Here is a 72,089-nt window from a genome sequence, read left to right as displayed (position 1 = left end):
GGTGACTCATTGGTGCCCCGACAGGCGGGTCAGAGGAATAACAAGGACCAAGGCCTAGAAGGCGGCTTATGAGAAGACCGTCTCAAGGTGCGTGTCCGGTGGGCCAGCTTAAGAGGAAAGCGTAAGGAATATTCCCTTAGAAAGGAAGCAAGACTAGGACTCCACTTGTAATAGAGTAATCCTAATCCCACTAGGACACCACATGTAACCTGCCCCTCCTACTTATATAAGGAGGGACAGGGCACCCCAAGAGGGTGAAGTTTTGACAAGTTGAAACGGACAAGCCAATAGCTCTCGAGAGAGAGGTAGCCAAAGAGCACCCTTGTAATCCTGAGCACTATGATCAATATCAATGAAGAAAGATGTAGGATTTTACCTTCACCGTGAGGGGCCGAACCTGGGTAAAATCTCGCATCTCTCGTCCCACTCAACCCCTCTCAAGCTATCACATAGATGCGTTGGCCTCACGACTAAGTCCTCACACTAAGGACATCTACCGTGACAAATCCACGATAGTTGACGCCCACCATGGGGCCACGCACGATGGTGTTAAGTTCTTGGAGGGATCTCACTCAGGGATCGAGAAGTACGCAATTTTGCCGGTAAAGAAGAACCGGTTTGAAAAAATCTACATCAGAAGTTAGGGTTGCATTGCGTGCCGTGGCACGTACTTACGATCCGGTGATCCGATGTCAAGTCAATTTTTGGAGCGTGTTCTTCAGGCTAGGGAGTTTTCCACTGCAGACCCGATCCGTACCGACGACTTGTGGTCAAATCAGAAGCAGCAGTGCCAATCCACGAAACCCTACTGATTCGTGCATACAACGATGGGTGCACGTAAGGAAAAGCTGCGATTGTTCCATACGTCAAGAAAACAGGAATTGGACTCGGCCTCGAAACCAGCCACGACCCGGAGGAAGACCTTGGGGTGGACACGGACTCGGCTAAGTGGCTGTGACTCACTGTCCAACTCCACTACCGTCGGCTTCTGCGATCGTAGACTGGCCTCGCCGGTTCGCTGGTCTCGTCCGTGAGCCGCCTCTGCCAGCCTCGCTATATCTCTCTGCTGAGAGCATCTCCACTAGCGCCCCCAAGATGCCCCCAGGCCAATTTTTGGGCGCCGGCGGGCAAACAACGCCCCACTCGGGCCCCCAGGACCTCACTTTTTGCTTGATTAGACGAAAAATACAGCCAGCGAGCCCAGCCCACACCCAGGCCATCGGGGGGCATCTGGGAGCACCGACGCTTTTGCTTAACCAATCTGATTGCCCCACGTCAGCCACCCACCCCCTCTCTCTCCTCTCATCTCCTCCTCCCTCTCCTCTCTTTTCTTTTTCCTTCTGCCCACGCCCTCTCTCTCTCCTCTCGTCTGCACGCCGAGCTGCACGGGGAGGAGCCGTGGCCAGAGCTCGCACTCGCCGCGCATGGCCGGGGCGGAGCTCGCCTGCGCCCGCCTCTGCGTGGCCAGGGCGGCCCACGCCCACGTCCTCCTGTGCGTGGCGGAGCTCGCCCGCGCCCGCCCGCCTGCGTGGCCGGGGCGGAGCTCGCCTGCGCCCGCGCCCGCCTGTGCGTGGAGGAGCTCGCCCGCGCCCGTCCGCCTGCGTTGTGGCCGGGGCGGCCCGCGCCCGCGCCCGCTTGTGCGTGGCGGAGCTCGCCCGCGCCCGCCCGCCTGCGTGGCCGGGGTGGAGCTCGCGCCCGCCTCTGCGTGGCCGGGGCGGCGTCGAACGCGACGGCGGTTCAGGGGTTGTCGTTGGGCAGGGCGGCGTCCACGACGAGCCAGGGGAACCGTCTGCGTGGCGTCGTCGTTGTGGCCGCCGGCAGTGAAGGAGCTCCGCGTCGCGTTCTCCGCGTCTCCGCGTCCCCTGGCTCCGCTCGCTGGTGGCCTCCTCCGTCCCGCGTGCCCTCTGGTCCTTCCAGTGCAGCAGCGTCCTGCTGCTGCCGCAGCGCATCCGCCGAGGCCGCGGCGGTCTCCGCCGACGCCTTCGCGGCAAGTACCTCCCGCAACATGGCCTCCAGCAACGCCGGAGAAGCTACGGAGCCGGTTGCCGCTGTTGCAACTGTCCTGGACGGGGAGGCGCAGTGAGAAGCGCGGGTCCAGAGGTGAATGGCGAGAACGAGGAGGAGCAGAAGCAGCTGGCGAGGGAGAAGGAGATGGGGTGAATGGACGAGAACGAGGTTGGGTGGAGAGAAGGAGGAGCAGGGCCATGCCGCCTCCACCTCCATGGCCGAGCAGAGGAGAGACACACGAGGGGGGGGGACAACGAGTGGAATTTTTTTGACACCCAGGCTAAAAGTATCGCTGGAAACCCCCCCAAGCGGTGAAAAAAATGCCTCCTGGGGGGCTCAACGGCTGGAGATGCTCTGAGACGCTGTCTCCGTTGCACTCGAGCCATCCAGGCCTTTCCGCCGCCGGCCTTTGCCTCTCCTCACTGGACCGCTTCAACCCGCCCTCTATCCGAGCCGCCCTCTCCGCCAAGACGTGAGCTGCCTCGCCGGTCTGCCTCTGCTGCAAGACACTTCTTTAAGTATAAGTTAGCATGTATTAGCACATATACGTGATGTACTCTTTACCTTCCTATCTCTATCTCCACATCTATCCTTTCCTTTTAACTAGGATTAGATCTTGGAGTACAAGTATAGGATTGCTTTTGTACCTCTATATATATGCGTCCTATAGGCTGCAATACATGCGAATCATATTCTCAAAATCCATCTAGTCTACATGGTATCAGTTTTCTAGTTCCTTGCCTTGCTTCCGCTGCACCCTAGCCGCCGAAACCTAGCTACGGTCACCACGTCCTCCACGCTGCTGCTGCTGCCATGGACTTCGGCGAGTTCGCATCCACCCCCAACTCCTCCCTCGCCTCCTCCGGGTCCAACCCCTTCGCCGCTAGCTCCGCCAACCCCGTTGCCCCTAGCGCCACCGCCAACCAGCTCATCAACATCCACAACCATGTCACTGTCATCCTCGACTTCGACGAGTCAAACTTTTGCATCTGGCATAATTTCTTCAATCTCACCTTCCGCAAGCTAGGTCTTCTTGATCATATCGATGGCTCCGTTGATGCCCTCATGGTTCTCGGCGATGTCGAGTGGACCCAAATAGACCAATGCATCGTCTCTTGGCTCTACACCACGGTCTCCAAAGATATCTTCGAGATCATTATCCAGCCCTCCAACACCACCGCCAACGCTTGGACCGTCATCGCCGACCTCTTCCGTGATAATCGTCTTCAACGGTCCATGTTCGCCAAGCGTGACTTCCTCAACCTCATCCAAGGTGACCTCTCCGTCACCGCCTTCGCGAGCCGCCTCAGGTGCATCTCCGACACTCTTCACGACGTGGGCACTCCGGTCACGGACCAGGACATGCTCACGACTTTCCTCAACGGGCTGAAAGGCGAGTTCGGCCATTGCATCGCCGCCCTCTCCATCAACCCTGCTGGACTGACTTTCGCCCGTGCTCGTGGCGCTCTTTTGCGGGAGGAGCAACATCTTGCGCGCCATGCCCAGCACGTCCAGGCGACCGCCCTCGTCGCCAACCGCTTCTCCCCCACGCCTGCCCCATCGGCGTCCTCGGCTCCTCGCTCCACCGTGCCTTCACTGCCTGCTGCACCCTCTTCCGGCAGCAAGGGTCGCGGCAAGGGACGCAAGAAGCCGCAGCAACAGCAGGGCCATGGCGCCCCCAGCGCTCCTGCTATTCGGGGTACTACTGTGCCGTTCTGGCCCATCGGCAACTACCCGTTATCATGTTTCAGGCGTGGCCCCCAACTGGCGTGCTCTCGGCGTTGGTCACCTTGGCCCGCGCCCCGGTGCCTCCACGCCCCAGGCCTATACTACCCATCTAGGGCATCCTGGCTATGGCACTCCATCGGCCTACGGTGCTCCACCCATCTACAACGGCTACGCTCCGTCGCCTCCGCCACACTAGCCCCCTGCGTGGGATCAAACGCAGCTGCATGCCGCCCTCAACAATCTCTCTTTGCAGCAGGGTGGCACCGGCGGTGGCGGTTCCAACTGGTTTTTTGACACAGGCGCAACTGCCCACATGGCCAGCGATCTCGATATCCTCTCTTCTTTCTCCCCTTCCTCCACCTTTTCTTCTGTTATCTTCGGAAACGGAGACTCTCTACCTATTACTCACATCGGCACTGCTTCTCTCCCTACTTCTTCTTTTCTGTCAGATGTGGGGTTCCGGCAAACCCTTAAGGTTCGAACTCTGGGGTGCGTGCGAAGTCTTTCCCTCCTACCGATCTACGCCCTAGCTCACTAAGATCTCGCGGACGAACTCGACGAACTCGCAACACAGAAAGACACGAGATTTATACTGGTTCGGGCCACCGTTGTAGTGTAATACCCTACTCCAGTGTGGTGGTGGTGGATTGCCTCTTGGGCTGATGAAGAACAGTACAAGGGGAAGAACAGCCTCCTGAGGTTGAGGTGTTCTTGTGCTTGGTGAACTTGTGTGGGTGAGGACTCGATGAACTGCTCGACCCCCCCTACTGTGGTGTTTAGCTCTACTTATATAGGCCCTGGTCCTCTCCCCAAATATTGAGCGGGAAGGGAGCCAACAACGGCGGGCAAATTTGAAGGGGGACAACTAGTACAAGCTATCCTGACAAAAGCGGTCTTCGCCTGCAAAAGGATCTGGTGGTGACGCCGTCTTGGGCTCCACGATGACCTCCGTCTTGCCGTCCTCCTGGTCTTGGTCTCGTTGCACCGATAAGGCAACCTTTGCCTGATGCCTCGGTACTCCTCGCCTGCGCTGGCCTCCTTAGCACCAAAGAGGAAACAAGGACGCTGCTCGCGCTGGCGCCCGCCTGATGTCGATCGTCATGGCTCACGTCACGAGAGCCTAGTGAGGTTTGCCCCGCCTTGATATCTCCGCTCCTCGTGAGCCTGCCTGGCTAGGCCACTCCTGAGGACGTCTTGCGTCGTCCGCCTCGCGAGGGTCTTGGATGCCTTGCTGATGAAGATGGGCCGTACGGCCTGCTGGCTTGGCCAAGCCGTGGGCCGCATGCAGGCAAGTCTGGGGACCCCCATTCCCAGAACGCCGACAGTAGCCCCCGGGCCCAAGGTGCGCTCGGGCTTGGCTTCGCGGCAAAGCCAAGGGTCAAGTACGGAGCGCCGCGGGCCCCCAAAGCCTGCGGCCTCGGTTGACACGTGGCGGTTGATTGGACGTGGGCGTCTCCGCTTCCCCACGCTGCCTCGGCAACTGCACGACTTGACAAGTCCCTGCGACATGCAAGGAAAACCATCATTACCTGCGATCGTGGGAGGCGCCGGTTGGCCTTCTTTTGCTATAAATGGGGAGGGGGCGGAGCCCCCGTCGCCCATCTCTTCCTTGGTTGCTTGCTTCTTCTTCCTTGCTCCACCGCTAGCAGTAATAGTGCCGCCGAAGAGGTTCTCCGCCGCGGAAAAGGGCAAAGCCCCTTGGGAGGGACCCGGCTCCCCGGCGCCCAAACAAGGATGCGGCCGTCCCCGCAAGCATGTCGCGACCCCCGCCGTGGCCCCCGGCTCTCGGTCGGCGCCTCAGTGCATGGCAGGGGCCGCTCCAGTCGCGGCAGTCCTGTCGACGAGAGGAGACGTGCCGTGGTTGCGCGACCTCCCCGGCCGCGGTTCCATGCGTCAGAGGTGCTACCGGAGTTCGTTGTCTGGTCGGAGGACCCGGCCGGCAGCTGGCTCCAGCTTCCCCGCTTCCTTGCCGACGAGCTGCCGGCCTCCGGCTCTGGCGGGCTCTGGCTGCAGGCAGACGGCTGCTGCAGCCGGGCTTCTTGGGTCGCGGTCGAGGTCTCCGTCGCGGGCAACATAGCTCTGGCCCACGGTTGGCAGACGTTTGCCCGCGCGCGCGGCCTGGGCAGGCGGTGCACCCTCCACTTCAAGTTCGACGGCGACGCGACCCTCTTCGTGAGGGTGTTCGGGGAAGACGGTCGCCGCACCGGATGCTGCCCCGAGGCGAATGCCGGCGAGGAGGTGCTCGGCCTTGGCGATGGTCGGGACGAGGAGGAGGACGAGCCTACTGGCCGTGCCTCGTCTGGCTATAGCGGCCCGTCCCTTGGCGACAGTTCCAGCAGCGGCGGCCTTGATCAGCCGCCATGCCGCCGCGCCCGCTTCGAAGGTGGTAGCAGATCATCTCGCCGCCGCGCATCGATGAAGCGCGAGGAGGTGTCCGACTAGACCCGGGACGTCGCCGAGGCCCCTCCCCCGTCGGCTGCCGCAGGGGCGATCGCCGCTTTTGTTATGTTCTCCTTTTCCTTCCTGCATCGAAGCGAAACCAGCATGGGCCCGGAGGGGCGTGTATCGAACCATAACTTATTAATCATTATGCTACGCTTGTTGTTTAGTGCTGTCTGGCCATTTTGCGCAAAGATAACTTAACCTGGTGCGTTCGGGGCGCCCCCCTCCTTGCGAGGCGTTTATTTCCTTGTGCCCATCTTGATCGAGTGGTCTGCGATTGCTCTGGAACTGCAAGAAATTCGTTAGGGAGTTGCTAGGAGATTTGTCGTTCACCCAAGCTCCGGCTTGACGCCTTGTATCGCGGTACCCGAGGGGCACAGACTAGGAGAGATGCGCCAGCTTTCGGGCTCGAACGAGGGTGGCTTGCGAGAAAGTAGAGAGAAGAAAAATTCTCGCGAGGGCACCTGCCTAGCCCCCTCGCGAGGTATGCGAGAGAGAGAACACGAGTGAACCAGAGTCAGAAAATGTGGTAAGAAGCGAGGGAATCGAATCAGCAAGGAACACCAGAAGCAAACTCGATTAAGGAAAAGCGAGCCAACCACGGAAAGCCAATGAAAAGCCGCGTCCGGCACCTAATCTAGTCTTCAAGTCTTCTCACCAGCGCGGAGCTAAGTGCTGCCACTAGGCGTGGGAGGGAGCCCCAGGGCCTGAGGCCGGCGCTCCTGAGACTCCGGGGCGTGTACAGCCCCACTCATTATTACGTGAGAGTGTCACGGGCGGTGATTCTTCACAGGCACCGGGCCTTCTTCACAGGCTCTGGGCCTTTCTTCACGGGCTCTGGGCCTTGCTTCATGGGTAGAACTTCTGGAGGTGCTGGATGTTCCAGGTGTTCTGGACGGGCATCCCACCTTGCTTTGTCTGATTTGTTGTTTTTTCCCTAAACATTGTTTGGGTTCATATCTTTGTACCATATTGACATATGGTTTAAAATGATTCAGGCCATGTAGCCTCAATCCTTATGGCTCGTATTTGAGTATATCTGAGGTTTTGATAACCCGATCTGGCTTTGGACGATAAGTCGCCAGTATATTTTGATTGTGCACTTAGAGTTATGCGCTCTAATTTTTTGGGTTGTTACCCTCACTGGATGTGGCAATGTAAGCCGGCAATTTGAGCCAATTTTTCAGGTATGTTTTAAAATTGTTGGATGAATGTGCGAGGTTTGATAAACCGCCCTGGCTTTGGACGTTAAGTCATCAGTATATTTTGGATTGCGCCATTGGAATCATGCGCTTATAAATCATTGGATTGTTACCCTCACTGGGTATGGCGATGTAAGCCAGCAGTATAAATCAATCCTACAGGTATGTTTTCCTGGTTATATGAATATGCGAGGTTTGATAACCCGCCCTGGCTTCTGACTTTAAGTCGCCAGTACATTTTTGGCTTAGATGGCCTTAATTTTAGTCTTTTCCATAATTTCATGAGACTATATTATGTTTGGGTTGTTACCCGCCCTGGTTTTTGATGTTAAGTCGCCAGGGCATATGTTGTTTAAACTTTGTGTAGGACATGCAGAGCTTTGCACATAAGTAAGAATACTGCTATTGCTCATATGAATCATTGCGTTTAAACCCATCATCTGGCCATCTGAAGATATTGCCGGGTTATGCAGCTCCGGGTTATATTGCTCAATATTGAGTTTATTGAGGCTATGAGCCGCCAAAGTGATCTTTTAAAAAACTGGACATGACTATGAGCCACCATGCATGGGGTTATCAATTCCTGATTTTTTGAAGGTTATAAGCTGTCGGGTTGCATCCCGGAGTACAATGGATGCGCATTAAGTCACCATCGGCCCAGAGCCGCCGGATATTTAACTCTAGATTTACTTGTCAAACAGATAAGTTATTCAAATCTTTAATAGCCAAGCTTGGCTGGATTTTCATTGTGGTATTGAATGAATGAGGTTTTCATACCAGATAAGTTATTCAAATCTTTAATAGCCAAACTTGGCTGGATTTTTATTATGGTATTGAATGATTGAGGTTTTCATACCAGATTATATTATTCAAATCTTTAATAGCCAGCATGACTGGATTCTTTTTATGATTAACAATAACCAATATTATGATTGAGGTTTTCAAAGCCGCTTCAGAGCAATGGCTATTATTTATTTATCCAAGAATACCGGCTCACAGTAGAGAGCATGGTTCATTATTAAATATGCAAAGGCTTTCCGCAACATCATCTGGACAATGGATATGGTTTTATTTAGTCCCGAGTCGCTGCAGGCATACGACCCGGCACTTGGGGGCTACATTATTCAAAACATGATTGTATCAAATATGGAAGTCCCATGTCGCTGCAAGCATGCACCATGACACTTGGGGGCTAATGCAAGATCATTTTTAACTTGCCTCATTGAAGACCCGACCCATCACATAGTGATGAGCCGGCCCTTGGGGGCTACTAATTGCTCCTGTCAAAGGTAACCTGAAACTTGGGAGCTACATCATATGCTGTTATTTTTTGAAGTACATGTAAAATCCCCGCTCAGTATTATCTTACTAAGCCGGCCCTTGGGGGCTACACGTTGCTGCTCAAGTCTACATGATCATATATACAAAGTCCCTGCTCATTATTGCATAATGACCCAGCGCTTGAAGTGCAAAATATTCAGTTTATGACTGGTGGCTTAGATGAACAACCTGGATTTCTTCAAAGTTGCAGCATTAACAATAAAGCAAGTCTTAAGCTGTTAATATGCTCCCTTCTTAAGACTTGGGGGCTACAGGTGATATGCATATAAGGGAGGTACACTTTCAAGCTTGGTGTTAGCAACAATTACGACCCGGTGCCATCAATATTTACAAACCGGCAATTTTGGCAATCATAAATCGACAAGCTCTACATCTTTAAGCTGGCTGAAAATCAGATGAGTATTTCAAGACCAACATTTTTGTCAAGCTAGAGCATTGGAAGCTAATACGTCTCCAACGTATCTATAATTTTTGATTGCTCCATGCTATATTATCTACTGTTTTGAACAATATGGGGCTTTATTATTCACTTTTATATTATTTTTGGGACTAACCTATTAACCGGAGGCCCAGCCCAGAATTGTTGTTTTTTTTCCTATTTCAGAGTTTCGCAGAAAAAGAATATCAAACGGAGTCCAAACGGAATGAAACCTTCGGGAACGTGATTTTTGGAACGAACAAGATCCAGGAGACTTGGACCCTACGTAAGAGAAGCTTCCAGGAGGCCACGAGGTAGGGGGGCGCGCCCACCCCCCCAAGGCGCGCCCTCCACCCTCGTGGGCCCCATGATGCTCCACCGACGTACTTCTTCCTCCTATATATACCTACGTACCCCCAAACGATCAGATACGGAGCCAAAAACCTAATTCCACCGCCGCAACCTTCTGTACCCACGAGATCCCATCTTGAGGCCTATTCTGGAGCTCTGCCGGAGGGGCATCCATCATGGAGGGCTTCTACATCAACACCATAGCCTCTCTGATGAAGTGTGAGTAGTTTACCTCAGACCTTCGGGTCCATAGTTAGTAGCTAGATGGCTTCTTCTCTCTTTTTGGATCTCAATACAATGTTCTCCCCTTCTCTCGTGGAGATCTATTCGATGTAATCTTCTTTTTGTGGTGTGTTTGTTGAGACCGATGAATTGTGGGTTTATGATCAAGATTATCTATGAACAATATTTGAATCTTCTCTGAATTCTTTTATGTATGATTGGTTATCTTTGCAAGTCTCTTCGAATTATCAGTTTGGTTAGGCCTACTAGATTGATCTTTCTTGCAATAGGAGAAGTGCTTAGCTTTGGGTTCAATCTTGCGGTGTCCTTTCCTAGTGACAGTAGGGGCAGCAAGGCACGTATTGTATTGTTGCCATCGAGGATAACAAGATGGTTTTTTTTATCATATTGCATGAGTTTATCCCTCTACATCATGTTATCTTGCTTAAGGCGTTACTCTGTTTTCATGAACTTAATACTCTAGATGCATGCTGGATAGCGGTCGATGAGTGGAGTAATAGTAGTAGATGCAGGCAGGAGTCAGTCTACTTGTCTTGGACGTGATGCCTATATACATGATCATACCTAGATATTCTCATAACTATCCTCAATTCTGTCAATTGCTCAACAGTAATTCGTTCACCCACCGTAAAATACTTATGCTCTTGAGAGAAGCCACTAGTGAAACCTATGGCCCCCGGGTCTATCTTCATCATATTAATCTTCCAACACTTAGTTATTTCTTTTGCTTTTACTTCGCATCTTTATCACAAAAATACCAAAAATATTATCCTATCATATCTATCAGATCTCACTCTCGTAAGTGACCATGAAGGGATTGACAACCCCTTATCGCGTTGGTTGCGAGGAGTTATTTGTTTTGTGTAGGTACGAGGGACTTGCGCGTAGCCTCCTACTGGATTGATACCTTGGTTCTCAAAAACTGAGGGAAATACTTACGCTACTTTGCTGCATCACCCTTTCCTCTTCAAGGAAAAACCAACGCAGTGCTCCAGAGGTAGCAAGAAGATTTCTGGCGCCGTTGCCGGGGAGGTCTATGCAAAAGTCAACATACCAAGTACCCATCACAATCCCTTATCTCCCGCATTACATTATTTGCCATTTGCCTCTCGTTTTCCTCTCCCCCACTTCACCCTCGCCGTTTTATTCGCCCTCTCTTTTTCATTCACCTCTTTTTCGCTTGCTTTTTGTTTGCTCGTGTGTTGGATTGCTTGTCACGATGGCTCAAGATAATACCAAATTATGTGACTTTACCAATACCAACGATAATGATTTCCTAAGCACTCCGATTTCTCCTCTTACCGATACTGAATCTTGTGAAATCAATGCTGCTTTGTTGAATCTTGTCATGAAAGATCAATTCGTCGGCCTTCCTAGTGAAGATGCCGCTACTCATCTAAATAGCTTCGTTGATTTGTGTGATATGCAAAAGAAGAAAGATGTTGATAATGATATTGTTAAATTGAAGCTATTTCCTTTTTCGCTTAGAGATCGTGCTAAAGCTTGGTTTTCGTCTTTGCCTAAAAATAGTATTGATTCTTGGAACAACTGCAAAGATGCTTTTATCTCTAAGTATTTTCCTCCCGCTAAGATCATCTCTCTTAGAAACGATATTATGAATTTTAAGCAACTTGATCATGAACATGTTGCACAAGCTTGGGAGAGGATGAAATTAATGCTACGTAATTGCCCTACTCATGGTTTGAATTTGTGGATGATTATACAAAAAATTTATGCCGGATTGAATTTTGCTTCTAGAAATCTTTTAGATTCGACCGCGGGAGGCACTTTTAAGGAAATCACTTTAGGAGAAGCTACTAAAATCCTAGACAATATTATGGTTAATTATTCTCAATGGCACACTGAAAGATCCACTAATAAATAGGTGCATGCGATAGAAGAAATTAATGTTTTGAGTGGAAAGATGGATGAACTTATGAAATTATTTGCTAGTAAGAGTGTTTCTTCTGATCCTAATGATATGCCTTTGTCCACTTTGATTGAGAATAATAATGAATCTATGGATGTGAATTTTGTTGGTAGGAATAATTTTGGTAACAACGCGTATAGAGGAAACTTTAATCCTAGGCCTTATCCTAGTAATTCCTCTAATAATTATGGTGATTCCTACAACAATTCTTATGGAAATTTTAATAAGATGCCCTCTGATTTTGAGACTAGTGTTAAAGAGTTTATGAATTCGCAAAAGAATTTCAATGCTTTGCTTGAAGTTGATGAATTGGCTAGGAACGTTGATAGAATTTCTCTTGATGTTGATTCTTTAAAGCTTAGATCTATTCCACCTAAGCATGATATCAATGAGTCTCTCAAAGCCATGAGAATTTCCATTGATGAGTGCAAAGAAAGAACCGCTAGGATACGTGCTAAGAAAGATTGCTTTATGAAAGTGTGTTCTTCAAATTTCTATGAAAATAAAGATGAAGATCTAAAAGTTATTGATGTGTCCCCTATTAAATCTTTGTTTTGCAATATGAATCTTGATAACGATGGGACTGAATATGATCCACCTTTACCTAGAAGGTGTTCCAAGAATTCAGAGTTTTTAGATCTTGATGCTAAAATTGATAAAAGTGAGATTGGAGAAATCAAAACCCTAGATGTTGCTAAACCCACTATTTTGGATTTCAAGGAATTTAATTATGAAAATTTCTCTTTGATTGATTGTATTTCCTTGTTGCAATCTGTGCTAAATTCTCCTCATGCTTATAGTCAAAATAAAGCGCTTACTAAACATATCGTTGATGCCTTGATGCAATCTTATGAAGAAAAGCTTGAGTTGGAAGTTTCTATCCCTAGAAAACTTTATGATGAGTGGGAACCAACTATTAAAATTAAGATTAAGGATCATGAGTTCTATGCTTTATGTGATTTGGGTGCTGGTGTTTCCACTATTCCCCAAACTTTGTGTGATTTGCTAGATTTCCGTGATTTTGATGATTACTCTCTAACTTGCACCTTGCGGATTCCACTATTAAGAAACCTATGGGAAGAATTAATGATGTTCTTATTTTTGCAAATAGGAATTATGTGCCCGTAGATTTTATCGTTCTTGATATAGATTGCAATCCTTCATGTCCTATTATTCTTGGTAGACCTTTCCTTACAATGATTGGTGCAATTATTGATATGAAGGAAGGGAATATTAGATTCCAATTTCCATTAAATAAAGGCATGGAACACTTCCCTAGGAAGAAAATAAAATTGCCATATGAATCTATCATGAGAGCCACTTATGGATTGCCTACCAAAGATGGCAATACCTAGATATATCCTTGCTTTTATGCCTAGCTAGGGGCGTTAAACGATAGCGCTTGTTGGGAGGCAACCCAATTTTATTTTTAGTTTTTTCGCTTTTGCTTCTGTTTAGGAATAAATCTTTGATCTAGCCTCTGGTTAGATGTGTTTTTATGTTTTAATTAGTGTTTGTGCCAAGTTAAACCTATAGGATCTTCTTGGATGATAGTTATTTGATCTTGCAGAAATTTCCAGAAACTTTCTGTTCACAAAAATAATTGTTAAAAATCACCAGAACGTGATAAAATAGTGATTCCAATTGCTGCTGATCAATAAACAAATTTCCTAGGTTTTCCTATTTTGGCTGATTTTTTGGAGTTCCAGAAGTTTGCGTTAGTTACAGATTACTACAGACTGTTCTGTTTTTGACAGATTCTGTTTTTCGTGTGTTGTTTGCTTATTTTGATGAATCTATGGCTAGTAAAATAGTTTAAACCGTAGAGAAGTTCGAATAAAGTAGGTCTAACACCAATATAAATAAAGAATGAGTTCATTACACTACCTTGAAGCGGTCTTTTGTTTTCTTTCGCTAACGGAGCTCACGAGATTTCTGTTGAGTTTTGTGTTGTGAAGTTTTCAAGTTTTGGGTGAAAGATTTTGATGGATTATGGAACAAGGAGTGGCAAGAGCCTAAGCTTGGGGATGCCCATGGCACCCCCAAGATAATCTAAGGACACCAAAAAGCCAAAGCTTGGGGATGCCCCGGAAGGCATCCCCTCTTTCGTCTACTTCCATCAGTAACTTTACTTGGAGCTATATTTTTATTCACCACATGATATGTGTTTTGCTTGGAGCGTCTTGTATGATTTGAGTCTTTGCTTTTTAGTTCACCACAATCATCCTTGCTGTACACACGTTTTGAGAGAGCCATACATGATTTGTAAATTATTAGAATACTCTATGTGCTTCACCTATATCTTTTGAGTTATATAGTTTTGCTCTAGTACTTCACTTATATGTTTTAGAGCACGGTGGTGGATTTGTTTTATAGAAACTATTGATCTCTCATGCCTCACTTAGATTAATTTGAGAGTCTTAAATAGCATGGTAATTTTCTTAAATAATCCTAATATGCTAGGTATTCAAGATTAGTAAAAACTTTCTTATGAGTGTGTTGAATACTAAGAGAAGTTTGATGCTTGATGATTGTTTTGAGATATGGAGGTAATAATATCAAAGTCGTGCTAGTTGAGTAGTTGTGAATTTGAGAAATGCTTGTGTTGAAGTTTGCAAGTCCCGTAGCATGCACGTATGGTAAACGTTATGTAACAAATTTGAAACATGAAGTGTTCTTTGATTGTCCTCCTTATGAGTGGTGGTCGGGGACGAGCGATGGTCTTTTCCTACCAATCTATCCCCCTAGGAGAATGCGCGTAATGCTTGGTTTTTGATGACTTGTAGATTTTTGCAATAAGTATGTGAGTTCTTTATGACTAATGTTGAGTCCATGGATTATACGCACTCTCACCCTTCCATCATTGCTAGCCTCTTCGGTACCGTGCATTGCCCTTTCTCACATTGAGAGTTGGTGCAAACTTCGCCGGTGCATCCAAACCCCGTGATATGATACGCTCTTTCACACATAAACCTCCTTATATCTTCCTCAAAACAGCCACCATACCTACCTATTATGGCATTTCCATAGCCATTCCGAGATATATTGCCATGCAACTTTCCACCATTTCGTTTATCATGACACATTCATCATTGTCATATTGCTAAGCATGATCATGTAGTTGACATAGTATTTGTGGCAAAGCCACCGTTCATAATTCTTTCATACATGTCACTCTTAGTTCATTGCATATCCCGGTACACCGCCGGAGGCATTCAAATAGAGTCATACTTTGTTCTAGTATCGTGTTGTAACCATTGAGTTGTAAATAAATAGAAGTGTGATGATCATCATTTTCTAGAGCATTGTCCCAAGTGAGGAATAAAAAAAAGGAGAGAAGGCCCAAAAAATGAGAGAAAAAGAGAGAAGGGACAATGCTACTATCCTTTGCCACACTTGTGCTTCAAAATAGCACCATAATCTTCATGATAGAGAGTCTCTTGTTTTGTCACTTTCATATACTAGTGGGAATTTTTCATTATAGAACTTGGCTTGTATATTCCTACAATGGGCCTCCTCAAGTGCCCTAGGTCTTCGTGAGCAAGCAAGTTGGATGCACACCCACTTAGTTTCTTTTGTTGAGCTTTCATACATTTATAGCTCTAGTGCATCCGTTGCATGTCAATCCCTACTCCTTGCATTAACATCAATCGATGGGCATCTCCATAGCTCATTGATTAGCCTCGTTGATGTGAGACTTTCTCCTTTTTTGTCTTCTCCAGATAACCCCCATCATCATATTCTATTCCACCCATAGTGTTATGTCCATGGCTCGCGCTCATATATTGCGTGAAAGTTTATAGGTTTGAGATTACTAAAGTATGAAACAATTGCTTGGCTTGTCATCGGGGTTGTGCATGATGAGAGCATTCTCGTGTGACGAAAATGGAGCATGACTAAACTATATGATTTTGTAGGGTTGAACTTTCTTTGGCCATGTTATTTTGAGAGGACATAATTGCTTAGTTAGTATGCTTGAAGTATTATTGTTTTTATGTAAATATAATCTTTTATCTTGAATCTTTCGGATCTGAATATTCATACCACAATTAAGAAGAATTACATTGAAATTATGCCTAGTAGCACTCCGCATCAAAAATTATCTTTTTGTCATTTACCTACTCGAGGACGAGCAGGAATTAAGCTTGGGGATGCTTGATACATCTCCAACGTATCTATAATTTTTGATTGCTCCATGCTATATTATCTACTGTTTTGGACAATATTGGGCTTTATTATTCACTTTTATATTATTTTTGGGACTAACCTATTAACCGGAGGCCCAGCCCAGAATTGCTGTTTTTTTGCCTATTTCAGTGTTTCGCAGAAAAAGAATATCAAACGGAGTCCAAACGGAATGAAACCTTCGGGAACATGATTTTTGGAACGAACAAGATCCAGTAGACTTGGAACCTACGTAAGAGAAGCTTCTAGGAGGGCACGAGGTAGAGGGGCACGCCCACCCCCCAGGGCGCACCCTCCACCCTCGTGGGCCCCACGATGCTCCACCGACGTACTTCTCCCTCCTATATATACCTACGTACCCCCAAACAATCAGATATGGAGCCAAAAACCTAATTCCACCGCTGCAACCTTCTGTACCCACGAGATCCCATCTTGGGGCCTGTTCCGGAGCTCCGCCAGAGGGGGCATCCATCACGGAGGGCTTCTACATCAACACCATAGCCTCTCCGATGAAGTGTGAGTAGTTTACCTTAGATCTTCGGGTCCATAGTTAGTAGCTAGATGGCTTCTTCTCTCTTTTTGGATCTCAATACAATGTTCTCCCCCTCTCTCGTGGAGATCTATTCGATGTAATCTTCTTTTTGCGGTGTGTTTGTTGAGACCGATGAATTGTGGGTTTATGATCAAGATTATCTATGAACAATATTTGAATCTTCTCTGAATTCTTTTATGTATGATTGGTTATCTTTGCAAGTCTCTTCGAATTATTAGTTTGGTTTGGCCTACTAGATTGATCTTTCTTGCAATAGGAGAAGTGCTTAGCTTTGGGTTCAATCTTGCGGTGTCCTTTCCCAGTGACAGTAGGGGCAGCAAGGCACGTATTGTATTGTTGCCATCGAGGATAACAAGATGGGGTTTTTATCATATTGCATGAATTTATCCCTCTACATCATGTCATCTTGCTTAAGGCGTTACTCTGTTTTCATGAACTTAATACTCTAGATGCATGCTGGATAGCGGTCGATGAGTGGAGTAATAGTAGTAGATGCAGGCAGGAGTCGGTCTACTTGGCTCGGACGTGATGCCTATATACATGATCATACCTAGATATTCTCATAACTATGCTCAATTCTGTCAATTGCTCAACAGTAATTCGTTCACCCACCGTAAAATACTTATGCTCTTGAGAGAAGCCACTAGTGAAACCTATGGCCCCCGGGTCTATCTTCATCATATTAATCTTCCAACACTTAGTTATTTCTTTTGCTTTTACTTTGCTTTTATTTTACTTTGCATCTTTATCACAAAAATACCAAAAATATTATCCTATCATATCTATCATCTCACTCTCATAAGTGACCGTGAAGGGATTGACAACCCCTTATCGCGTTGGTTGCGAGGAGTTATTTGTTTTGTGTAGGTACGAGGGACTCGCGCGTAGCCTCCTACTGGATTGATACCTTGGTTCTCAAAAACTGAGGGAAATACTTACGCTACTTTGCTGCATCACCCTTTCCTCTTCAGGGAAAAACCAACGCAGTGCTCAAGAGGTAGCAGAAGCTAAGTCAAGTGCATTAATCTTTATAATATTTTTCTGCAAGAATCCAATGTTAGCAAATTGACTATGAAGCTGGTCTATTGACCCGGATTTTTCAGAAGAAGTATCTGGATTTTTTGCATTGGAAAAGTTTGAACATATCTGCTAAAGGAGATTTGCTATGAGGTCATGGAGACGTATAAAGATGGAAATGACAAGGACTTAAGGATGAACATGTGCCGGTTCAGAAAAACTTTTAACCCGGAAGACAACCTGTCAAATTTGTTCTTGTGTTTATTTTGCAGGATCAGTTTAACATGGATAAATCCAAATTAAACTGGGGGTTAATGTCGGGGATATACCCCGCGGTATGACCCGGCCGGAAGTATGACCCGGACGGACTTGGCGACTCACTAGTGACCCGCCCGAAGACTGGCGACTCACTAAGTGACCCACCCGGATCTCTCCACTCAGTGATGACCCGGCTGGGCCTGGTGACTCATTGGTGACCCGACAGGCCGGTCAGAGGAATAACAAGGCCCAAGGCCTAGAAGGCGGCTTATGAGAAGACCGGCTCAAGGAGCGTGTCCGGTGGGCCGGCTTAAGAGGAATTCCTTTACAAAGGAAGCAAGACTAGGACTCCACTTGTAATAGAGTAATCCTAATCCCACTAGGACTCCACATGTAACCCGCCCCTCCAACTTATATAAGGACGGAAGGGCACCCCGAGAGGGAGAAGTTTTGACAAGTTGAAACAGACAAGTCAATAGCTCTTGAGAGAGAGGTAGCCAAAGAGCACCCTTGTAATCGTGAGCACCATGATCAATATCAATGAAGCAGGATGTAGGCTTTTACCTCCACCGTGAGGGGCCGAACCTGGGTAAAACCTCACATCTCTCGTCCCACTCAACCCCTCTCAAGCTATCACATAGATGTGTTGGCCTCACGACTAAGTCCTCACACTAAGGACATCTGTCGTGACAAATCCACGACACCCTTTGATGAACCTATGTGCGATGCATGAATCACAAACGGTTGATGTAATAAACCCGTAAACAAGATGCAAAACGTTTTGCGATGGCGGCGACATCAAACACATTTCATATTAGATTTGTGTGTGCGATGAGTGGTAAACGGTTAATCCAAAAGAACTATTTGCGATGATGCAGAACAACAGAAACGGGCAGCCAGATGAGGGTTTGTGCGATATACGGCACACAGTTCACTAGGATGAACTGTGTGTGATTAGGCAACACAATGGAAAAGGTTCAACTGAACAAGATGTGTGTGATACGCGGCAAACAGGTCTGTAATCAGAAATGTGTGCGAAGATCAATAATAACACAGATGATTGCTGCTAATAAGTCGTGTGATTTGCTCTGTCTACAGAAGAATAACATGTATATATATAACTGAAATAAACATCCAATTACATAAGTGACTATACAGATCATTCGCACACACCTCAATAAACAATTGCATGCATTCTAAAGTAGGAGAAACGATCGTCTAGTCATCTACTTCTTGTGACGCTCCTGCCACTGCTCTGTGGCTCGATCCCTCGTCTGGGGCAGGAAGATGACACTTCCTCATGTCAATGATCTGCCTGTACATCTCGTAGCTTGTGTACGCGTCCTTGGCCGCATACTTGACGTGTTGTTCATCCAGGCTCTCATGCCACACACTGTGCCAGGCGTTCTTGTCCTTCTTGCTCTCATCCTTCATCTTCATGTAGTAGGGGTCGATGATGGCCGACGCGAGGTCAACCAGGGAGTTCGGTTTCTTGTTGTCGCTGCCCCAGACCTTGTAGTGGTGCTGGATGTTGACAACATTCGGGCATTTCAAGCCTGAAACCTTGAGTGCTTTTAGATCGTTGGTGGTGTCCACCGTAGCGAAACTGTAGTCGGAGCTGTTGATAAACCTGGAGAAACGCTCGCAAGACCTTGTGGACAGGTGGTAGAGGTAGACGAGGACGTCATGTCGCACGCACAACTGGGAGACGGCAACCTTCTGATCGAGCCCGGCACGACCGATGGTGTACTCGAGGTCGAGGCCAACCACTTGGTACTTATCCTCGGCAAGGAACTGCTCCATAGTTTGGATGGATCTCTCCACCGAGACCGGATCGTTCGTGTACACCACCGAGAGGGCCTTCCCCCTCACGTAGGTGTCCACTACGTGATGCTTGGTGAACTGCCCGCCATTGTTGTCATCGACCGCTGGGAGCGCCATTGGAGCCACGGGGAGCGCCATTGGAACCGCTGGATGTCCTCTCTATATGTGTCATCATGGGTGTGCTTATTGTATCATGTGACACGAGAGATGAAGGTAAATGGCTGCAGGAATAAATGGGGGACGGGCGGCCTGGATTCTCGGCGCGTCCGCATGACAATTTTTGCAGCGGGTAACTGCATCATCGTGTCGCGCCCGGCGCAACTGCATGCACATGAACGTGTGTGATCATGCGCCGGACCCAAACACTGGCAGCACGCATGGAGGGATGAGGGCAAAGCACCCGGAGGGACACGAGAGCAGAGCGCACCGCGGCCGCCTCAACCGCAAGCAACCACACGCATAGGGCAGTTGAACACGCAGGAAACGGTCGCCTAAAAGCCGGCCGACAGTTGCGTCACTGCGTAGAGAGCGGCCGTGTGCTACTACCTCCGTCTTGGTCTATAGTCCCCTTTATATTTTGTGCCATACTTTGCCCTTAAATTTAACCAACAAAATGTTAATGCATGTGATAAAAATTATATAATTGGAAACTATGTTCAAATACGAATCCAACTACATAATCTAGGGCGACATGCATTCGTATTTTATTAGTTAAATCCTACTTATAAACCAGGATGGGGGTATAGTAGGTAATTAAACCGCAAACATTTATTTATTAACCGTAGGTGTACGTGGCCTTTCGTCCTCCTCTCGCACGTCTTGTCACCCCGCTGCCGCAGATGGCCTATAGCGCAAGCTTGCGCAGCGCGGGGGGGCATTCTTTTGGCCAAACGGTGGCTCGAGGTGGCGCCAATGAGTCGTCGGTGAGCCCGTTCCCGCGCAAGCTTCCCGCCCGACTCGGTGAAATCCCCCAAAATCCCAATGCTTACTGATACTTCTCCGACATATCTATAATTTTTTATTGTTCCATGCTATTATATTATCATTCTTGGATGTTTTATAATCATTTTATGTCATTTTTTGGTACTAACCTATTGACATAGTGCCAAGTGCCAGTTGCTGTTTTCTGCATGTTTTTTACATCGCGGGAAATCACTACCAAACGGAGTCAAAACGCAGTGAAACGTTTTGTGGATTTTGTTTGGACCAGAAGACATCCAGTGGGCCGGAGAAGCACCTGGGGGGTGCTCCGAGGGGACCACAACCCACCAGGGCACGCCTGGGGGCCCAGGCGCGCCCAGGTGGGTTGTGCCCACCTCGGGTGCCCCCTGAACCGCCTCTTTGCTCTATAAATACCCCAATATTCCAGAAACCCTAGGGGAGTCGACGAAAATCAATTCCAGCCACCGCAGAGTCCAGAACCACCAGATCCAAACTAGACACCATCACGGAGGGGTTCACCACTTCCATTGGTGCCTCTCTGATGATGTGTGAGTAGTTCTTTGTAGACCTACGGGTCCGTAGTTAGTAGCTAGATGGCTTCCTCTCTCTCGTTTGATTCTCAATACAATCGTCTCTTGGAGATCCATATGATGTAACTCTTTTTGCGGTGTGTTTGTTGGGATCAGATGAACTTTGAGTTTATGATCAGATCTATCTTTTTATCCATGAAAGTTATTTGAGTTTCTCTGATCTCTTATATGCATGATTTCTTATAGCCTCGTATTTCTTCTCCCATATTTGGGTTTTGTTTGGCCAACTCGATCTATTTATCTTGCAATGTAGTGGGTTCGATCTTACGGTGCTTGATCCCAGTGACAGAAGGGGAGCCGACATGTATGTGTCGTTGCTACTAAGGATAAAACGATGGGGTCTATTTCTACATAAATAGATCTTGTCTACATCATGTCATCGTTCTTATTGCATTACTCCGTTTCTCCATGAACTTAATACACTAGATGCATGCTGGATAACTGTCGATGTGTGGAGGAATAGTAGTAGATGCAGGCAGGAGTCGTTCTACTAATCTTGGACGTGATGCCTATATAATGATCATTGCCTGGATATCGTCATGATTATTTGAAGTTCTATCAATTGCCCAACAGTAATTTGTTTACCCACCATTTGCTATTTTCCTCGAGAGAAGCCACTAGTGAAACCTACGGCCCCCGAGTCTCTTCTTTAATATATTTGCCTTTGCGATCTATTTTCCTTTGCTTTTATTTTCAGATCTATTAAACCAAAAATACAAAAATACCTTGGTGCGCTTATATTTTATTTGGCGTCCGATCTATCAATATTTACTACTCTCTTACGTCCGTTTGCCAATTCCTGCCGCCGCTACCCGAAAGGGATTGACAACCCCTTTAATACGTCGGGCTGCGAGTATTTGTTATTTGTGTGCAGGTGTTGTTTACGTAGTGTTGCTTGGTTCTCCTACTGGTTCTATAACCTTGGTCTCATCACTGAGGGAAATACCTACTGTCGCTGTGCTGCATCATCCCTTCCTCTTTGGGGAAATATCGACGTAGCTTCAAGCCGTATCAAAAGGAATTTCTGGCGCCGTTGCCGGGGAGGATCATCAACATCTACCAGGTTCCTAGTCACAAATCTCATCTCCTCGCAATTACATTATTTACCATTTGCCTCTCGTTTTCCTCTCCCCCACTTCACAAAAATTTGTCGTTTTATTCGCCCTCTTTTTCGTTCGCCTTTTTCTCGTCAGATCTCATGTTTGCTTGTGTTTCCATGTGCCTTTTATTTGCTTGCATCTTCGCTTGCTAAAAATCTATTGATATGGATCCCCATCCACTTGCTAATATTTTTAAAAGATCCAATCTTGATGAACCAAGTGCTAGTGAGTTGAGTGCACTAGATTATCTTTATGAAGTTTTGCTTGAGATTCGTGAATCTAAAAATTATGATGAAGAAATTTATAAAGTGATTCATGATAGCTCCTTGGATGAAAAGCATGACTGCAATGATTTTACTATAAATTCTATTAATGTCAATTGTGCTAATAATATGCAAAACCCCAAGCTTGGGGATGCTAATATTGCTATGTCCACTACTTATTGTTATGATCATGATTGGGGTGATTCTTCTTATGATCTTGAAAACTTATTTAAACCTCATGATGAATATGCTTGTGATAATATTAAAAGTGGGTTTGGAAGAGTGTCAACTTTAGCTAAAAAAATCCCACATATTTGGAGAGTGTTCAATCTTATGAAATTTTTGATGAAAGTGGGTTTGGAGAGGTCATGACTTTATTTGATGATAAGCCCACTATTTTGGAAGAGTGTCAACTTCGCATGCATGTGGATCATGAAGAGAATATTTTATGTGATAGCTATATTGTTGAATTTGATTATTATCTTACATGTAATTATTATAAGAGAGGAAAATATGGTTGTGGAAATTTTCATGTTACTAAATTACCTCTCGTTATGTTGAGATTGTCGATGTTTTATTCCTCTCCTTTGCATATGCTATATATTTCTTGTTTGGATAATTCGTTTGCTTATAAAATTCCTATGCATAGGAAGTATGTTAGACTTAAATGTGTTTGTCACATGTTTCATGATGCTCTCTTTGTGTTTCGATTATTATCTTTTGTGTGAGCATCATTGAAATTTTATGCCTAGCTAGGGGCGTAAAACGATAGCGCTTGTTGGGAGGCAACCCAATGAATAAAATGTATTTTTGCTGTTTGCTTTATGTTCTTGAGTGTTTGCAAAATTATACTACTGTTATGATTGTATTTTAATTAGTGTTTATGCCAAGTAGAACCTTTAGGATCTTCTTGGGTGATAGTTGTTTGATCTTGCTGAAAAAACACGAACTTTCGCATCCAGAGTTAGAATTTTTAAAAATCACAGAAGCGACGAAAAATTCTGAATTTTTTACAGTAGATTGATATACAAATTACTCAAGTCGTCCTAAGTTTTCAGGATTTTTGGAGTTACAGAAGTATTCGAAATATCTAGATTACTACAGACTGTTCTATTTTTGACAGATTCTGTTTTCTTTGCGTTGTGTGCTTGTTTTGATGATTCTATGGTTTTCTCTGATGAGTTTTTACCATAGAAAAGTTGGAATACAGTAGATAATGCAAGAATAAAATATGAATTGGTTTGCTACAGTACTTATAGTAGTGATTTGCTTTCTTATACTAATGGATCTCACAAAGGTTTTGTTGACTTTTGTGTAATTGAATTTTTCAAGTTTTGGGTTATCTTACGATGGATGAAGGAATAAGGAGTAAGAAGAGCCTAAGCTTGGGGATTCCCATGGCACCCCAAGCTATTATCCAAAGAGAAGCAAGCAACTAAGCTTGGGGATGCCCCGAGTGGCATCCCCTCTTTCTTCTAACAACCATCGGTATTTTACTCGAAGCTATATTTTTATTCGTCACATACTATGTGTTTCGCTTGGAGCGCCTTGTATGATATGAGTCTTTGCTTGTTTTGCTTTTTGTTTTTAGTCTTGATTCCTTGCTGTACACACCTATTTGAGAGAGCCAAAATTATGCCATGACTTGTTAGAATTGCTCTTTAAGCTTCACTTAAAATTTTTATGAGCTATGGACTTGCTCTAGTGCTTCACTTATATCTTTTTGAGCACGGTGTGCTTTAGTATTTTTGAAGAAATACTCTCTTGCTTCACTTAGATTTATTTCAGAGTTAGTAAAAATTTAAAGAAATTCTCTCTTACTTCACTTAAATTAATTTGAGAGAAAGAAATATTATGCTCATGATCTTCACTTAGATTTGTTTGAGTTTATCAAAAGCAACACATGAAAAATTAGTCCCAAAGTGATAGATATCCAAGAAGGCTATAATAAAAACTTTCATCAAGATCATTGGACAAAATAAACTTGACTCCTTGTAATAATTTTGAGATATGATGATGTGATATGTGGGTCATGTTGATGAGTAATTATGCTTTAGTAAGAATATTGGTGTTAAGGTTTGTGGTTCCCTATGCAAGCACGAAAGTCGATAGTCATGCAATGAAATTATATCCTACTTGTGGTGCATTATTCGGTGTTAATTATGCTTAATGCTCGCTTATGAGATTATTCGTTTCGTGGTTGGTCGCTTCTCAATCTTTTGCAAGCCTTCATTTTGCACTAAGTATGATAACTACTTGTGCATCCAAAATCCTTTAAACCAATTTTGCCACATGAGTCCACTATACCTACCTATATGATGTATTATTTTGCCGTTCTAAGCAAATTTGTATGTGCCATCTCTAATATTCAAAATAAATTTCTCTTTTGTGTGCTCGTACCGCTCGCGAGGCGGTGAGGGGTGGCTAATATTTTCCATGCTAGATGTATTATTCTCACGATGAGTGTTTATTCACTTGTCATTGCACGAGAGTAAGGCAAAGGTATTAGGGATGCCAAGTCCCGAAATGAAAAATGAATTTACTTTATGTTGTCAAATAATAAATTTCTTGGAAAGTGTTGGTATGGAAGGCACCCGTGGATATGGTTAGCCATGGAAAGTGAAAGTATGGTGGAAAAAGGAATAAACTTTAATTTATGTTTGGGAACCGCCTATGATATATCAAGCATGGAAAGTGTTGGGAACTCTAAGTCGTTTTTGTTGGTGGGAAAAGTAAGCCTCTCAAAATGTTTTTATCTCTCAATTTTTTCTTTGAGCTCTGGCACCTCTACAAATCCCTACTTCCCTCTACGAAGGGCCTTTCTTTTACTTTACGCAATTTTTATTTTTATTTGAGTCTCCATCTTCTTTTATAAAGCACCAACTAGGGGGCACTATGATCGTACTTGAGCATTGGGTGTAGCTAATATGCGAGTGTGTTTCATGAATGGATTAATGATTGAGCATGAAGGGCTAGGGATAACTTATTTTAGCGTTAATATTTTGAAAGACATGGTTGCTTGTTGGTATGCTTGAGTATTTAAGTCTCATGTAAAAACTAGACTATTGCTTTGAATAATATAAAAGTCCAAATGTCCATGCTATAAAGAAAAGAATATGAGATGACATGCTATGGAGAATTCCACATCAAAAAATTTGTTTTTATCATTTACCTACTCGAGGACGAGCAGGAATTAAGATTGGGGATGTTGATACGTCTCCAACGTATCTATAATTTTTTATTGTTCCATGTTGTTATATTATCATTCTTAGATGTTTTATAATCATTTTATAGTCATTTTATATCATTTTTGGTACTAATCTATTGACATAGTGTCAAGTGCCAGTTGCTGTTTTCTGCATGTTTTTTACATCGCACGAAATCAATACCAAACGGAGTCCAAACGCAGCGAAACTTTTTGTGGATTTTTTTGGACCAGAAGACATCCAATGGGCCGGAGAAGCACCTGGGGGTGCTCCGAGGGGAGCACAACCCACCAGGGCACGCCTGGGGGCCCAGCCGCGCCCAGGTGGGTCGTGCCCACCTCGGGTGCCCCCTGAACCACCTCTTTGCTCTATAAATACCCCAATATTCAAGAAACCCTAGGGGATTCGACGAAAATCAATTCCAGCCGCCGCAGAATCCAGAACCACCAGATCCAATCTAGACACCATCACAGAGGGGTTCACCACTTCCATTGGTGCCTCTCCGATGATGCGTGAGTAGTTCTTTGTAGACCTCCGGGTTCGTAGTTAGTAGCTAGATGGCTTCCTCTCTCTCTCGTTTGATTCTCAATACAATGGTCTCTTGGAGATCCATATGATGTAACCCTTTTTGCGGTGTGTTTGTTGGGATCAGATGAACTTTAAGTTTATGATCAGATCTATCTTTTTATGCCCGAAAGTTATGTGAGTTTATTTGATCTCTTATATGCATGATTCCTTATAGCCTCGTATTTCTACTCCTATATTTGGGTTTTGTTTGGCCAACTCGATCTATTTATCTTGCAATGGGAAGAGGTGCTTTGTAGTGGGTTCGATCTTACGGTGCTTGATCCCAGTGACAGAAGGGGAACCGACACGTATGTATCATTGTTACTAAGGATAAACGATGGGGTATGTTTCTACATAAATAGATCTTGTCTACATCATGTCATCGTTCTTATTGCATTACTCCATTTCTCCTTGAACTTAATACACTAGATGCATGCTGGATAGCGGTCGATGTGTGGAGTAATAGTAGTAGATGCGGGCAGGAGTCGGTCTACTAATCTTGGACGTGATGCCTATATAATGATCATTTCATGGATATCATCACGATTATTTGAAGTTCTATCAATTACCCAATAGTAATTTGTTTACCCACCATTTGCTATTTTCCTCGAGAGAAGCCACTAGTGAAACCTACGGCCCCCGGGTCTCTTCTTTAATATATTTGCCTTTGCGATCTATTTTTCTTTGCTTTTATTTTCAGATCTATTAAACCAAAAATACATTGCTGCACTTTATTTTATTTTGCGTTCGATCTATCAATATTTACTACCTCTTACATCTGTTTGCCAATTTCTGGCGCTGCTACCCGAAAGGGATTGACAACCCCTTTAATATGTCGGGTTGCGAGTATTTGTTATTTCTGTGCAGGTGCTGTTTACGTAGTGTTGCTTGGTTCTCCTACTGGTTCGATAACCTTGGTCTCATCACTGAGGGAAATACCTACCGCCGATGTGCTGCATCATCCCTTCCTCTTTGGGGAAATACCGACGTAGCTTCAAGCCGCATCACTTACCGGCCTGCTATATAAACCCTCACGGCCAGCGAGTCATGCATCGCATTTTCCCCTCCCTCCCTGTAGCTTATCTTGTCTGATTCTCCCATAATCGCCAATGGCACCGGTCCGTCATCGTCGTTCAGCCACTCCGCCGTCATCAGAGGACATCTCCAACTTGGAGGCTACACCGCGGCGGCGGCGCAGCCCCCGACGTAGTGTAGTGCGCGTGGCATCCCTGTTGGGTGTGTGCGGAACACCCACCACACGCTCCGCCGCCGCTGCCCGTCGGCAGCTGTTGCCGGCCGTCGTTGCTGCCACACCACCGTCAAAAGCCAGGGCCATCGCCCGCTCCGCCGCCGCGGCCTAAAGGCGGGAGGTGGCCGTCGTGGCCTCCACCCCACTACCGGCCACCGTGGCCATCACCCGCTCCGCCACCGCAGCCCGAAGGCGGGAGGTGGTGGTCGTGGCCGCCGTGGCCGCCAGCCCACCGTCGACCGCCGGGGTCATCACCCACTCTGCCACCACCGCCCGAAGGCGGGAGGCGGAGGTGGAGGCCCGCACGTGCGTCAGTGACCTTGCGCGCTACACCGAGTTCCTGCGGGAGGAGGAGAAGCGCCTCGTCGAGCATGCAAAGAGCCTTACCGCCGCCGTGTCCGCGGCACACGCCGCCTCAGAGGCGAGTAATTAGGAGATCTACGAGGAGAACCACCGCTTCGATAGGGGTCGTCTCGAGCGGCGTTCGAGGTGAGCGTCGCTGAAGCTGCAGCAACGGCACGCACCGTATTGCGGTTGTCCTACTCGTCGGTAGGCTCCTCCTCCTCTACCTCTTACTGAGCACACTCGGTAGAGGAGAGGCTGCCAGAAGTAGTACAAATCCCCTCCGTAGTAGTAGTAGTAGTAGTAGTAGTATTTAGGGGCTATTTTGTTCAGTTCATCTGACTATAGATGTGGTGGAACTGTACAACGTACTTAAAATTAGCTAGCATATATAGTTGAACTAGCTATTTTTGTACGTGATTGGCAACAATTGGGGAAAAGTTTTGTCGGTTCAGCTGTTGAGTTGAATTGTTTGTATAAAGAACGACTGCTTAATCTATGAATGAAATCTATGTTTAATTACTGAATTTTAGTTGCAAAAATTAGATAGTGCTAGTGATTTTTAGCTGCATATTTTGACAAATCGTAGTGTTACAAGGTTGACAAATGGCAATGTTACTAGATCAGCAAATGTCAATCTTTCGAGTTTGACAAATGGCAACATACCCAATATGACAGATGCAAATCTTACCAAATTGTTTGTACGTGGTTGCACACGGGTCATCCAAAACAACCGTTTGCGTTGAAGGGATGCACAAATCCTGCGCTACGACTTTTCCCTTGACTTAAGGGGGAAGACCATAGCTCTCACTTTGCATACGAGTGTTCTATCTAAAACGTTTGCGATCAAGAGCTGCACAAATCCTGCTCGGCACATTTTCCCTTGGCTTCCTGGGAGAGCTGTCGGTTTGCATACGGGTGTTCTAACTAAAACGTTTGCGATGAGTGTTTTATATTTAAAAACCATTGACGTTTTTTTCAAAAGAAAATCGTTTGATAAGTATGTACATTAAGAGAGAAAAACGCAAGTTCGTTCAAACCATATCTTTCATTCAGTCACACTGCGAATTTATATTCATATGATTGAGATACAATATTAAACCCAAAAAAACTATTTCCGGCGGCGGCGGAGGCGGCGTGCCGCGCCATCGTTGTCGTCGTCGTCCTATGGGACGCCGTTGTTGAAGTCTTCAAGGTAGTACAGAATGTTCTTCACTAGTAAATCAAACATCATGTCGTCGCGCGATCGACGGGCGAGGCGCGGGAGGACGGCAACTGGTGGCGCTGAGAGGTAGCGGTCGACGGTGGCTTCCCATGCCGCTGAGGGGGCGCACGCACGGGCACGGGCGCGGCGGGTGCAACCAAACGCATGGGGACCGGTGCCGCGGTGGGTGGAGGGGCGCGCACGGGCACGGGTGCTGGCGCTGGCATGTACACGAGCCCACACGGGTCCGCGGAGACCTCGCTGACGCCCGCGGCTTCCAGCTCTGCGATAGTACTCGGCGACCAGCCCGTCAATGATACGGGGATGGTCGCTGGCGCGGGCACGGGGATGGGACCTGGGATGGGAGCGGGGGTAGCAACCGCCGCGGCCAGTTCGTTCAGGGCCAAGTCCATGGGGCCCCATTCTCCTTATTTTCTATCTCCTCCAGCTCGGAGTCAACTTAACCAAACTTGAAGACTAGTGGCAGATGATCATTCTGCGCCATGGCGTTGGTGGAGGTCTGCGGGAGGGAGGGAATAGGAGGCGAACAGTAAGGCCGTCCGTATTAAACAGTAGCTCGGGCACCATTAATGGAGAGGAAGGCGGGCGGCCATGGAAGTCAAAGGGGTCGCTTCCCAGTGAGCCTCCGCCGTGTACAGCTCGCACGCTTCCCGTTGAGCCTACGCATTGGAGGATAGCTTGCATGCCTCTCGGTCAGTGTGCACACCGAACCGCGCTCGCACGCCTCCCGTTGAGTCAAGCAGCTGTCCACACGGCACCTCCTATAACCATCAAAACCAAGACACGTGGTGTCACGTGAATGGTTAACAGAATGCACATGATTTGAATTATACAAACATTTGAGATATTAAAGTGACAACTATTCTTTCAAAATGCCTTTGTTGGTTGTTATTCGAGTGCGCCTTCTCTCAAAATGGACACGAAAAATACCACAGCATGCCGGGTACCATTCCATGATAGCATGCCAAGTTTCATGAATTTCACACGAGTTTTGGATTTACTAGAATTTAAAAACAAAGTATCTCAACGTTTTGCTGGCAATCAACAGTGCCCTGGTGTTTGAAATTCATTCCCATTTCTTGCATGGGACCTAAGCATGCACCAAGGACACATATTTGATTTTTTAACCAATTTATATGCACTAGAGCATGTGCATGTAGTTCAAATTTGAATTATGCACATAAAATGCCTAGAAAACCCATTTAATGTATAAAAATGTCCAAATGAACCCCAAAAATTCCAAAATTTAACACAACACTCCTGTTGTTCTATGTTGACACTAGAATTTTTTTTGAAAGCAATAAGAGGCAACGGATATTGTTTCGTCCCCGAAGGTGGCATGTTCCCTCCCGAAACCATCAAGCTTGTTATGAGAAGCTCTGGTTTGTGAGAAGCTCGTACCCAAACCTGCCCCAAATGGGATAAAAAATTTACCACGGCATGTTGATGCCGCTCCATGATAGCATGCCAAGTTTCATGAATTTCAGACGAGTTTTGGATTTCCTAGAATTTAAAACCCAGGTATCTCAATGTTTGCACCCGAGTGACGGTGGCAGGGTGTTTGAAATTCACTCCCATTTCTTGCATGGGACCTAAGCATGGACCCAAGGACACAAATTTGATTTTTTAACCAATTTATATGCACTGGAGCATGTGCATGTAGTTCAAATTTGAATTATGCACATAAAATGCCTAGAAAACCCAGTTAATGTATAAAAATGTCCAAACAAACCCTGAAAAAATTCAAAATTTAACACAACACTCCTGTTGTTCTATGTTGACACTAGAATTTTTTTGAAAGCAATAAGGATATCGTTTCGACCCCAAAGGTGGCACGTTCCCTACCGAAACCATCAGGCTTGTTGTGAGAAGCTCTGGTTTGTGAGAAGCTTGTACCCAAACCTGCCCCAAATGGGACAAATTTTTTACCATGGCATGTTGATGCCGCTCCATGATAGCATGCCAAGTTTCATGAATTTCGGACAAGTTTTGGATTTACTAGAATTACAAAAGCAAGTACCTCAACATTTGTCGAAGAGCCACGGTATCGTGGTGTTCAAAATTCATCCCCATTTCTTGCATGGGACATAAGCATAAACCCATGGACACATATATGATTTTACAACCCATGTTGGTGTGCCGGAGCATGTGCATGTAGTTTAATTTTGAATTGTGCAGCTGAAATGGTAGAAAACCAATTTAATGTATAAAATGTCCAAACGAACTCTGAATAATTCCAATTTTTTACGACACACATATAGTTGCATGTTCACTGCAGATAAAAGTTCTAGCAATTCAAACACCGTCCATTGCCGCTGTGACCCCATTATGTAATTCAAATCAAGATGAACAAACAAGTAGATCCCACACAATTTATTATCGCCAACTATTGTCGCTTGAAGCTACGTCGGTATTTCCCCAAAGAGGAAGGGATGATGCAGCACAGCGGCGGTAGGTATTTCCCTCAGATATGAAACCAAGGTTATCGAACCAGTAGGAGAACCAAGCAACACAACGTAAACAACCCCTACACACAGATAACAAATCCTCGCAACCCGACGTGTTAAAGGGGTTGTCAATCCCTTCCGGGGTACGGCGCCTCAAGATAGGCAAACGGATGTGAGATAAATTGTAGTAGAGTGATAGATCGAATGCCAAATAAAATAAATAGAAATAAAATGCAGCAAGATATTTTTGTATTTTTGGTTTAATAGATCTGAAAATAAATGCAAGGAAAAAGTAGATCGCAAAGGCAAATATATGAGAAAGAGACCCGGGGGCCATAGGTTTCACTAGTGGCTTCTCTCGAGAAAATTAGAAAACGGTGGGTGAACAAATTACTGTTGGGCAATTGACAGAACTTCAAATAATCATGACGATATCCAGGCAATGATCATTATATAGGCATCACGTCCAAGATTAGTAGACCGACTCCTGCCTGCATCTACTACTATTACTCCACACATCGACCGCTATCCAGCAATTTGTGTATTAAGTTAGTGTATTAAGTTCATGGAAAAACGGAGTAATGCAATAAGAACGATGACATGATGTAGACAAGATCTATCTATGTAGAGATAGACCCCATCGTTTTATCCTTAGTAGAAACGATACATACATGTCGGTTCCCCTTTTGTCACTGGGATCAAGCACCGTAAGATCGAACCCACTACACAACACCTCTTCCCATTGCAAGATAAATAGATCAAGTTGGCCAAACAAAACCCAAATATCGGAGAAGAAATACGAGGCTATAAGAGATCATGCATATAAGAGATCAAAGAAACTAAAATAACTTTCATGGATATAAAAAGATAGATCTGGTCATAAACTCAAAGTTCATCGATCCCAACAAACACACCGCAAAAGAGTTACATCATATGGATCTCCAAGAGACCATTGTATTGATAATTCAGCGAGAGAGAGGAAGCCATCTAGCTACTAACTACGGACCTGAAGGTCTACAAAGAACTACTCACGCATCATCGGAGAGGCACCAATGGAGGTGGTGAACCCCATCCGAGATGGTGTCTAGATTGGATCTGGTGGTTCTGGACTCTGCGGCGGCTGGATGAATATTTCGTCGACTCCCCTAAGGTTTCTGGAATATTGGGGTATTTATAGAGCAAAGAGGCGGTCCGGGGGGCACCCGAGGTGGGCACAACCCACCAGGGTGCGCCTGGGCCTCCTGGCACGCCCTGGTGGGTTGTGCCCTCCTCGGGGCACCCCCCAGGCATAGCCAGGGCCCATTATGCTCCTTCTGGTCCAAAAAAAATCTCCATGGAGTTTCGTTGCCTTTGGGCTCCATCTGATATTGATTTCCTGCGATGTAAAGAACACACAGAAAACAGCAACTGGCTCTTGGCACTATGTCAATAGGTTAGTACCCAAAAATGATATAAAATGACTATAAAATGATTATAAAACATCCAAGATTGATAATATAACAGCATGGAACAATAAAAAATTATAGATATGTTGGAGACGTATCAGCATCCACAAGCTTAACTCCTACTCGTCCTCGAGTATGTAAGTGATAAAAACAGAATTTTTGATGTGGAATGCTACCTAACATGTCATATCATATTATTTTCTTTATAGCATGGACATTTGGACTTTTATGCGATTCAAAGCAATAGTCTAGTTTTGACATAATAATTTAGATACTCAAGCATATCAACAAGCAACCATGTCTTTCAAAATATCAATGCTAAAATAAGTTATCCATAGCCCATCATGCTCAACCATTGATCCATTCATGAAACACACTCGCATATTAGCTACACCTAATACTCAAGTACGATCATAGTGCCTCCTAGTTGGTGCTTTTATAAGAGAAGATGGAAACTCAAATTCAAAATAAAAATTGCATAAAGTAAAAGAAAGGCCCTTCGCAGAGGGAAGTAGGGATTTGTAGAGGTGCCAGAGCTCAAAAGCGAAAAATTAGAGATAAAAACATTTTGGGAGGTGTATCCATCCCACCAACGAAAACGACTTAGAGTTCCCAACACTTTCCATGCTAGATATATCATAGGCGGTTCCCAAATAGAAAATAAAGTTTATTCCTTTTTTCACCATACTTTCACTTTCCATGGCTAGCCGTATCCACGGTTGCCCTCCATACCAACACTTTCCAAGGAATTTATTATTTGACAACATAAAGTAAATTCATTTTTTTCATTTCGGGACTGGGCATCCCTAAAACCTTTGCCTTACTCTCGTGCAATGACAAGTGAATAAACACTCATCGTGAGAATAACACATCCAACATGGAAAATATTAGCCACCCCTCACCGCTCCGCGAGCGAAACTGTAAGTGCATCTAGTGTCCCTTAGTGATTTTGGTGTATTGAAGACTTATAGGTTAAGGGACTGATGCGTTTGTGAGTGTACACAGGGCTATAAGTCTATGAGGAGTTTGATATTTACAAAGAAAGTCAACCCCTAAAAATGAAGTTCTTCGACTGAAGACTTTGGATTTCTGAAGACTTTCTGAAGACTTTGAAAGTGAAGAAAATGGTGTTACCCTGAAGACTTGGTATTCATTCGAGGAACATGAAGCGTGAAGACTTTTGTTTTCGTAGTTTCATTTTCTCTTTCTTGAGTCATAGGAAACACCATACTGTTAAAGGGGTCGAGAAAATACTAAGGAAAAATTTCCACGTGATGCTCAACTCAAAATCCTACACCTACCAACACCTTCGAGTGAAGCCATTGGAAATCTCATGCAGTTCAGTCAATTTCTTTAGTGACAGAGATGAAGTTCTTCTGGTCTCTGAGGAATTTGTTCTGACTGAGGAGTTAGGAATTCGCCAGTGCGGATTGCCTACAAGTGAGGAACATGATAGCCCTGAGGAATTTGATAGTCAAATTTCTGACCGTTGCTGTGCTACGCGCCAGCTGTCCCAAAATATCTACCCACCTAACGGTCATATGATTGAAGGGCATTTATGTCTTATCATGTCGGGCTGCTCCCTAGGCTATAAATAGCCGCCCCCTACAACCACTAGCTGGTTGGCTGCTCCGAGAAAAACTGACACTTGTCATTTGAGAGCATCCCATCCTCCGAGGACTTTGAGCGAAAATCATCAAGTGAGGAAAACCAAACCCAAACACCTACAAACCCAAAGTGAATGAGCATCACTAAAGAGATTGATCCTATGTGGATCCGACGCTTGTTACCTTTGAAGACTGTGCATCTTCCAAACGGTTAGGCGTCATGGTCTAGAGCATCCAAGAGGAAATTGTGGATCGCCGAGTGACTAAGTTTGTGAAGGTTTGGAAGTCACCTGAAGACTTACCACGAGTGATTGGGCGAGGTCTGTGTGACCTTAGCTCAAGGAGAATACGGTGTGGACTGTGTGTCCGGGACTGTGTGTCCTCAGGTTTAAATACCTAGCCGCTCCAACCAGACGTACAACTGTCACAACAGTTGGAACTGGTCTACCAAATCATTGTCTTCTCCAAGCCTACTGGTTCTAGTTCCTCAACTCTTTCATTTCCTCTTTACTGTGTTGTGTGCTTGTTCGTATCTGTTTGAAGAGTTTGACTGAAGACTTTCTCAATTTCCTCAGTTCAATTTCTTCAGTCTGTTTGTCTTCATCCTGTTTTATCCTGTGTTTACGCTTTCTATACTCTGTGCTTGCTTTCATTTCATCATGATGACCATGCTTCTGTTCTGTTATTTTAGCATTTGAGTACTTATTCCGCTGCAAGTAGTTCTTCGCTTAGGAATTTCCTCACCCTGAAATTCCTCAGTTAAGAATTCATAAAAATCGTCTATTCACCCCCCTCTAGTCGATATAACGCACTTTCAGTTAGTATCAGAGCAAGGTACTCCCTTGTTCTGTGTGATTTTGGTTTAACCTCCTGGATTTTAGTTATGTCGACTGCAGGAATGAAGACTGTGTCATGGCCCATCTTTGACGGTCATGACTATCCCAAGTGGAAGGCCATGATGAAAAAGCGCCTCATGGCGATGAACAGTGAACTGTGGATCGTCACTGAGATTGGTCTTACCGATCTGTGCAAGATGGCGGAAGCTGATGACATTCGCAAGTACACTCTTCTCAACCTCACGGCGAAGGATGTCATTTGCTCCTGTCTGTCTCAAAATCAGTTCAGGAATATCATGCATCTCAATCATGCGAAGCTTATCTGGGACCGTCTCTCTGAGGTCTATGAAGGTCATCGAACCCGTCATGATCCTTGGTTTGAGGATTTCAAGGAATCACTCAAAGCGATGACATTCGAACCAGAATCATCATCTTCTACACCATGCCTTATGGCAAAAGGTGCTAAGGTAACCGAATGCTACCTATCCGAGTCTAGTGATGATGAATCTGGTGATGAATTTGGACCTAGTTATGTCAAACTTGCTTTCCTTGCCACTAAACAACAAGGAGCTTTGGAAAAAGTTCAATACATGCCGGATAAGAGCGATGATATGTTGGGTGAAGAAATGGATCAGTCGAAAGCTTTGGCTCAAAGTCTTCAGAGACTTCAGTCTGAGTTTGACACCCTTCAAGGTCATCATAACACTCTCTTATCTGATAATGAGAAGCTTTCTTATGAATTTCTTCAAAGAAAGCAAGATCTTGAAAAGCTAAGGGTGAGTTATGAAGATCTTCAGAAGGAGCGCGATTCGTCACTTGCTCAACAGATCAGCGTTGCTCAGGAAGAATTTGTTCCTCCATGTTTGAAGTGCATTGAACGCGAATCTGCAAATTCTTCACCTGAATGTTCAAATGCATCTAATGTTACAAATTCTTCACCTGTCTCTGCCATCACTAATTCCTCATCTGAGGACAATGCTAGTATCACTGATGATGCAGGGCTGAAGGAATTGTACATGACAGGCATGTACAAAAGCCTCAAAGGGCATCAGGCTCTTTGTGATGTGCTTAAAAAGTAGATCCTCAACAGGAACCCTAGGAAAGAGGGTATTGCCTTTGAGAGGAAACTTAACGCTGATGGGACTTACTAGAAGCCTGAGCAGTGTCCCAAAACCTCATGGGTTGCTGCAAAGGGACGTCCAGTAGATCCATCTACTTTATCTGGCTTTACATGTGAATCTCCTCATTCTTCTGATGAGTCATTTGACTCCAACTATAAACTGTTCAAAAATCAGAATGGTGAAGCATTTGCTAGATATGTTGGCACTAACTGCAGGAATGGTTCCCCTATGAAGAAAATCTGGGTTCCCAAAAGGTGCCTTGAAAATCTTCAGGTGAATGTCATCATGACACCACCTGTGAAGAATAGGAACCCAGATCAAATTCTTCATATGGACCAAATTCTTCATATGGATCCAAGTCCTCATACGGACCAAATTCCTCATATGGATCAAGTTCCACAAAAGGATCAAAGTCCTCATATGAACATGATCGTGCTAACACTTCTGTTTCGCAGGGAAGATTTAAGGGCTATGAATATGAGCATTATTCTTCTAATCATTATGTTCATACTGTTGGGAATCGTAGCATAATTTAAAATTTTTCTACGCTCACCAAGATGCATCTATGGAGTCTACTAGCAACGAGGGGAAAGGAGTGCATCTACATACCCTTGTAGATCGCGAGCGGAAGCGTTCCAATGAACGTGGATGACGGAGTCGTACTCGCCGTGATCCAAATCACCGATGACCGAGTGCCGAACGGACGGCACCTCCGCGTTCAACACACGTACGGTGCAGCGACGTCTCCTCCTTCTTGATCTAGCAAGGGGGAAGGAGAGGTTGATGGAGATCCAGCAGCACGACGGCGTGGTGGTGGATGTAGCGGGTCTCGGCAGGGCTTTGCCAAGCTTCTGCGAGAGAGAGAGAGAGAGGTGTTGCAGGGGAGGAGGGAGGCGCCCAAGGCTGTAGGTTGCTGCCCTCCCTCCCCCCTTTATATAGGCCCCCTGGGGGGGCGCCGGCCCAGGGAGATGGGATCTCCAAGGGGGGGCGGCGGCCAAAGGGGGGGAAGGGGTGCCTTGCCCCCCAAGGCAAGGGGGAAGCTCCCCCCTAGGGTTCCCAACCCTAGGCGCATGGGGGGAGGCCCAAGGGGGGCGCCCCAGCCCACTAAGGGCTGGTTCCCTTCCACTTTCAGCCCACGGGGCCCTCCGGGATAGGTGGCCCCACCCGGTGGACCCCCGGGACCCTTCCGGTGGTCCCGGTACAATACCGGTAACCCCCGAAACTTTCCCGGTGGCCGAAACTTGACTTCCTATATATAATTCTTCACCTCCGGACCATTCCGGAACCTCTCGTGACGTCCGGGATCTCATCCGGGACTCCGAACAACTTTCGGGTTTCCGCATACATATATCTCTACAACCCTAGCGTCACCGAACCTTAAGTGTGTAGACCCTACGGGTTCGGGAGACATGCAGACATGACCGAGACGCCTCTCCGGTCAATAACCAACAGCGGGATCTGGATACCCATGTTGGCTCCCACATGTTCCACGATGATCTCATCGGATGAACCACGGTGTCGAGGATTCAATCAATCCGTATGCAATTCCCTTTGTCAATCGGTATGTTACTTGCCCGAGATTCGATCGTCGGTATCCCAATACCTTGTTCAATCTCGTTACCGGCAAGTCTCTTTACTCGTACCGCAATGCATGATCCCGTGACTAACGCCTTAGTCACATTGAGCTCATTATGATGATGCATTACCGAGTGGGCCCAGAGATACCTCTCCGTCACACGGAGTGACAAATCCCAGTCTCGATCCGTGCCAACCCAACAGACACTTTCGGAGATACCCGTAGTGCACCTTTATAGTCACCCAGTTACGTTGTGACGTTTGGCACACCCAAAGCACTCCTACGGTATCCGGGAGTTGCACGATCTCATGGTCTAAGGAAAAGATACTTGACATTGGAAAAGCTCTAGCAAACGAAACTACACGATCTTTTATGCTATGCTTAGGATTGGGTCTTGTCCATCACATCATTCTCCTAATGATGTGATCCCGTTATCAATGACATCCAATGTCCATAGTCAGGAAACCATGACTATCTGTTGATCAACGAGCTAGTCAACTAGAGGCTTACTAGGGACACGTTGTGGTCTATGTATTCACACATGTATTACGATTTCCGGACAATACAATTATAGCATGAATAATAGACAATTACCATGAACAAAGAAATATAATAATAACCATTTATTATTGCCTCTAGGGCATATTTCCAACAGTCTCCCACTTGCACTAGAGTCAATAATCTAGTTACATTGTGATGAATCGAACACCCATTGCGTCCTGGTGTTGATCATGTTTTGCCCTAGGGAGAGGTTTAGTCAACGGATCTGCTACATTCAGGTCCGTATGTACTTTACAAATATCTATGTCTCCATTTTGAACACTTTCACGAATGGAGTTGAAGCGACGCTTGATATGCCTGGTCTTCCTGTGAAACCTGGGCTCCTTCGCAAGGGCAATAGCTCCAGTGTTGTCACAGAAGAGAGTCATCGGGCCCGACGCATTGGGAATCACCCCTAGGTCGGTAATGAACTCCTTCATCCAGACTGCTTCCTGTGCTGCCTCCGAGGCTGCCATGTACTCCGCTTCACATGTAGATCCCGCCACGACGCTTTGCTTGCAACTGCACCAGCTTACTGCTCCTCCATTCAAAATATACACGTATCCGGTTTGTGACTTCGAGTCATCCAGATCTGTGTCGAAGCTAGCGTCGACGTAACCCTTTACGACGAGCTCTTCGTCACCTCCATAAACGAGAAACATATCCTTAGTCCTCTTCTGGTACTTCAGGATATTCTTGACCGCTGTCCAGTGTTCCATGCCGGGATTACTTTGGTACCTTCCTACCAAACTTACGGCAAGGTTTACATCAGGTCTGGTACACAGCATGGCATACATAATAGACCCTATGGCCGAGGCATAGGGGATGACACTCATCTTTTCTATATCTTCTGCCGTGGTCGGGCATTGAGCCTTGCTCAATTGCACACCTTGCAATACAGGCAAGAACTCCTTCTTGGACTGATCCATACTGAACTTCTTCAATATCTTGTCAAGGTATGTACTCTGTGAAAGACCAATGAGGCGTCTTGATCTATCTCTATAGATCTTGATGCCTAATATATAAGCAGCTTCTCCAAGGTCCTTCATTGAAAACACTTATTCAAATAGGCCTTTATACTTTCCAAGAATTCTATATCATTTCCCATCAACAGTATGTCATCCACATATAATATGAGAAATGCTACAGAGCTCCCACTCACTTTCTTGTAAACACAGGCTTCTCCATAAGTCTGTGTGAACCCAAACGCTTTGATCATCTCATCAAAGCGAATGTTCCAACTCCGAGATGCTTGCACCAGCCCATAGATTGAGCGTTGGAGCTTGCATACTTTGTTAGCATTCTTAGGATCGACAAAACCTTCCGGCTGCATCATATACAACTCTTCCTTAAGGAAGCCGTTAAGGAATGCCGTTTTGACGTCCATCTGCCATATCTCATAATCATAGTATGCGGCAATTGCTAACATGATTCGGACGGACTTCAGCTTCGCTACGGGTGAGAAAGTCTCATCGTAGTCAACCCCTTGAACTTGTCGATAACCCTTAGCGACAAGTCGAGCTTTGTAGATGGTCACATTACCATCTGCGTCCGTCTTCTTCTTAAAGATCCATTTGTTTTCTATGGCTCGCCGCTCATCGGGCAAGTCTGTCAAAGTCCATACTTTGTTTTCATACATGGATTCTATCTCGGATTTCATGGCTTCTAGCCATTTGTCGGAATCCGGGCCCGCCATCGCTTCTTCATAGTTCGAAGGTTCACCGTTGTCTAACAACATGATTTCCAGGACAGGGTTGCCGTACCACTCTGGTGTGGAACGTGTCCTTGTGGACCTACGAAGTTCAGTAACTTGATCCGAAGCTTCATGATCATCATCATTAACTTCCTCCCCAGTCGGTGTAGGCACCACAGGAACATTTTCCCGCGCTGCGCTACTTTCCGGTTCGGAAGGGGTGACTATCACCTCATCAAGTTCCACTTTCCTCCCACTCAATTCTTTCGAGAGAAACTCCTTCTCTAGAAAGGACCCGTTCTTGGCAACGAAGATCTTGCCCTCGGATCTGAGGTAGAAGGTATACCCAATAGTTTCCTTAGGGTATCCTATGAAGACGCATTTTTCCGACTTGGGTTCGAGCTTTTCAGGTTGAAGTTTCTTGACATAAGCATCGCATCCCCAAACTTTTAGAAACGACAGCTTAGGTTTCTTCCCAAACCATAATTCATACGGTGTCGTCTCAACGGATTTCGACGGAGCCCTATTTAAAGTGAATGCGGCAGTCTCTAAAGCATAGCCCCAAAATGAGAGCGGTAAATCGGTAAGAGACATCATAGATCGCACCATATCCAATAGAGTGCGATTACGACGTTCGGACACACCGTTTCTCTGAGGTGTTCCAGGCGGCGTGAGTTGTGAAACTATTCCACATTTCCTTAAGTGTGTACCAAATTCGTGACTTAAATATTCTCCACCACGATCTGATCGTAAGAATTTTATTTTCCTGTCACGTTGATTCTCGACTTCACTCTGAAATTCCTTGAACTTTTCAAAGGTTTCAGACTTGTGTTTCATTAGGTAGACATACCCATATCTACTTAAATCATCAGTGAGAGTGAGAACATAACGATATCCTCCGCGAGCCTCAACACTCATTGGACCGCACACATCGGTATGTATGATTTCCAATAAGTTGGTTGCTCGCTCCATTGTTCCGGAGAACGGAGTCTTGGTCATCTTACCCATGAGGCATGGTTCGCACGTGTCAAATGATTCGTAATCAAGAGACTCCAAAAGTCCATCTGCATGGAGCTTCTTCATGCGCTTGACACCAATGTGACCAAGGCGGCAGTGCCACAAGTATGTGGGACTATCGTTATCAACTTTACATCTTTTGGTATTCACACTATGAATATGTGTAACATCACGTTCGAGATTCATCAAAAATAAACCATTGACCAGCGGGGCATGACCATAAAACATATCTCTCAAATAAACAGAACAACCATTATTCTCGGATTTAAATGAGTAGCCATCTCGAATTAAACGAGATCCAGATACAATGTTCATGCTCAAAGCTGGCACTAAATAACAATTATTGAGGTTTAAAACTAATCCCGTGGGTAGATGCAGAGGTAGCGTGCCGACGGCGATCACATCGACCTTGGAACCATTCCCGACGCGCATCGTCACCTCGTCCTTCGCCAGTCTCCGTTTATTCCGTAGTTCCTGTTTTGAGTTACAAATATGAGCAACCGCACCGGTATCAAATACCCAGGAGCTACTACGAGTACTGGTAAGGTACACATCAATTACATGTATATCACATATACCTTTGGTGTTGCCGGCCTTCTTCTTGTCCGCTAAGTATTTGGGGCAGTTCCGCTTCCAGTGACCACTTCCCTTGCAATAAAAGCACTCAGTCTCGGGCTTGGGTCCATTCTTTGACTTCTTCCCGGTAACTGGTTTACCGGGCGCGGCAACTCCCTTGCCGTCCTTCTTGAAGTTCTTCTTACCCTTGCCCTTCTTGAACTTAGTGGTTTTATTCACCATCAACACTTGATGTTCTTTTCTGATCTCTACCTCAGCTGATTTCAGCATTGAATATACCTCAGGAATGGTCTTTTCCATCCCCTGCATATTGAAGTTCATCACAAAGCTCTTGTAGCTTGGTGGAAGCGACTGGAGGATTCTGTCAATGACCGCGTCATCCGGGAGATTGACTCCCAGCTGAGACAAGCGGTTATGCAACCCAGACATTCTGAGTATGTGCTCACTAACAGAACTGTTCTCCTCCATTTTACAGCTGAAGAACTTGTCGGAGACATCATATCTCTCGACCCGGGCATGAGCTTGAAAAACCAGTTTCAGCTCCTCGAACATCTCGTATGCTCCATGTTTCTCAAAACGCTTTTGGAGACCCGGTTCTAAGCTGTAAAGCATGCCGCACTGAACGAGGGAGTAATCATCAGCACGTGATTGCCAAGCGTTCATAACGTCTTGGTTCTCTGGGATTGGTGCTTCACCTAGCGGTGCTTCTAAGACATAATCTTTCTTGGCTACTATGAGGATGATCCTCAGGTTCCGGACCCAGTCCGTATAGTTGCTGCCATCATCTTTCAGCTTGGTTTTCTCTAGGAACGCGTTGAAATTGAGGACAACGTTGGCCATTAGATCTACAAGACATAGTGTAAAGATTTTAGACTAAGTTCATGATAATTAAGTTCATCTAATCAAATTATTTAATGAACTCCCACTCAGATAGACATCCCTCTCGTCATCTAAGTGAAACATGATCCGAGTTTAACTAGGCCGTGTCCGATCATCACGTGAGACGGACTAGTCAAGATCGGTGAACATCTCCATGTTGATCGTATCTTCTATACGACTCATGCTCGACCTTTCGGTCCTCCGTGTTCCGAGGCCATGTCTGTACATGCTAGGCTCGTCAAGTCAACCTAAGTGTATTGCGTGTGTTCCGAGGCCATGTCTGTACATGCTAGGCTCGTCAACACCCGTTGTATTCGAACGTTAGAATCTATCACACCCGATCATCACGTGGTGCTTCGAAACAACGAACCTTCGCAACGGTGCACAGTTAGGGTGAACACTTTCTTGAAATTATTATAAGGGATCATCTTACTTACTACCGTCGTTCTAAGCAAATAAGATGCAAAAACATGATAAACATCACATGCAATCAAATAGTGACATGATATGGCCAATATCATTATGCTCCTTTGATCTCCATCTTCGGGGCACCATGATCATCTTCGTCACCGGCATGACACCATGATCTCCATCATCATGATCTCCATCATTGTGTCTTCATGAAGTCGTCACGCCAACGATTACTTCTACTTCTATGGCTAACGCGTTTAGCAACAAAGTAAAGTAATTTACATGGCGTTATTCAATGACACGCAGGTCATGCAAAATAATAAAGACAACTCCTATGGCTCCTGCCGGTTGTCATACTCATCGACATGCAAGTCGTGATTCCTATTACAAGAATATGATCAATCTCATACATCACATATATCATTCATCACATCTTCTGGCCATATCACATCACATAGCACTTGCTGCAAAAACAAGTTAGACGTCCTCTAATTGTTGTTGCAAGTTTTTACGTGGTTTGTAGGTTTCTAGCAAGAACGTTTTCTTACCTACGTATGACCACAACGTGATTTGCCAATTTCTATTTACCCTTCATAAGGACCCTTTTCATCGAATCCGTTCCGACTAAAGTAGGAGAGACAGACACCCGCTAGCCACCTTATGCAACTAGTGCATGTCAGTCGGTGGAACCTGTCTCACGTAAGCGTACGTGTAAGGTCGGTCCGGGCCGCTTCATCCTACAATGCCGCCGAAACAAGAAACGACTAGTAGCGGCAAGAAGAATTGGCAAACTCAACGCCCACAACTGCTTTGTGTTCTACTCGTGCATAGTAACTACGCATAGGCCTGGCTCATGATGCCACTGTTGGGAATCGTAGCATAATTTAAAATTTTTCTACGCTCACCAAGATGCATCTATGGAGTCTACTAGCAACGAGGGGAAAGGAGTGCATCTACATACCCTTGTAGATCGCGAGCGGAAGCGTTCCAATGAACGTGGATGACGGAGTCGTACTCGCCGTGATCCAAATCACCGATGACCGAGTGCCGAACGGACGGCACCTCCGCGTTCAACACACGTACGGTGCAGCGACGTCTCCTCCTTCTTGATCCAGCAAGGGGGAAGGAGAGGTTGATGGAGATCCAGCAGCACGACGGCGTGGTGGTGGATGTAGCGGGTCTCGGCAGGGCTTTGCCAAGCTTCTGCGAGAGAGAGAGAGAGGTGTTGCAGGGGAGGAGGGAGGCGCCCAAGGCTGTAGGTTGCTGCCCTCCCTCCCCCCCTTTATATAGGCCCCCTGGGGGGGCGCCGGCCCAGGGAGATGGGATCTCCAAGGGGGGGCGGCGGCCAAAGGGGGGAAGGGGTGCCTTGCCCCCCAAGGCAAGGGGGAAGCTCCCCCCTAGGGTTCCCAACCCTAGGCGCATGGGGGGAGGCCCAAGGGGGGCGCCCCAGCCCACTAAGGGCTGGTTCCCTTCCACTTTCAGCCCACGGGGCCCTCCGGGATAGGTGGCCCCACCCGGTGGACCCCCGGGACCCTTCCGGTGGTCCCGGTACAATACCGGTAACCCCCGAAACTTTCCCGGTGGCCGAAACTTGACTTCCTATATATAATTCTTCACCTCCGGACCATTCCGGAACCTCTCGTGACGTCCGGGATCTCATCCGGGACTCCGAACAACTTTCGGGTTTCCGCATACATATATCTCTACAACCCTAGCGTCACCGAACCTTAAGTGTGTAGACCCTACGGGTTCGGGAGACATGCAGACATGACCGAGACGCCTCTCCGGTCAATAACCAACAGCGGGATCTGGATACCCATGTTGGCTCCCACATGTTCCACGATGATCTCATCGGATGAACCACGGTGTCGAGGATTCAATCAATCCGTATGCAATTCCCTTTGTCAATCGGTATGTTACTTGCCCGAGATTCGATCGTCGGTATCCCAATACCTTGTTCAATCTCGTTACCGGCAAGTCTCTTTACTCGTACCGCAATGCATGATCCCGTGACTAACGCCTTAGTCACATTGAGCTCATTATGATGATGCATTACCGAGTGGGCCCAGAGATACCTCTCCGTCACACGGAGTGACAAATCCCAGTCTCGATCCGTGCCAACCCAACAGACACTTTCGGAGATACCCGTAGTGCACCTTTATAGTCACCCAGTTACGTTGTGACGTTTGGCACACCCAAAGCACTCCTACGGTATCCGGGAGTTGCACGATCTCATGGTCTAAGGAAAAGATACTTGACATTGGAAAAGCTCTAGCAAACGAAACTACATGATCTTTTATGCTATGCTTAGGATTGGGTCTTGTCCATCACATCATTCTCCTAATGATGTGATCCCGTTATCAATGACATCCAATGTCCATAGTCAGGAAACCATGACTATTTGTTGATCAACGAGCTAGTCAACTAGAGGCTTACTAGGGACACGTTGTGGTCTATGTATTCACACATGTATTACGATTTCCGGACAATACAATTATAGAATGAATAATAGACAATTACCATGAACAAAGAAATATAATAATAACCATTTATTATTGCCTCTAGGGCATATTTCCAACACATACGTCCTCGAAGAATTTCTCTGCTTATTCATATGCTTACCCAAACTCCTCTTATGCGAAATGAAGTGGAATGGCTTCAATGCCACCATTCTCTTATGAAGCTCGTAGAATGATGAACTCTTTGCCACCCCTTCAGATGTGGGTGGTGAAGAAAAAGAACTAATTTCTTATGCAGGGTCAGGTCTCCAGACGTGCTTAAACGTCTGAAGAATTTGCTGGAGACCTGAAAATGCCTGAAAGGACGCAGGCTAATCATGAAGAAATGAATCCTCATTTCTCACGTCCTCATTCTGTTTTATCTGTTCCACTGCTTTATGAATTTGATCTGATGAAATTGATGTCATATTCTTCACTGATGAAGTATAAGAGTTCGTAAGCTGCACTAATTCATCTGTAGGGTGATCAACCCAAAGCCAATGAGTGGGTCCTCGATAGTGGATGTACAAATCACATGACTGGTGACAAGAATCTATTGATGGATGTTCCCTCATCTCCATCGCATCTGAAGCATATCATCTTCGCTGACAAAGGAAAAAGTCAGGTATTGGATCTAGGTAAGGTTGTGATCTCAAAGGATCGACACATGGACAAAGTCATGCTTGTCGAGTCCTTAGGATACAACCTCATGTCTGTCTCAATGCTTTGTGATCTTGATATGGTTGTTATCTTTGGCAAGTATCGTTGTGTTGTGATCATGGAAGCTGACAATTCCAAAGTCTTCGAAGGCTTTAGGAGAGGAGATCTGTATATTGTTGATTTCTCTACAGGACCACAACCAGCTATATGTCTACTTGCAAAAGCTTCAGAAGGCTCGCTATGGCATCGACGACTTGGTCATGCTGGGATGAGGAACTTGCACACGCTCGCGAAGAAGAAGCATTTCATTGGCATTGAGAATGTCAAATTCCTCAAGGATCACTTGTGCGGAGCCTGTGAAGCTGGAAGATCACCAAGGCCAAACATCCAGCAAAGACTATCATGACTACCACTCGACCATTTGAATTGCTTCACATGGATCTCTTTGGTCCTAATCATTACTCAGCAATTACAAATGATGCATCTCTATATGGCTTTGTTATTGTTGATGATTACTCTCGTTACACATGGGTGCATATTGTCACTTACAAACATGAGGTGCAGGAAGTCTTCAAACGATTTTCCTCGAGGGCTTCAACCAACTTTGGTGTGAAGATCAAGCACATCAGAAGTGACAATGGAACTGAGTTCAAGAATTCTGGTCTTGATGACCATCTTGATGAACTTGGTATTACTCATGAGTTATCTGCTCCTTATACTCCTCACAGAATGGCGTCGTGGAGCACAAGAACAGGACTCTTGTTGAGATGGCTTGCACTATGCTTGATGAATAGAAGACACCTCGCCGCTTCTGGATTGAGGCAATTGATACTGCTTGCCACATCATCAACAGGGTATATCTTCACAAATTCTTCAAGAAGACTGCATACGAACTCCTCACTGACAAGAAACCCAATGTGAGTTATTTCAAAGTCTTTGATGCTAAATGTTGGATTAGGGATCCTCATCACAATTCTAAATGTGCACCGAAAGCACATGAAGGTTTTATGCTTGGTTATGGAAAGGACTGGCACACCTACAGAGTCTTCAACAACGTTCTCCACAAAGTTGTTGAAACTGTAGATGTGCGGTTCGATGAAACTAATGGCTCGCAAAGAGATCACCTACCTTCTGTGTTAGATGAATAGTCACCTGAGGAAACTATCAAGTTCAAGGCTAGTGAGGATGTCATTCCTACCGAAGAATCTGTTGAAGAAATCATTCCAGAACGTGAAGAACGTCATGCTGATGCACCTGAAGAAAATGGTGCTGAAGAAAATGCTGATCAAATTCCTCGACGACAACCCGCTCATCCTCGCGTCGCAAATGAAGTGGAGATTGAGAAAATCATCAGCGACATCAACATTCCATGTCCTCTCACATGCTCAAAAGCTTCACATTTGTCTAACTTTTGTGGGCATTTTGCTTTTGTCTCTATCTCAGAGCCCACTAAGGTAGATGACGCATTTTTGGAGCCTGAGTAGATTCAAGCTATGCAAGAGGAATTACATCAATTCGAGCTCAACAACGTCTGGGAACTGGTCAAACGTCCAGATCCTCGCAAGCACAATGTCATTGGCACAAAGTGGATCTACCGCAACAAGCAAGATGAAAATGGCCTTGTGGTGAGGAATAAGCCACGGTTTGTAGCTCAAGGCTACACACAGGTTGAAGGAATTGATTTCGATGAAACTTTTGCACCTGTTGCTAGACTTGAGGCTATTCGCATATTACTTGCTTATGCTAACCATCATGATATCACTTTATATCAAATGGATGTGAAAAGTGCATTCCTCAATGGTAAGCTTGAGGAAGAAGTATATGTTGCTCAACCCCCAGGTTTTGAAGATCCAAAGCATCTCGACAAAGTCTTCAGACTCAATAAGGCCCTCTATGGCCTCAAGCAGGCCCCTCGGGCGTGGTATGATACTTTGAAGGAATTCCTCATGAAGAAAGGCTTCAAACCCGGTTCACTTGACCCAACTCTTTTCACTAAATCTTATGATGGTGAATTGTTTGTGTGCCAAATATATGTTGATGACATTATCTTTGGCTGTACTGACCAACGTTACACTGACGAATTTGGTTATATGATAAGGGAGGAATATGAAATGTCTATGATGGGAGAATTGAAATTCTTCTTAGGTCTTCAAATTCGTCAACAGCACAATGGCATATTCATATCTCAGGAGAAATACCTCAAGGACTTATTGAGGAAATTCGGCATGCAAGATTGCAAAGGGGTCAAAATTCCTATGCCCACAAATGGCCATCTATGCACTGATGAAAATGGTATTGATTTCGATCAAAAGGTATACCGCTCCATGATTGGTTCTTTATTGTATTTATGTGCATCTAGGCCAGATATTATGCTTAGTGTTTGCATGTGTGCCCGATTTCAAGCTACACCGAAGGAATCACACCATAAGGTTGTGAAGCATATTCTTCGATATCTTGCTCACACACCAACACTTGGATTATGGTACCCCAAGGGCTCGGCTTTTGATCTCATTGGATATTCAGACTCTGACTATGCTGGTGATCGTGTGGACCGCAAGTCAACATCAGGAACATGCCATTTCCTTGGACGATCTTTGGTCTGTTGGTCCTCGAAGAAATAGAACTGTGTATCACTGTCTACTGCTGAAGCTGAGTACATTGCTGCTGGTTCTTGTTGTGCTCAATGGCTATAGATGAAGCAAACTCTCAAGGACTACGGCGTCAACATGAAGAATGTGCCTCTCTACTGTGACAATGAGCGTGCAATCAAGATTGCTCATAACCCAGTTCAGCACTCGAAGACAAAGCACATTCAGATTTGTCATCATTTTCTTCGTGATCATGTGTTGAAGGGCGACATTTCTATTGAGCATGTGAAGACTGAAGAATAGCTAGCCGATATCTTCACAAAGCCCTTGGATGAGAAGAGATTTAGCAAGTTGCGGTGTGAGCTAAATATCTTAGAATCTTTGAATGTTCTTTAGAAAGGACACTCATCCTAACACTTATGCAAAATTGATGACTTAGATGTGCAACACATGAAGAAACGTTTTTCTTCAATCAATGAAGACTAACACTCTAAGTGTGAAGAAATTAATGAAGAATTTGATTCTTAGAGCCCTACGACAATTGTACGCGGTGTCTGGAATCATCATTCTTACACGGTGGGTCACGCCACCACCAAAAGTTGAAAATCTTCAATTTGAGTTTTTCCTCAATTCTGAAATTCCTGAGTTGTTCAATTTCTTCAACTTTGCAATGTCTTCACCGTTTCCGTCGCTTTTCTTCGCTGGCTATATATATATATATATATATATATATATATATATATATATATATATATGTCCTCTACAACATTCACTTATTGCTAATTCTTCAAGTTGCTTTTTCTGCTAAGTGAATGTGATCGGACCCTTCCCCCTCTATGCTAAACTCAACCCAGTCTATTCAAAAATTCTTCATGTGCGTTCTATTTGAAACTCGTTCAAAATCTTCACTGTGTTCTTGTTAGCTGAAGAATTTGCGAACGGAACTTTAAAACTTATCTTATCTGAATTTTCGGCGTTTTGCCGCTCAAACCGTTCCACATCCCATGATAATACTTATCTATTCACCCACAATCTCACACGATCGCCACCTCTCAGTACGTGGGTGACACATGTCACACGAATGAGAAGGGTCAGGGGCACGTTCATCCAATTTCCTCGGGCGAGCAGTTTTTCACTTTGGCTATAAATACCCCTCCCCTTCCTCACTTCATTTTTTACTCCGCTCGACCTCACTCCCTCGCTCGAGCTTCTCAAACCCTAGCATCACCGCTACTTCCATCGTCGCCGGTGAGGAAGAGCTTCACTGCCTCGACCTCGTCGCCGTCGTACTCGCGCCGGCCGCGGATTTCTTCACTCCGCCGCCGCCGTAGTTGTCTTCCTCAGCCAAGTTAGGGCGTGGAAGATCTGAACTGACGAGCTTCTCATCTACACTTCCCAGTTTGTCATGTTCTTCGTCAAGGGTAATTAAAAGTTACTTTTATTGCCCATGTTGATTCTGATCTTTTCCCCAAAATCTTCAAAAGGTGTTTATTCTTCAAATCTTCACACACTAAACACCTCACATATCTTATGTTCTTGATCTGTTTCCCTAAGCATAATTCTTTTTAAGATTCCTCAATTGTGTGGAATTTTAATCTGTACAACTCTGGAACCTAAGACAAAAAGCGCTTAGTGAAATTCCTCAAGACTCATCTGGTCAAATTCCTCAAACTTGTTCTTTTTGAAAAACTTCTGAGAACGCATATGACCTCTCCAAATTCCTCGCAACTATATTCTGTTCACACGTACACATGTCCGCTGCTAAATCTCTAGGTTCTCATCAACTTAACTCATTTGCAGCGTTCCTCGAAGAAAAGTTGCACACCTCTTCAGAAAATTCTGTTGTTCATATTCCTCAGCTGAAGAAAATGGCTGACGGCAAGAGACCTCAGAAGGGAGGAAAGAGACCAGAAACAAACACTGCATTTGAAATCCCTGATGGCATCTATGCAGGGTACTGTACACCCCCTGAGGAAATCAAGAATGAGCGCAAAGTTCGCATCCAGAGGATTGAGAGGAGATGGGCACGAGAATGGAGGGAATATCGTTATGTCACACCCAAGTACATGAAGAAATTCGCTGTACACCCTCCATGCCCAAGACCTCCATTGGCACCTGGCCAAGAAGCTGATCCCTCTAGCATAAGAAGAGGTGAAGAATTTCCCAAGGAATGGGCTAAGGGCCAGGCCAAGTTAGCCAAAATGGCTAAGGATGCAGTGAGGAAATTCAATGAAGACTCTGTTGCTGCTGCCACTGCTGAGGCCTGTGCAAGCAAGCCAAAGAAGGCCATGGCAAAGAAGCCCGCTCACAAGCCCAATGCTTCACCCTCTATACCCTCTCGGCCAACTTCTTCAATGTCCTCACGGCCAACTTCTTCGAAGCCCTCACGGCCAATTCCTCAAGCTGCACCAGCCCCTCCAAAATCCTCAGCACCTGTGCATCTTGCCTCGTGCCAAAGGACGACAGGCATCTCTATTGCCTCAGGAGCCTCTGGAAGTTCTTCAGCTCCACCAAATTCCTCAACTGGCCCCACTCTGCTGAAGACAAAGGCCACTGTTGGACGAGGTTCTCGACCAAGTCCTCACAAGAAGCAGGTCGCCTTTCAAATACCATTTGATGAAGACAAAGCTGATGATGAGGAACTTGCTGAGATCATCAGGGACAGGCGGCTCAGGGCTGCTAGAGCCAAAGGCACAAATGTGCCTCTTTTGCTGGATCCGAAGAAGATCCTGGACTTCATTGATCTATGGCACAAAGATCCAAACACCCCCTTGCCAGAATTGAATCTCACACCTGGCCAAAGTCATATGCTGCCAGCGTTCATTGCTGAAGAAAAGTGGAAATTTGAAAAGGCCAGGTAGTTAAAGAAAGCGCAGTACAGGAAGGAGCGCTTCCTGAAGAAGAATGTTGTCTCTATGACAACTGAAGAACTTATCACTATTCAATCTGAGATCAAGAAACTCAGTGATGAATTTGACGTATACCGTGCTGACTGGCTTGGAGCCAAAGTCAGGTTTGTGAAGTTAACCGAGAATTTCACTACCAATGTTGCGGCTCCATCGCAACAAGAAATTCCTCAGGCTGAGGCATCTGCTCAGCCGACTGAAGAACATGCCAGCACCGCTGATGACAATCAGGCTGCTGAAGAAACTGAAAATGCCAGGGCAACTGCATCAGTTGCGCCTGGAGTAAATGAGCAAATTTCCTCTGCTCCTCCGGCACCTACACCAAGTCCAATTCTTCCTTCTGCATCAGAAGCGAAGAAGACCAAGGCTGCGAAGCATGCGGCTGTGAAGAAACGGAAAGCATCAACTTCATCAGATTCTTCAGCTCCGAAGAAGATGAAGAAATTGACCAGCTCTTTTGACAATCCAATTGATGTTGTTCCTGTCTCATTCATGCCATCAAAGGAACTCGTTCCTTTGATGAAGAATATGTGATCCCAAGCGGATCAGATGAAGAGATTCCTTCTGCTGCTTCGTCAGAGCAGTTGGATGAAGAAATTGAAGCGGATGCAATCCCTTCAACCCCAATTGTCTCATCGCCCATGCCTCAGTTTGATGAAGAAATTGAAGCGGATGCAATCCCTTCAACCCCAATCATCTCATCGCCCATGCCTCAGTTCACAGCTGAAGAGGCCGACGTTGAAGAAAAGAGTGCTGAAGAAGAAGATGTGGACATTGGGAGCACTACTCCAGTAATGAATGATGACTTTTGGGAAAGTCAGCACCCCAACTCTCCTCTGTTCACACCTCTGCAACAAATTCCTCAGTCCCCAGTGACTACAGTTCAAATGGGATATGAAGAACCGCACCCCACATCGTATGTCCATGAAGCGATTCCAGCCACTGGTGCTGATGAAATAGCTGATGAAGAAGTGAAGACCCAGGCTGCCACTGAAGAAGAACCTGAAATTCCTCAGCCTGTGGATCCAAAGATTGCGATTCCTGAGGTTGTGATGCAATTGACTGACACACCTCAGCCCAAGCCAAAGGATCCCTTCTCAAAGAAGCAGAAATTCAAGGCTGATGACTTCTTCGGCGAGCATGTGTTCTTCACTGATTATAACCCATATGACTCTGCTCGTCTTAGGAGGAAGTGTTTCTGGACTGCCAGCCAGGCCAACTTCTATTTTTCACTGCTTTTCAACAAGGACAAAAGTCTTCGACCATGAGCATATTCCTCATGTCGACATGGAATCACTGCCTTGTTTCTCTCCAGTCCTCTGTGTGCTTCATGATGCAGGACTGCTCAACTTTTGCTCTGACATTGTTGATTGGAATGAAGAGCTTATTCTTCAGTTTTATGCAACTCTGCACATCACAGGAGATGCTGACGATATCAACTCTTGGGTATTGGACTGGATGACCGAAAATACTCACTACAAAGCACCCGCCTCTGAATTACTTCATGCCCTGCCAATCAGTCCTCCCCTTGAAGGTGCTCGTTGCCTGTACCATGAACCTGAAGTCACTGCTCATTACATGCAAGTTCTGATGAAGCCGCTGAAGCCCGATTGTAGCGACCCGACCTAAGGCGGTCAAGTCTCTATGCTTCAGTGTCATCCCTGGATCGGTAATGCTGACACACACAGTACTCGAAGGATTTATAACAGAGTAGCAATCACACACTTATTACATTGGTAATCGCCAAAGAGAACTTATTACAATAAATATGGCTTAAGGCCATCTAAAACGGTAACAGCGGAAGACTTGGAAGATAAAGTGAGTCCATCAACTCCAACGGCATAGCTGAGTGCATGACAACGGCCTAGCGAACCTTACTCCTCGTCTGAAAAGTCTGCAACATGATACGTTGCAACCCGAAAACGGGTCAGCACATGGAATATGCTGGCAATATAACACAGTAGAGCAATTGAACAGATAAATGCTATCACTATATGCATATATGGCTGGTGGAGGCTCCATGGTTATATGGTTTTTGCGTAAAGCCAATTTTTCCCTACAGCAAAGGAATAAATTTTATTTAACTATCATGGTGGTTGAAACATTGAGAATGGTACCCCCATCTCAATCCCAATTAAAGTAATCATTAACAACCCAACAAATTAATTTAGAGTGATGAGATCAAATCAATAATTCAAGTACCAGATACTCAAGATGTCCATAACCGGGGACACGGCTAACCATGATTAGTTTATACACTCTGCAGAGGTTTGCGCACTTTTCCCCACAAGACTCGATCGCCTCCGTTGGATTTCTCGCACTACATGGTGTTTGAGAAACGGATGACCGAGACACAGTCTTTCAGAAGTATTAACTCTTTACTCTGGGTGGACAGTTACACCTACTTTCCCTCTACATCTGCTAGCCCACCACTGAAAGAGGTCACACAACATACTCAACTATACCAGAGCCCATAATGCCTTGTGGCTACACATAGAAGTTTCTAGCATGAATAATCTTATGATCCCTTTGAGCCTGGGTGGCGGACCGTAGGATGATCACATGATATAACCCCGGGATATCCTAGGACAACACTGGATTCCCCAGGTGCCCGAAACCAACAATCCACCCAGATGTGTATTAAAGTTGCCACCTTAAGTTGAACCAATAATTAACAATCTCACATCTGTCATGGATACACTCAAACCCAAATCCACGTCTACGAGCATAGCATGGCAATATAAGCATACGTAGAAGTAACTCCCAGGGTTTGATAATAAAACAGGGTAATAGGTTCTACCTCATCAACTACTTCCCAAACCCACAAGATAGACACATCCTAATCATGCAATGTTTGAGGATTGTAACTAATGCATAAAAACTGGGTATGAAAAGAGTATGATCAATGTGTTACTTGCCTGGCTGACGATCCGCAAAACCTAGAGACTCGTAGTAGCATGCTTCGCACTCCGGGAATTCTAGCGCAAACAGACAATAGCATACATAAGCAATCAAGCAAAGATGCACGGGTAAATCTCAAATAAGAAGATCTAACCAGAAAGTTCAACTGAAGAACTCCGGTTTGCAAAAATAATCAAATCAAACGGAGCAACGAAACTCAAACTGCGAAAGAAACAAGATCCGATTACTAATCTGGACTAAAGTCAAATTTTACAGTACCAAATTCTTGTTCAAGTTGGTTAAACAGAAAGAGGGCTTCGAGACGAAGATCTAGGCGCCTGAATCGCCTAATTCCGATAAATGAGCAAGAAGAAAAACTAAAACTAAAATCCGGTCAGAAATCGCGATCGAAATAATCGCAAAAAACCCTGGAAAAAGAGAAACTGAAGAACAGGCTAACGAACGAACGTTCGCTGTCTATGACTAACGGGTGAACGGCGTTCATTAAAATGAACGAACGAACGAACGTCTGCTGTTTAACTGAACCGAGAAAACCGTAACAAAAACCGATCTAATAAAAAAACAGATCTAGGGTTCGAAATAAACCGAACGGTTTTAAAAAAACCGGCGAACGGCGCGGCGGCGGCGGCTACCTCGGCGAAGTCGGCGGCGGCGGCGGCGGGGCGGCGGCGCTAGGGTTTGGGGGGCGGGCGGCTGGGCCTCGGGGGGTCGCGGGCTCGGCTTATAAAGCAGGCTGGGCTAAGTGTTCTAGCCGGACACGGCCCGGTAAGGCGGTTCGCTTTTTTTTTAAAAACATGTCGTAGAAAAACAAATAAAAGAAATAATAAACGGACTCCAAAAATCCTGAAATAAATTTTCCCCGTCCTTTAAAAATATGCAGGACAAGGTGAACATTTATTTGGGCCTAATGTGCAATTTTGAAAAACGCTTATTTTCCTAATTTGAATAAAATAGCAATAAAATCCAAATAAAATCCTTTATTTGTTTTTAATATTTTTTCTCCAATATTTCATTTCATTTTGGAGAAGTCATATTATCTCCTCTCATATATTATAATTCGAAATATTTTCGGAGAGAAAAATCATTGAAACCAAAATGATCCTTGTTTCAATATTTGATAAAATTCAAATATGAAAATCGGGAAATCCCCAACTCTCTCCGCGGGTCCTTGAGTTGCTTAGGATTTCAAGGATCGTGAAACAAAAAAATGCAATAAATATGATATGCATGAATGACCTATGTATAACATTCCAAATTGAAAATTTGGGATGTTACAAACCTACCCCCCCTTAAGATGAATCTTGCCCTCGAGATTCGGGTTGGCTAGAAAATAGGTGTGGGTGGTCTTTGCATAGATCATCTTCTCATTCCCAGGTGGCTTCCTCGGTATGGTGGCTCCACTGAACTTTGCAAAACTTGATAACCTTGCTGCGAGTAACCCGGCTGGCAAACTCAAGAATCTTGACAGGTTTCTTCTCATATGTCAAATCACTGTCCAACTGAATCGCTTCCAGGGGCACTGTATCTCTCAGGGGAATATCGACCATCTCTGCATGACACTTCTTTAACTGGGAAACGTGAAACACATCATGAACTCCTGTCAGTCCTTCGGGTAACTCCAACTTGTAGGCAAACTCTCCCATACGTTCCAAAACACGGTACAGTCCTACAAATCTCGGGGCTAACTTTCCCTTAACTCCAAAACATTTAACTCCTCGGAGAGGTCACCCTCGCAGATACGCTCTGTCTCTGATTTCATAGACTACCTCCATGCGTTTTGAATCTGCATAAATCTTCTGTCGGGACTGAGCTACCTTCAGTCTATCTCGAATCAGCTTAACCTTCTCTTCAGATTCCTTAATCAAATCCGGTCCAAACAACTGGCGGTCTCCAACTTCATCCCACATCAACGGTGTTCGGCATCTTCTTCCATACAGGGCTTCGAAAGGTGCCATCTTCAAACTGGCCTGGTAGCTGTTGTTCTATGAGAACTCCGCGTAGGGTAAATTGTCATCCCAACTAGATCCATAATCTAGCGCACAAGCTCTCAACATGTCCTCCAGAATCTGATTGACTCTCTCTGTCTGTCCATCTGTCTGCGGGTGAAAAGTTGTGCTGAACTCTAGCCTGGTTCCCAAAGTCTGGTGCAGCTGGTGCCAAAACTTTGAAGTAAATTGTGTTCCTCTATCTGATACGATGGTCCTGGGAACTCCATGCAGACATACGATCCTGGTCATATATATCTTGGCCAACTTCGCACTTGTATAAGTGGTTTTCACTAGGATAAAGTGGGCTACTTTGGTCAAGCAATCCACTACTACCCAGATAGAATCATATCCCGATCGGGTCCTGGGCATTCCGGTGATAAAATCCATGCCAAGCTTATCCCACTTCCATTCGGGTATCGGCATAGGCTGCAATAATCCTGCTGGCTTCTGATGTTCTGCCTTCACTCTTTGACATACATCACATATGGCTACATACTCGGCAATGTCCTTCTTCATACCAGTCCACCAGAAACGCTCCTTCAAATCCAAATACATCTTGGTGTTTCCGGGGTGTATCGAGTATGGCGAGTCATGAGCTTCCTGAAGTATCAGCTTCCTGATCTCTGCATTATTGGGCACATATACACGGTCCTCAAACCATAAGGTGTCGTGCTCATCCTCACAAAAACCCTTGGCTTTCCCTTCACTCATCTTCTCCTTTATCTCGGCAATCTCCTTATCATTCTTCTGAGCTTCTCGAATCTTTGCCAACAATGTAGACTGAACTTCCAACGCTGCAACAAAACCTCTAGGGACTATTTCCAAACGTAGCTCCCTGAGATCTTCTACCAACTCCTTTGGCATTCCTCCGCTTACGAGGGTATTGACGTAACTCTTCCGGCTCAAAGCGTCTGCTACGACATTGGCCTTGCCTGGATGATAATGCAACTTCATATCATAATCTTTTATGAGCGCCAACCATCTCCTCTGCCTGAGGTTCAGCTCCTTCTGAGTAAAAATATACTTCAAACTCTTGTGATCCGTGTACACATCACAACGGTTTCCAATCAGAAAGTGTCTCCAAGTCTTGAGCGCATGCACCACAGCCGGTAACTCCAAATCGTACGTGGCATAATTCAACTCATGCGGTCGAAGCTGTCGTGAGGCATATGAAATAACTCTTCTGTCTTGCATAAGTACTCCTCCAAGTCCTAAGCGAGAGGCGTCGCAATACACTTGGAAATCCTTGCGTATATCCGGTAGAATCAGCACTGGGGCTGTAGTCCAACGTTTCTTCAACTCCTGGAAACTTGCTTCACATTCATTAGTCCAATGGAACTTGGTGTCCTTCTTCAACAATGCCGTCATAGGCTTCGCAATCTTAGAAATTTTTTCAATGAATCTCTGATAGTATCCCGCGAGTCCAAGAAAACTGCGGATCTCTCCAACTGAGGTGGGTGCCAACCACTCAGTGACTGGCTGAACCTTGGTGGGATCTACTGCTATACCTTCTCCTGATATAACATGTCCAAGAAATCCAACTTCCTTCAACCAAAACTCACATTTGCTGAACTTTGCATATAACTGATGTTCCCTGAGCTTCTCGAGAACTAAACGCAAATGCTCCTTGTGTTCCTCTTCATTCTTCGAGTATACCAAGATATCATCAATGAACACCACGACAAACTTGTCTAAGAACTCCATGAACACTTTGTTCATCATACTCATGAAATAGGCAGGGGCGTTAGTTAGTCCAAATGACATAATCGTATACTCATACAACCCGTACCTTGTGGTGAAAGCTGTCTTAGGTATATCCTTCTCCCTAATCTTCAGCTGGTGATATCCTGATCGCAGATCGATCTTCGAAAACACTTTAGCTCCTTGCAGCTGGTCAAACAAAGCATTGATCATCGGCAGTGGGTACTTATTCTTGATTGTTACCTCATTCAACGCACGATAATCAACAACCCACCAGAAACGCTCCCCATGGTGATGAACTTCGTCGGATGTAACCTTTCTCCAACAACTCCTTAATCTGTTTCTTAATCTCCTCCAGATCATTTGCGGGCATCCGGTATGGTCTCTTAGATATTGGTCTAGTGCCTGGCAATAGTTCTACCAACAACTCGATGTCTCGATCTGGCAGCATGCCTGGTAACTCCTCTGGAAATACATCTGGGTAATCCTTTACTACCGGCACTTCCTCCTGAACAACTCCCATGAGAGAATTTACTTGGGTCCTCCTCGACGCATGCCTGGATACATACTTGATCCTTTTTCCCTCCGGGGTAGTGAGCAAAATCGACTTACTTGCGCAATCGATGTTTCCTCCATACATCGATAGCCAATCCATTCCTAGTATCACATCCAATCCTTTTGAATCCAAGATTATCAGGTCTGAGGGAAAAACATGGTTTCCGATGGTCAATGGCATCTGAAAACATCCTTGTCTTGCCATATATTCCGCTCCTGGCGAACTTACTAACATAGGTGTCCTAAGTACCTTAGTGGGCAACTTATACTTATCCATGAATCCCCTTGATATGTATGAATGCGATGCACCAGTATCAAAAAGAACGATTGTAGTAAAAGACTTAACCAAAAACTTACCGATAACTTCATCTGGCTGCTCCTCAACTTCCTCCATGTTCACGTGGTTCACTTGTCCCCTGTTGAAAGGGTTGGGCTTCTTCCCAGCGCTTCCATTGCCATTTCCGTTCTTCAATTTCGGACAACCGTTGGCGTAGTGCCCAGTCTTCCCGCACTTGAAACAGGTAATGTGACTTTGATCCTTCTTGGCGGGTGTGGCTGGGTTAGAGCGGTTCTGATTGCTGCCTGCTCCATTCCCGTTTCCATTCTTGGAGCCATTGTGGTTGTGAGAACTCCCTCCATTGTGGGTGTGGCTTCCATGGTTATGGATAAGTCCTCCCGAGTTCGGGGTGAAACGAGGCTTCTGTTGAGCTCCAGAATTGTACTTTCCTTGTCCATACTTCCTCTTGCGGCTCTCAATCTGCTGCTGCTTCCCTTCAATCATAAGAGCCTTGTCTACCAACTCCTGGTAGTTGTTGAATGTTGCCACCATCAACTGCATGCTCATCTCATCATTTAGCCCTTCCATAAACTTCTCCTGCTTCGCGGCATCCATGGCCACATCATCAGGGGCATACCGAGATAGCTTACTAAACTCATCTACGTACTGAGCCACAGTACGATTTCCCTGGCGTAAGTTGCGAAACTCATGCTTCTTCATGCTCATAGCTCCAGTTGAGACATGGGCTGTGCGGAATGCTTACTGAAACTGATCCCAAGTGACATTGGCTATGGGAAAAGTGGTTGTGTAATTCTCCCACCATGAGGCTGCTGGTCCATCCAACTGATGTGCGGCAAAACGCACCTTCTCTGCATCTGTGCAACCTGCGGTGGTCAACTCCCTTCCAATCCTGTGTAGCCAGTCATCCGCAACTATTGGCTCGGTGCTACTGGAAAACACTGGCGGCTATAACCTCAGAAAATGGGCTAAGTTGTCAACTTGAGGAGGGTTGTTGTTGTTGTTGTTGCCTTGGTTCTGGACTAATATCTGCTTCAAGGCATTCTGCTGCTGGATCAACTGGGTGATCTCTGGTGGGAAGACAAATCCGGTGTCACGTCTCGGAGGCATCAGATGGGTTTAGAGGGAAGAGAGTAGAATAGAAATTAGGTCTAGTGAGAAAACACTACCCATATGCACATGAGACAAACACAATCATATCACTCAATCAATCAAGCAAGGGCATACAATCGATCTAACTATCGTTACAGTGCTCGGACTATACTATTTACATGGGGGAAATACTACTGATCATATGGTGGTCTACTAGAAATTTTGATCGGTGGAAGACTCCATGATGTCTGCTCCAGCTTCGTCTTCATAATCATCATCACTATCATCGGGGTCGGAATCGGTGTCGTCGATGATGATGTAGTCTTCGGAATGAATCTCCTTGGGTTCGTCGTCTTCTCCTCCTGGCGCGGGATCTCCCATGAACACTCCGATCTTCTTAATCAGGTTGTCATTCTTCTCCAATAGTATTGTGATTTCCTCCTCATATCCATCGCGTGTAGACTTGAGTTCCTCCACTAGCTCGGTGATCCTTGTCATCGACTTCTTCAAATCTATCATGCTTGCGCACATCTGGTTCTCTTGGCGTCGAATGTGCTGGTTTAACTCCTGGATGAATGCTGCAATGGACATGTCCTTCCTGGTGCTGACTATCTCCCATTGCTCATCTCGGCGCCCACATATCTGGTAGATAGTATCCTTGAGATCCTTGTGGTAAACTTCGCCAATGCGTCCCATGGCGATGTGGGCTGCCATGCTCTTTCCCAGACTCCAGGTTGGGGCATCAAAGGAAAACTCTATGGGCTCCGTGACTGGCGTGAATGTCCTTCCTGGAACTTGAAATCGAATCATCCAACGCTCCTCTTCTGGTAATGTGGCGTTGTAGGTCCTGGTGAAGCTTGGTATTCCAATATTCAGGTATCTAGTGACTTCCTTCAAGTGTCGTCCAAAGGGGGTGTCTTCATCCGGTTGTGCAAACTTGTTCCTAGGGTCCGCCATCCTAAAGAGTAGAAAATGGAGAGGAGTCAAAAATGAGTAGAGAAGAGTGACCTACGGCTTTCTTAGTGGTCATGTCCTACATTCAGCGTGTGCTCTGATACCATCTTGTAGCGACCCGACCTCAGGCGGTCAAGTCTCTATGCTTCAGTGTCATCCCTGGATCGGTAATGCTGACACAGACAGTACTCGAAGGATTTATAACAGAGTAGCAATCACACACTTATTACATTGATAATCTCCAAAGAGAACTTATTACAATAAATATGGCTTAAGGCCATCTAAAACGATAACAGCGGAAGACTTGGAAGATAAAGTGAGTCCATCAACTCCAACGGCATAGCTGAGTGCATGACAACGGCCTAGCGAACCTTACTCCTTGTTTGAAAAGTATGCAACATGATACGTTGCAGCCCGAAAACGGGTCAGCACATGGAATATGCTGGCAATATAACATAGTAGGGCAATTGAATAGATAAATGCTATCACTATATGCATATATGGCTGGTGGAGGCTCTATGGTTATATGGTTTTTGCGTAAAGCCAATTTTTCCCTACGGCAAAGGAATAAATTTTATTTAACTATCATGGTGGTTGAAACATTGAGAATGGTACCCCCATCTCAATCCCAATTAAAGTAATCATTAACAACCCAACAAATTAATTTAGAGTGATGAGATCAAATCAATAATTCAAGTACCAGATACTCAAGATGTCCATAACCGGGGACACGGCTAACCATGATTAGTTTATACACTATGCAGAGGTTTGCGCACTTTTCCCCACAAGACTCGATCGCCTCCATTGGATTTCTCGCACTACATGGTGTTTGAGAAAGGGATGACCGAGACACAGTCTTTCAGAAGTATTAACTCTTTACTCTGGGTGGACAGTTACACCTACTTTCCCTCTACATCTGCTAGCCCACCACTGAAAGAGGTCACACAACATACTCAACTATGCCAGAGCCCATAATGGCTTGTGGCTGCACACGGAAGTTTCTAGCATGAATAATCTTATGATCCCTTTGAGCCTGGGTGGCGGACCGTAGGATGATCACACGGTATAACCCCGGGATATCCTAGGACAACACTGGATTCCCTAGGTGCCCAAAACCAACAATCCACCCAGATCTGTATTAAAGTTGCCACCTTAAGTTGAACCATTAATTAACAATCTCACATCTGTCATGGATACACTCAAACCCAAATCCACGTCTACGAGCATAGCATGGCAATATAAGCATACGTAGAAGTAACTCCCAGGGTTTGATAATAAAACAGGGTAATAGGTTCTACCTCATAAACTACTTACAAAACCCACAAGTTAGACACATCCTAATCATGCAATGTTTGAGGATTGTAACTAATGCATAAAAACTGGGTATGAAAAGAGTATGATCAATGTGTTACTTGCCTTGCTGACGATCCTCAAAACCTAGAGACTCGTAGTAGCACGCTTCGCACTCCAGGAATTCTATCGCAAACAAACAATAGCATACATAAGCAATCAAGCAAATATGCACGGGTAAATCTCAAATAAGAAGATCTAACCAGAAAGTTCAACTGAAGAACTCCGGTTTGCAAAAAGAATCAAATCAAACGGAGCAACGAAACTCAAACTGCGAAAGAAACAAGATCCGACTACTAATCTGGACTAAAGTCAAATTTTACAGTACCAAAATCTTGTTCAAGTTGGTTAAACAGAAAGAGGGCTTCGAGACAAAGATCTAGGCGCTTGAATCGCCTGATTCTGATAAACGAGCAAGAAGAAAAACTAAAACGAAAATCGGGTCAGAAATCGCGATCGAAATAATCGCGAAAAACCCTGGAAAAAGAAAAACCGACGAACAGGCTAATGAACGAACATTCGCTATCTGTGACTAACGGGTGAACGGCGTTCGTTAAAATGAACGAACGGACGAACGTCCGTTGTTTAACCGAACCGAGAAAACCGTAACAAAAACGGATCTAACAAAAAAACAGATCTAAGGTCAAAATAAACCGAACGGTTTTAGAAAAACGGCGAACGACGAGGCGGCGGCGGCTACCTCGGCGAAGTCGGCGGCGGCGGGACGGTGAACGGCGGCTGGCTCCGGCGGCGGGCGGGCGAGGCGGCGGGGCGGCAAGGCGGCGCTGCGGCGGGGGGGGCGGCAAGGCGGCAGGGCGGCAAGGCGGCGGGGCGGCGGCGGCGCTAGGGTTTCGGGGGCGGGCGGCTGGGCCTCGGGGGGTCGCAGGCTCGGCTTATAAAGCCGTCTGGGCTAAGTGTCCTAGCCGGACACGGCCCGGTAAGGCGGTTCGCTTTAAAAAAAAATGTGTCGCAGAAAAACAAAGAAAATAAATACTAAACAGAATCCAAAAATCCTGAAATAAATTTTCCCCGTCCTCTAGCAATATGCCGGACAAGGTGAACATTTATTTGGGCCTAATATGCAATTTTTAAAAACGCGTATTTTTCCTAATTCGAATAAAATAGCAATAAAATCCTTTATTTGATTTTAATATTTTCCTCCAATATTTTATTTTATTTTGGAGAAGTCATATTATCTCCTCTCATATATTATAATTCAAAATATTTTCGGAGAGAAAAATCATTAAAACCAAAATGATCCTTGTTTCAATATTTGATAAAATTCAAATATGAAAATCGGGAAATCCCCAACTCTCTCCGCGGGTACTTGAGTTGCTTAGGATTTCGAGGATCGCGAAACAAAAAAATGCAATAAATATGATATGCATGAATGACCTATGTATAACATTCCAAATTGAAAATTTGGGATGTTACAAACCTACCCCCCTTAAGATGAATCTCGCCCTCGAGATTCGGGTTGGCTAGAAAATAGGTGTGGGTGGTCTTTGCATAGATCATCTTCTCGTTCCCAGGTGGCTTCATCCTCGGTATGGTGGCTCCACTGAACTTTGCAAAACTTGATAACCTTGCTGCGAGTAACCCGGCTGGCAAACTCAAGAATCTTGACAGGTTTCTCCTCATATGTCAAATCACTGTCCAACTGAATCGCTTCCAGGGGCACTGTATCTCTCAGGGGAATATCGGCCATCTCTGCATGACACTTCTTTAACTGGGAAACGTGAAACACATCATGAACTCCTGTCAGTCCTTCGGGTAACCCCAACTTGTAGACAACCTCTCCCATACGTTCCAAAACACGGTACGGTCCTACAAATCTCGGGGCTAACTTTCCCTTAACTCCAAAACGTTTAACTCCTCGGAGAGGTGACACTCGTAGATACGCTCTGTCTCCGATTTCATAGACTACCTCCTTGCGTTTTGAATCTGCATAACTCTTCTGTCGGGACTGAGCTACCTTCAGTCTATCTCGAATCAGCTTAACCTTCTCTTCAGATTCCTTAATCAAATCCGGTCCAAACAACTGGCGGTCTCCAACTTCATCCCACATCAACGGTGTTCGGCATCTTCTTCCATATAGGGCTTCGAAAGGTGCCATCTTCAAACTGGCCTGGTAGCTGTTGTTCTATGAGAACTCCGCGTAGGGTAAATTGTCATCCCAACTAGATCCATAATCTAGCGCACAAGCTCTCAACATGTCCTCCAGAATCTGATTGACTCTCTCTGTCTGTCCATCTGTCTGCGGGTGAAAAGTTGTGCTGAACTCTAGCCTGGTTCCCAAAGTCTGGTGCAGCTGGTGCCAAAACTTTGAAGTAAACTATGTTCCTCTATCTGATACGATGGTCCTCGGAACTCCGTGCAGACATACGATCCTGGTCATATATATCTTGGCCAACTTCGCACTTGTATAAGTGGTTTTCACTGGGATAAAGTGGGCTACTTTGGTCAAGCGATCCACTACTACCCAGATAGAATCATATCTCGATCGGGTCCTAGGCAATCCGGTGATAAAATCCATGCCAAGCTTATCCCACTTCCATTCGGGTATCGGCATAGGCTGCAGTAATCCTGCTGGCTTCTGATGTTCTGCCTTCACTCTCTGACATACATCACATATGGCTACATACTCGGCAATGTCCTTCTTCATACCAGTCCACCAGAAACGCTCCTTCAAATCCAAATACATCTTGGTGTTTCTGGGGTGTATCGAGTATGGCGAGTCATGAGCTTCCTGAAGTATCAGCTTCCTGATCTCTGCATTATTGGGCACATATACACGGTCCTCAAACCATAAGGTGTCGTGCTCATCCTCACGAAAACCCTTGGCTTTCCCTTCACTCATCTTCTCCTTTATCTCGGCAATCTCCTTATCATCCTTCTGAGCTTCTCGAATCTTTGCCAACAATGTAGACTGAACTTCCAACGCTGCAACAAAACCTCTAGGGACTATTTCCAAACGAAGCTCCCTGAGATCTTCTACCAACTCCTTTGGCATTCCTCCGCTTACGAGGGTATTGACGTAACTCTTCCGCCTCAAAGCGTCTGCTACGACATTGGCCTTGCCTGGATGATAATGCAACTTCATATCATAATCTTTTATGAGCTCCAACCATTTCCTCTGCCTGAGGTTCAACTCCTTCTGCGTAAAAATATACTTCAAACTCATGTGATCCGTGTACACATCGCAACAGTTTCCAATCAGAAAGTGTCTCCAAGTCTTGAGCTCATGCACCACAACTGCTAGCTCCAAATCGTGCGTGGCATAATTCAACTCATGCGGTCGAAGCTGTCGTGAAGGAATTGCTCTATGTGCCTCGGACTGTCTATCGCATTCTGTCGAAGACATTGAGTCCAATCAAAGGCCACGACTTGAATGATGAAGAAGTCGTTGGCATCATGAAGAATCTGCTATTCTATATCATGCATGGCATTCCTGTCAACTATCATGATTTCTTCATGAGGACTCTGGCAAATTTTGCACTCTCTCCGTTTGAGTTGAAGCCTTATGCTCCTTGGATTATGAGATTCCTCAGAACAAGGTCTTCACTCAACTACAAGGCTGATTTTCAGAATCGCCTCAGCTACTTGCCCCCGATTGAAGTCCTCAAGCGGACAAATTCCCCAGCTGATGAAAAGGGCAAGGCTCCTGCTATTATTGATGAAGGCATTCGTCCATTGGATGTCAGCTTCGCAAAGCTGCATCTTACTCCACCAATGATGACTCTGCCGCACAAGCTTCAAAGCCAAATCCTCAAGCCACAGCTCCAAGAGTGATGACTGAACGTGAGCTTCTCCTCAGTCTTCACCAGAAGGTGGATCGAAACCACAAATGGGTTAAGCGTCTTCACAACATGACTGCTACACACAATGCAGTGAAGAAAAACCATTACTACCTCCATGAAGTCTTCGGTCGCACCTGGGCTGTTCTGTCACATCTGTATGGTGAAGAAGATCTGAAGCAAATGGGTCTCCAGGAGGACTTTGACTGCTCTGCACCTCCAGCGAAGAAATTCAAGAAAGTCAAAGTACCCTCCTTGGTGGCCAGCTCATATTCTTCATCACGCGACACGGACAAGCATGAAGACTTGGACGACACTGCGGCAGGCCCTACAACAACAAACGACCCCAACAACGCTGGCGCTCCAATATCAACATGATATTCTTCAAGGGCGTTAGTCCACATTTTCGATCCTTTTGGTCATTCGATGACAAAGGGAAAGAAATTTGAGAGTTAGTCTTCAAGCGGGTCTACATATATGGGCGTTTTTTTCTAAGTTACAACTCTCGTTCTTTTGAAGACTTTGCTGGATCGAGTTGTAAACTTAAACTCTATGGTGGTCTGATACTTTTGCTGTGTTCTTCTGCATGCTTATTCCTCGTTAATGTTAATGCACGCATGCTGAATTACATCAATCACCATATTTCATCATGCATTTCAAATTCTTCATATTATATGTTAAATGCGTGTATGAATTACAAGATATAGGGGGAGATCTCCATGATACTACTCTTCAAGTGTGCATTTCTTCAAAAGCAAATTCCTCACTATGCACATCTTCAGCGGGAGTTCTTCTATATCTTGCAATCAAATTCCTCAATTTCAGTATTTACACTTCATATGTTTATCCCCGTTGAAAACTTAACCTATATTGTCATCAATCACCAAAAAGGGGGAGATTGTAACTGCATCTAGTGCCCCTTGGTGATTTTGGTGTATTGAAGACTTATAGGTTAAGGGACTGATGCGTTTGTGAGTGTACATAGGGCTATAAGTCTATGAGGAGTTTGATATTTACAGAGAAAGTCAACCCCTAAAAATGAAGTTCTTCGACTGAAGACTTTGGATTTCTGAAGACTTTCTGAAGACTTTGAAAGTGAAGAAAATGGTGTTACCCTGAAGACTTGGTATTCATTCGAGGAACATGAAGCGTGAAGACTTTTGTTTTCGTAGTTTCATTTTCTCTTTCTTGAGTCATAGGAAACACCGTACTGTTAAAGGGGGTCGAGAAAATACTAAGGAAAAATTTCCACGTGATGCTCAACTCAAAATCCTACACCTACCAACCCCTTCGAGTGAAGCCATTGGAAATCTCACGCAGTTCAGTCAATTTCTTCAGTGACAGAGACGAAGTTCTTCTGGTCTCTGAGGAATTTGTTCTGACTGAGGAGTTAGGAATTCGCCAGTGCAGATTGCCGACAAGTGAGGAACATGATAGCCCTGAGGAATTTGATAGTCAAATTTCCGATCATTGCTGTGCTACGCGCCAGCTATCCCAAAATATCTACCCACCTAACGGTCATATCATTGAAGGGCATTTATGTCTTATCATGTCGGGCTGCTCCCTAGGCTATAAATAGCTGCCCCCTACAACCACTAGCTGGTTGGATGCTCCGAGAAAAACTGACACTTGTCATTCGAGAACATCCCATCCTCCAAGGACTTTGAGCGAAAATCATCAAGTGAGGAAAACCCAAACCCAAACACCTACAAACCCAAAGTGATTGAGCATCACTGAAGAGATTGATCTTGCGTGGATCCGATGCTTGTTACCTTTGAAGACTGTGCATCTTCCAAACGGTTAGGCGTCATGGTCTAGAGCATACAAGAGGAAATTGTGGATCGCGGAGTGACTGAGTTTGTGAAGGTTTGGAAGTCACCTGAAGACTTACCACGAGTGATTGTGTAACATCCCAAATTTTCAATTTGGAATGTTATACATAGATCATTCATGCATATCATATTTCATTTGCATATTTGCTTTGCGATCCTAGAAATTATAAGCAACTCAAGGACCCACGGAGAGAGTTGGGGATTTCATCGTTTTCATATTTGAATTTTATCAAATATTGAAACTAGGGTCATTTGTTTTAATTATTTTTCTCTCCGAAAATATTTCATATCAAAATATATGAGAGGGGATAATATGATTTCCCCAAAATAATGAAATATTGGAGGAAAAAAATTAAAAACAAATAAACATTTTTATTTGGAATTTATTGCTATTTTATTTGAACTAGGAAAATATGCGTTTTTCAAAATTGCATTAGAGTCCTAAATAAATGTCCACCTTGTCCGGTAGATTTTTATAGGACGGGGAAAATCTATTTCAGGATTTTTGGAGTCCGTTTAGTATTTATTTTCTTTGTTTTTCTGTGCATCGGAATATTTAAAAAAAAGTGCAACCGCCTTACCGGGCCGTGTCCAACCTGGACACCAACCCGGCCGGCCTCTTTATAAGCCAGGGGCCCGAGACCCCGCAGCCCACCAGCCGCCGCGCCGCGCCTCCCGAACCCTAGCCGCCAGCCCGCGCTGCCGCACCGCCACTCGCCGCCGCCGCTGTCGCGCGCCGCCGCCCCGCCCCACCGGATCCCGCCGCCAAGGTAGCCGCCGCCGCCACCGGTTTTCGCGAGTTGACCGTCGTTTTTTTGATTAGTTCGGTTTTTTTGAAACCCTAGATCTGTTTTCTTTAAAAATAGATCGGTTCGGTTAAATTGCGGACGTTCGTCCATACGTTCGATTTTAATGAACGCCGTTCACCCGTTAGTTACAGACATCGAACGTTCGTTCGTTAGCCTGTTCGTCAGTTTTTCTTTTTCCAGGGTTTTTCGCGATTATTTTCGATCGCGATTTTTTGTTTTAGTTTATCTTTTCGCTCGTTTATCGGAATCAGGCGATTCAAGCGCCTAGATCTTCGTCTCAAAGCCCTCTTTCTGTTTAACCAACTTGAACAAGATTTTGGTACTGTAAAAATTTGACTTTAGTCCAGATTAGTAAACGGATCTTGTTTCTTTTGTAGTTTGAGTTTCGTTGCTCCGTTTGATTTGATTCTTTTTTGCAAATCGAATCTCTTCAGTTGCGTTTTCAGATTCGATCTTCTTATTTGAGTTTACTCGTGCATCTTTGATTGATTGCTTATGTATGCTACTGTTTGTTTGCGATAGAATTCCCGGAGTGCGAAGCATGCTACTACGAGTCTCTAGGTTTTGCAGATCATCAGCAAGGCAAGTAACACATTGATCATACTCTTTTCATACCCAGTTTTTATGCATTAGTTCCAATCCTCAAACATTGCATGATTAGGATGTGGTTAACTTGTGGGTATTGGGAAGTAGATGATGAGGTAGAACCTATTGCCCTGTTTATTATCAAACCATGGGAGTTACTTCTACGTTACGCTATTATTGCTATGTTATGCTCGTAGACGTGGTTTGGGTGAGTGAATCCATGACAGATGTGAGATTGTTATTTAATGGTTCAACTTAAGGTGGCAACTTTAATACACATCTGGGTGGATTGCTTGTTTTGGGCACCTGGGGAATCTAGTGTTGTCCTAGGAGATCCCGGGGATATACCGTGTGATCCTCCTACGGTCCGCCACCCAGGCTCAAAGGGATCGTGAGATATTTCATGCTAGAAACTTCCGTGTGCAGCCACAAGCCATTATGGGCTCTGGCATAATTGAGTATGCTGCATGACCTCTTGAAGAGGTGGACTAGCAGATATAGGGGAAAGTAGGTGTACCGGTCCATCCGGAGTAAAGAGTTAATGTTTCTGAAAGACTGTGTCTCAGTCATCCGTTTCTCAAACACCATGTACTGCGAGAAATCCAACGGAGGAGATCGAGTCTTGTGGGGAAAAGTGCACAAACCTCTGCAGAGTGTACAATCTAATCATGGTTAGCCGTGTCCCCGGTTATGGACATCTTGAGTATCTAGTACTTGGATTATCCTATTGTATCTCATCACTCTAAAATTAAACTGTTGGGTTGATGATTATTTTCCTTAATTGGGATTGAGATGGGGGGTACCATTCTCAGTGTTGTTCAAACACCATGATAGTTAAATAAAATTTATTCCTTTCTTGTAGGGAATAATTGGCTTTTCGCAAAACATATTAACCATTACAGCCTCCACCAGCCATATATGCATGTAGTGATAGTAGTTATTTTGTTCATTGCTTTATTGTGTTACTTTGCCAGCATATTCCATGTGCTGACCCGTTTTCGGGCTGCAACGTATTATGTTGCAGACTTTCAGACGATGAGTAAGGTTCGCTAGGCCGTTGTCGTGCACTCGGCTATGCCGTTGGAGTTGATGGACTCACTTTATCTTCCAAGCCTTCCGCTGTTATCTTATTTAGATGGCCTTAAGCCATATTTATTGTAATAAGTTCTCTTTTGAGACATTCGATGTAATAAGTGTGTGATTGCACTCTGTTATAAATCCTTCGAGTACTGTGTGTGTCAGCATTACCGATCCAGGGATGACACTTATGCACAGAGATTTGACCGTCTGAGGTCAGATCGCTAAAGATTGGGCGAGGTCTGTGTGACCTTAGCTCAAGGAGAATACGGTGGGGACTGTGTGTCCGGGACTGTGTGTCCTCAGGTTTAAATACCTAACCTCTCCAACCAGACGTACAACTGTCACAGCAGTTGGAACTGGTCTACCAAATCATTGTCTTCTCCAAGCCTACTGGTTCTAGTTCCTCAACTCTTTCATTTCCTCTTTATTGTGTTGTGTGCTTGTTCATATCTGTTTGAAGACTTTGACTGAAGACATTCTCAATTTCCACTATTCAATTTCTTCAGTCTGTTTGTCTTCATCCTGTTTTATCCTGTGTTTACGCTTTCTGTACTCTGTGCTTGCTTTCATTTCATCATGATGACCATGCTTCCGTTCTGTTATGTTAGCATCTGAGTACTTATTCCGCTGCAAGTAGTTCTTCGCTTAGGAATTTCCTCACCCTGAAATTCCTCAGTGAAGAATTCATAAAAATCGCCTATTCACCCCCCTCTAGTCGATATAACGCACTTTCAGAAACAAACACACAAAAGAGAAGTTTATTTAGAAAATTAGAGATAGCACATGCAAATTTGCTTAGAACGGCAAAAGAAACCGCATATAGGTAGATATAGTGGACTCATGTGGCAAAACTGGTTTAAAGGATTTTGTATGCACAAGTAGAGATCATACTTGGTGCAAAATGAAGGCTAGCAAAGGATTGAGAAGCGACAACCAAGAAACGGATAATCTCATAAGCGAGCATTAAGCATAATTAACACCGAATAATGCACCACAAGTAGGATATAATTTCATTGCATGACTATTAACTTTCGTGCTTGCATAGGGAATCACAAACCTTAACACCAATATTCTTACTAAAGCATAATTACTCATCAACATAGCTCACATATCACATCATCATATCTCAAAACTATTACTAAGAATCAAGTTTATTTTGTCCAATGATCTACATGAAAGTTTTTATTATATCCTTCTTGGATATCTATCACTTTGGGACTAATTTTCATGTGTTGCTTTTCATAAGCTCAAACAAATATAAGTGAAGACATGAGCAAAAAAATTCTTTTCTTTCTCTCAAAATAATTTAAGTGAAGCAAGAGAGAATTTCTTCAAAATTTTACTAA

This window comes from Triticum aestivum, chromosome 4D, assembly GCF_018294505.1.
Source record: "Triticum aestivum cultivar Chinese Spring chromosome 4D, IWGSC CS RefSeq v2.1, whole genome shotgun sequence".
Taxonomy (NCBI): Eukaryota; Viridiplantae; Streptophyta; class Magnoliopsida; order Poales; family Poaceae; genus Triticum; species Triticum aestivum.
The sequence above is the reverse complement of the archived record's forward strand: the minus strand, read 5'-3'. Positions refer to the sequence as shown.